General features: G+C 38.2%; 1 protein-coding gene across 6 annotated transcripts; it reads left to right on the plus strand.

Moving 5' to 3' along the window:
• Positions 1 to 3,535: 3,535 nt before the first annotated feature.
• mtss1lb (MTSS I-BAR domain containing 2b) lies at positions 3,536 to 59,121 on the plus strand. 6 transcript variants are annotated; one of them, XM_056747545.1, is made up of 16 exons: positions 3,536 to 4,046; positions 15,130 to 15,191; positions 15,302 to 15,375; positions 42,883 to 42,967; positions 43,669 to 43,760; positions 43,852 to 43,926; positions 45,163 to 45,171; positions 45,822 to 45,979; positions 46,790 to 46,897; positions 47,160 to 47,257; positions 48,587 to 48,806; positions 51,708 to 51,782; positions 52,052 to 52,192; positions 52,733 to 52,906; positions 53,993 to 54,158; positions 54,325 to 59,121. In XM_056747545.1, the coding sequence occupies exons 1-16, from the start codon at positions 3,963 to 3,965 to the stop codon at positions 55,098 to 55,100; spliced, it is 2,397 nt and encodes a 798-aa protein (XP_056603523.1). In that variant the 5' UTR covers positions 3,536 to 3,962; the 3' UTR covers positions 55,101 to 59,121. The 6 variants fall into 6 exon arrangements, with proteins under 6 accessions (XP_056603523.1, XP_056603543.1, XP_056603559.1 ...); XM_056747565.1 differs by having other exon boundaries at positions 48,674 to 48,806; XM_056747581.1 differs by lacking the exon at positions 52,052 to 52,192.
• Positions 59,122 to 72,089: the final 12,968 nt, after the last annotated feature.

Raw genomic sequence — 72,089 nt, forward strand, 5'->3', positions numbered from 1 at the left:
TTGTGAATCAGACTTGTTACTTGTTCAGTAATACTGAAACGCATCATGTTTTAAATTTTTGACATGATAATCATAATCGAATTGAATGGTGAGATCAGTGACGATTCACACCTCTAAAATGTCAAATAGTATGTAGTAAGTAAGCTTATGGGGAGGGCTTAAGGGACTGGTGCCAAGCAGTTCATATATCATGCATAAACTAGCTCATTTCTTGATGACAGTAAATATAAAGTTAGCCTGAATCTTATTTGTTTCAATAACAGAGCTGGTCAACCTTTACACTCTGTTTTCTTGGATGCCACAAAAATGTAGGGCTTTCTATTCTTGTTAGGTAACTATAGTGCTTACTCATCAGAAATTGCTGATTCTGGAGTAAATTAGGCAAGAATCTTTATAGTTTGTAAAGTACAAAGTTGGAGGGGCTTAGAAAAATATACTGTACAGTGTAGGCGGTACTCTTTGGTATGCTATATTTGATACACTTTAAACCTAGGGGTCTAATGATGCCAGTCCCACTACCCACAATACCACACTTTATGGAAATCTCCATATGCTACTGCTGTAAGACGTGCTCTATTGGAGAGATCAGATATACCAACGTGTATTAAATGTATAGGCAGAGATGGATGATGGAAAGACTGTTATGTCACACTATAGTGCTGTGGTTATATTATGTAGTGAATGAGGCCTTTATTTCCTCTAGTTCTGTGAATATGACAAGATGTCTCTAAAGGATGGCTTGGAGAGATGTAAACGTTTGCCCATGTTGAAGAATAGACGTCTGACGTCAAACTGCTAAAGGGCCATTGCTGGACGACTGTTGGCAGCTGGTCAGGTCTCCTCTGAGAAACCATCTATTTAATCAGAGGAGTGTGATAGACTTCAAACATGAGACGGAGAACTGTAGGCGGTTCTGTACTGTCTAGTAGAGCTAAGGAGAGGAAGTGGGTTGTACTGTATGACTCATTCTGACCTAGTTTAAGTTCTAAGATGGGTAAGTGTGGATAATGCGGAACCATGGTAATGAAACATGCCTTTTGGGGACTACAAATCTAAATGTATTTATTATTCTATTGTTAATTAACTAAATTATCAACAACACGTTCAGGAGGATGGTTAACTAGGTTGGTATAGACTGTATGGAAGTCATTATTTTGGTATAAAGTATATGGAAGTATTGAGATTGTTAAGTTTACATAAGAGCATTCAGTCACTTTTTTTGTAATATTTTGTCATTTTAATCAATGTGTATCTAACCTCGGACTATACTGGCAACAGGAAACTACAAAAGAAACTGGAATGCAGGAATAACATTACACATTTCAATCATTTCACACCCCAAAACCTGTAATTAGAGTCTTGCTTTAAAAAAAATCTAATATCCACAACTGGTGTATTTTGGGGAAAAGTGTCTGGGGAAAATTGCTCCATAAATATTGATAGCTTTAATAATACTCTGAGACTTAAATAACCAGCAATTCTAATGTAAACACACTTATTGAGACGGGTCTCAATAGGTGTCATTAGGTAAATATGTCATTTAACACCATGTTCTTTGGCAAAGGAGACAAGATTATATTGTATTCTGAGGAAGAAATTGCATGAAAGACCTCAAAATGAGATGGTGGGTTTTCTTTGGCTTTACAAAAGGTAAATCTTTCCCAGAAATAGTTTGATGAATCAAATGACTTTTTCCACATCATTCTCTCTTTCCTTTTAAAGTATTAATGGTGTAAGGAGCTAAAGAATGCCGTTTGGAAAGGGTTTGTGTTCCGCCTGAAATGAAACTGATGTAATGTACCTGGAATTTAGTTAAGGCTGGATTTAAGATGTGCTGGTCCTTGTGTGCGAAAAGAACTGCGGTGATTAAAATGCATATCTATGAATTGGGGACAAAAAACATGAAATTTTATGCATGACAGTAGTTCTCAAGGTGATAATTGGTAACTTGCACAAAATTATTTTGTTTCTGAATAAACATTTTTAAGCTTTTAGTAGACGATTATCTTTTTATTTCTGCAAACTAAATGTATGGCAGTATACTTATGGGGAACTTTTAACTTTCTAACTTGTAACTTGCCCGTTAGGCTGAATATAATTACCAGACTGTGAAAATACAGATATTGCTAGACAATGCCAGAAATGTTCTTATTTAAGCTTTGGCTACATAATAACGGTTGTCTTTGAAACACATTTAAAAAAGTAACTTTTAGGTTATCGTTTGCTCTACTTACCCTCCAATTTGAAAACCCTCATTCTCACTGACTGTAATTTGCTTTTGATTAGATTTTTTAATATCCTTATTTTTTCTCTCAGGTAGAATTTTTGTTTTCACTCAGTTGCTCTCTAGAGGATTTTGTCGTCAGCATCCGTGAAACAACTTCCAACAACCACAACTGATATTGTTAGTCCCTGAACATTAGGCTCAGAGAGAGACCTTAAAGCTATAAATATGACCATTTGCTTTGCATACAAAGGGTAGTAAGGCTATGACCTTGGTTCTTAAACTTTACAATAGGGATTCATCCCTCCCACTGTGACTGAAGGACAAGGTGGTCAGATCTTTATCAGAGCAGGAAAACAATCATGAAATCTCATTTAAGCTTCATTATCATTTACCATTGAATAACTTTGTGTTTAATGAACTCGTGAATTTTGGAAGATTGAACCAACCCCTTATGTGCAAATTAACGTTTTTTTGTTAATAGTTTCAGGAGAGCTGATCATACACAGCTTGGGTATATAGGATATGATAAAGTTTTCAATATTACAAGTACTTATGAAGGTTGAAATGTTCTGTAATATGCCGCTGCTACACTCTAAAAAGTGCTTTGACCCATGCGTAAGGACTGGTGGGTTAAAATTACCCGATAGGTTATTTTAACCCAATTGCCGAGTTGTCTTCACTCAACCATGAATGCAAACAACCCAGCAGCCGGGTTAAAATAACCCAGCGATGGGTCATTTTTAACCCAGCAGTGTGTTTTGTTCTTTACTATATTTACCCAGCATGGGCCGAAAACAACCCAGCACTTTATAGTATAGCATTTATACTTTATGTCCACCTTTACAAAAATTTAACATATTTTTATAGTAAAAGTGTAGTGACCATGTTTTTTTCCATATTGATACCATAGGCAAAACTATGGTTAGCATAGTTAAAATGTATTTATTAGGTCTCCCTCGCAGGGCCTGGCATCATATTCCTTATTGCCCCCAACAATACCCCCACCCCAAAATATTTTGAATTATTATTTTGTGTGTAATGTAGCCAATATACTATTAGCAAACGTGAGCATTACCGGATTCAGTTCAGAATGCATTTTATTACTGTTATTCTATTACACTAGACACATTTGACTGGGAGCTCGCTGTCCTATTTCATTCATTTAAATTATTTTGTACATATTTAAATTTACAGAATGTCTCGCCTAGGTCCGTCAGTTTGTGTCGGCATGTCCCAATCATCCCTCCCTCCATCTGACAAGCAAAACTGTTCTGCCCAATACGATTCCCATGGATCGAGTTACTGCCCCTCTCACGCCGCACCGCTGCTGCTCAATTCACTCGCTCCAGTCTCTCCCGGGCGGGTGACGCACCGCTCCATAGCTCCGCACGCACACTTCGGTTCTCACATCCATTCAGATCGACCTGGCCTCGCTGTCCAAAGATGACCGTGATTTTCACGGCGCCATCCACGAGCCTAACCTCCTCCAACCGCGGAGAGTAGATCCGGAGCCGAGGAGAGAGAGAGTCAACCCTCTCTCTCTTCTTCTCTCCCATCATCTGCCTCAGTCCTCTGGGCAACAACCCGACAGCCGAAGACGCAACGGATCGCAAATCTGACTGAATCTACCGCTCGCCCACAAAAAAATCTTGCTTTTCAGCTTAAAGACAGGTCTGGACGGGATACCGTGGACGTAATTTTTTACAAGGATTCATTTTTTCTGTATTCGGTGAAGATGGATAATATAAACGTGGAGTCTGTGGAGAAAGAGTGCGGAGCGCTCGGGGGATTATTCCAGGCGATTGTCAACGACATGAAGGTGAGGCATTGGTGTTATTTTATGCACATGTAACCGTATTTTCTGCACGAGCGTGACCTGCATACAGATGGTGAAGGTGTCAAACCCGTTATCTCTTCTGTGCCTTTAAACCAGTACCCATCTTGCAATATTTTGGCGCACATGACAGAAGAACTATGACATTCCGTATCTTGGCCGCCAATGTACCGGGACATTAAATCAGCATGGCGTGTATATGATACGTTTCGGGTTTGTGTTCATACAGCATGCACGAAGTTGCATACACTGCATCATCCGCACGGGAATGTTGTGCGTGCAGAAGAAATCGAGGGGGGTTTTCACACACAATAGGAAACAGACCGAACCGCTGCTGAATAAGCAGATGCGGCCGTGCGCCATTCCGTGTCACTGAGAGATTTGTTGCGTCTGACTAACGGGATGCCAGCGTCCTTTTATAGCGCGGGTCTATTGGAATTTAAGGCTTGTGGAAAAAATGTATTGCACTTCTATCGACATTCATGTTTGTACTTCACCGTAAAGAGAACGAATCATCGCACTTGCACGTGCATGGTTCTGACATTGGCAATAAAATCCAGTCAGTCGTTTCGCACGAGAACAGCGACCACGTGATTTCTCCCCCGGGAGGCTTTCAGGCATCTTGTTAATATTACAGCATTTCACAGTAGAAGTGATTTTCTTTACACGGCGTAGTGATAAGCAGCACACCCCCACCTGATCTCTCCTCTGCTCTTGACAGGCTAACGCACATATTCTCCTCTCATTTATAATTGAACCCTGTTTTCTCCAGCATGTGCTGGACACCGGTTCCGATTGCTTCCATGCCATTAAAAGGGAATCGCAAGATATAGGTCAGCCATCATGTCAGCATGCATGTCTGCTGAAGGATATTGAGTAGACTGTGGCGTTGGCATAAGTGTTGATGCTTTTTGCCTCAGAGCTCTTGATGTTGGTGTTCTGTTTGCCGCAGTTTAGTCATACATGAGTGCTGAGTCTGACTGACTGGGATCCTGGCTTTACCTTTGAGATGCAGGGTGATTGACATCCTCTGCTGTTCTCGAATTGTGATTGGACCTTGTTGATGTGTGGATGCAATGCAGACATGCAGTTTAACTCGATTTGTTAAGGTTGAACCATTTCCTAGTGATATTGTATATAGATATATGCTTTCTAATATATCAATTTGTTTTGCTGTTAACCCTGTACCGGTATTTTAGTAATGAGACTGGGAAATAAAGTTGTTGTTTAAACCCCCAAAATCGTTCATTGTTTGCTCACTGTCTATGCCTTTGCGTGTCTTTGTTTGTTGGTTGTACAGTAAGTTGCCTGTGGGCATCTTGCTTGTCATATGTGCCTCATAACCAAAATGTCAGCTGGATCTTCTTTGTTCCGTCTCTAAAATCCCACTAGTGGTGCAATGAAGAATTCAAGAAGGGACCCAAATCTCCACCTGAATAAATTAAGTATAGTTTCACTTCACAGTCCATTCTGCAGGAACAGGGGGGAAAAATAATTAAAATGTAGAAATGAATGCGTAATGTGAATATCATTTACGTGTTGAATCAGTTTGATTTAGCCAGATAGTTGAGTGTTTCTGTCTCTTGTGGCCGAGTCTTGGGAGGGCATTGTTATAAAAAGGTTGTTATGAGAATGGCTCTGAAATATGGGGGTGGGGGGATTGGATTTGAAAGGGGATGGAGAGGTGGGGTGTTTGTCATTTTTAGGCCCACATTCTTAAAGTCCCCCCAGGCGAAAGGGTCCTGCCCAGTAAGAGAGAGAGAGGGACTCCAGCATTAGACATGAGGATGACACAAGCACACAGATGTCTGTTGTATGACTGTTGTTTACATTTACATGCCTGCTTACACTGACATGAACATACCAGCCTGTAGATGAAAGACTCTAACATACGTTTGTCTAGATTTCGGTCTGGCTTTAACAACTGAATCTAAACTACAGTATGTCTTTGTGAAAGCTATAAGTATTATTTCTGGGATATACATTGGTCATTGGATCAAATTTTTGTCTTTGCTGATATGTGGAATCTGTGTTGCTTTTTTGCATGTTCTGTGCTGTTTTAGAGGGATAATCCACATTATTCTGAGGAAGGAAATAAGAAATAAAATACAGATTGTAAGATGTGTTAAACAGCTGATAGCACTACTATAAAAGCAGACCAATTAAGTAATATCTGTTTGCTGATAGCTTGATTTTTCATTTGTTTTTATTCCTCAATAAAGCGTATGATGATCTTGTATGACGGCTCATGCCTTCTGTTTGGAAACCATTGATGGAATCCCATTGTAGGCTTCCCGAGGAGTATGTGAACGAGCGTGTCACTGTTTTTTTGTCACTTGTTTTGGTAAAGCTGTAAATCGGCCATTCACCGCGATCGCATTTTTCAAACTTTAGTAAGTGTGTAATATTGCTACTTTAGCATAAATAATACCTGCAAAAGGATAAAGCTCAAAGTTAGATGCCAAGCAAGATATTGTCTATAAACAGAATTCACTTTTTAACGACTACCGAGAACAGGTGGAATTGACTACAGCCCTCTACTTCCCGGGGACGCGATGTGACTATTCTGAGGGCTTTTAATAATCTACGCCCAAAGGAATATGCCAAAAAAGGGGCGAGGCCTGCCTTAGAGAAGAGGAAGAGCCGCTGGAGTAGTGCTTGGTTATCAGAGATCGTAAACATTTGACTGAGCTACATGCTAAACTAGGGCTGCAAATTTATGACAAATTCATAATTGCCGATTATTCCCATTGTAATTGGGATTATTTATTTCGATTATTAGCCCTAAACATTTTAATTATGTTTTTTTTGTTTAATTTTGCTTTTTATTTAACAACCGCATGCCATACTCTTTAAATAAACATCCAAAAAGAAAGCTGTGTTCCTGAAATACTTTATTTCTGATACAGTATAGGCTCAATATGGTTCGATGGTTCTACTCGACCATAAATCAGTAGTTGTCGAGTAATTCGCCACTTTTTTCAGATCTATTTCAACGTCTTCCAGGCATTTTGAATAAGGTGCAGGTAATACAACTTGAGATTAGTGGTTGCGGGAGGGAATGACATATCTCTTATCCAATGTGTTTATAGCTTTTTAAAGCTGCACAACAGTGTTAATTAGGGTCATGTCTTTGGCTATGAAATAATCAAACGCGTTATCTTAGTTTGCCTTCGAGAGGCAGCTGGATACGGAGAAACACTAAGCAATGATTTGGTGATAGATGTCTGTGTTTACCGTCGCGATCGACTCAAACTTGCTAGCTCTTTCCCTTTAATGCACTCTTCATATTGCACTCTGTGATTGAACTTCAGGTGACTGAAATACAGGTTTGTTAAGTTAGACAGTGTTGTAGCAACAGTTTTTCAACATAACGTTGGCTTGCACAATATTACTTTCTGTTCGACATCATTGCTAGTAAAGCCAAAATAATTCCATACCACAGATAATACTTTTCGTTTTGGTTCTAATTCTTGCATCTGCCCAGTACTTGACAAGTCATGCGATGTTCTTTCATCAGCACACAAGTTTAGTGTGAACTAATATCCTTCAACACCCACTTAGAGAATCCGCTCACAACCGCATAGAAAATAAACTGTCTGGTTGTTGTTAAGGCCACGCCTACATATTTATGATATGCTGCTGATTTACCACTGCTTTTAATGTGCAACAAACCTGCTGACATGCACAGAAAAAAACATAAATGGACAGTTGTAATCGTGGCTTTTAACGATTACATAATCGTCGGACCTGTAATCGTAATCTCTTGTTTGCACACACCTCTGTCTAAAGCACTTCTATGAAACGTCCTCAGAAGTCCTGCTTGCAGTCTTCTAGTCAATCTGCTTGTTTTATTATCCAACTCGGGTCCAATATAAAAAGGCAAAACTAACGCTTCTGTTATTAGTGATACTTTAACCGGTCGGACGCCATTTGGTCCAGTGTCATTTCCCTGCCATAGTAGTAAAAACACGATCTCTAACAAAGATTTGTGTGTGCACTAGTAGACCTCCATTAAACTTCGATCGATCTGCATTTTTTTTAACTGATGAATTGAAGTTGATGCCATTGTTACTGTTTATTGCTCAAAGCTTATGAATACACATGCATTGAGAGGGGGGCCGACCAATCACAACCACTTGAGTAGCGGAACTCACTGATATGGTATGGGTGGAACCTCTTCACACACATACTCTAAGCGAGGAACCAATCATGACAGACCTAGTCAGCTTTATCAATCAGAGCGTTTCTGAAGGCGGGACTTTGAAGATACCGGAAGAAGTCCGGTTGTTTTGTGAGAAGAGAGACAGCGGTGGACGATAGACTTGAAATATTAAGTTTTTTTTGAAACTAGAAACATGAACATCCATTGTTAAACACCCAAAAAACAAAATCAAAGCTTTGAAAACAGGGAAAAAAGAGGGCCTTTATCTTGTGACCCGCCCGCCACTCATGTCCACTCATTATTTATCTATTTATTAATTAATTTAGAGATCTGGCGAGACAATGGGGTAAGGCTTGCGGTATCAAATGAGAATGTTTTTCTCTGTCCTCTTATAAGGCTTGTTAAAGATGAATCAACTGGTTTTGAACTGAGTACTTTCCCTTGGCAGTTTGCCTGCACCACTCAGTGCGTCTTTGTTGGGCCGGTCAAATGCACCTCATCTCTTGTATCTGCTGAAATATCCCATAGAGTAATGAGTATGAATAAGCACTGAAATATATGTCAAATTAATGTTTTAGCGAACGGGTTTAAAGCAAGGGGCTTTGCTTTTGGGAATACTGTCATGTACGCCCAGTAGCCTCTCGCACCGGGTAATTCGAGGCTGAGGATTGTGGGTTTGATCCCCATCTGGGTTGCTTTAAGCTCAGTTGAGCCCACAGTAGAATATGTATCAACATAAGCTGCATTTTATTTTAAAGCCCAATCTTTCCCACATGAGGCAACCAATGGCAAAGCATCGGGGTTGTCAACAGAGAGTTTCCAAATTCAGTGCCAATTAAAGAGGTCCCAGGAGAAGCTTTGAGAGCATAATCCTACTATCACCGTCATGCCATTAGGCAAGGTTAATCTTGAGGCCCCTTCTTGACGTTAGTATACTTTAAATGGCTTTGAACAGAAAGTGTCTTTTTAAATGACAGTTATTGGTTTTCCTCTGTGGAAGAGGTCTAGACATAAATGATCGTGTTTTTCACTTAAGAAAGCCAGAGCAAGACCCATATCATCCTGCACAAGGGACTTGTCCTTTCAGCCTGATGACAACCCTGCCATTAAAGTTCCACCATTTCTCTGAATGGTAGTCAATCACAGTAACCTCCTTTGCTTTTTGTTTATATACTGCTTAGGGATATACAGCATCTAGAATCTCTGAGTGGTTTCTGTCATATACCTTGTAAAATGTATAGGATAAAGCAATGTAAGTCGCTTTGGATAAAAGCATCTGCCAAATGCCTAAATGTAATGTAAATGTACCTTTCAATCAGACTAAGGTACCCTTTCTGTGTATTGACTGCGAGGAAAACAACAGGTTAAGGGGGTTGGTCTCAGAAGTGTGAACGCTTTAGAGATGTTTATATTTATATATACACTCATATCAGTCTATCTCTACTCCAATTGTATGTCTTGTAATCAGATTTGAGGAAAAGAAACAACTGATGCTTGCATATAAGACATGGTAAAGGAAGCAAATGGATGGAATAAGGAAATGAAAAGCAGACGCTCACATTTTTTATAACAGAACGGATGAGCGAGAGATAGAGAGATGCAAGGAGAACTGGCATGGTGCTCATGTAAAATTATTTCTATTATTCATCAGGGCATGGCTTCAGACTCCTGTGTTAAATGTCAGAAATAGAGATGATCTGCCCCTTTCATTCATTCATCAGCACCAAAGACTTCTGTGTACTGTATTGTGGGCCTGACAGCTTTGAACACACTGGCAGTTTGTGTCCTCTGCCCACAAAGGCACAAAGCCAATCAGTGCCGCTTCAAAGGAGCCCAGCGGAAGCAGAACAGCCAATCACGTTTCATCAAGGCTTCCACTAGTCCCTAGATGTCTGGTCTCTGAATATGTGCATGCCTCCATCCCCCCATTCATTTCTCTATCTACTCAATGTAGGGTTGGAGGGGCATTGCAGAGGAAAGATTGACTTATCAAGAGCATATCAAGGTCCCCCAGGTTTTGTAAGAGACCCTTCATTAGTTAAAGCTGAGTGAGGAAACTGAGGAAGAATTCACAATGGCAGAAAATATTTTAAACACGCAGTTAAGGCGTTCTTTTTAGGCCAGCTGAAAAGGCAACCAAAATGTATTATTTGTTTTTTATTGGGTGTGTTTATACGGTATAGGTAAGCTGCTTCGCTCATAAATTATGAAAAAATCAATCTTGCTGTTTCATTTTAAAGCATGTCTGCCAGTGTAAGTCAAGCTTGGTGATTTGCCAAATGGTGTTTAAGAAATCTGATGTACTACAGACAAGCAATATTTTTTCCCATAACAATGCAGACGTGTTTTTGTGTGACATTTAAAGGGATAGTTCACCCAAAAATAACAATGTTGTCATCATTTATCAAGAAGATATTTTGAGAAATGTCTCAGTGGTTTGTGTCCTTACAAAGGATGTCAATGAGGGCCACTGTTGTTTGTTTACCAACATCTTCTAAATATCTTAATTTTAGATTCTGCGGAAGAATTGGGTGAACTATCCCTTTAATCTGGTATTTGTTTTTGCTCAAGGATGTTTATATGTTATAAACTATATTCAACGTGATTCAGCATCTGCCTGAAACTGAGATATACTGCAGATTTATTGTGCATTCCTTGTGACTTTGTATACTTATCAGTTATCACATTTTTCTTATTGTAGTGTTTAAATGTATTGAATCGAGAACTTATAGAGCTTTTTTTGTTAAAAGTATACTATGATAGTGTTTAAACTGCGATAATTCACCATTTGCTCACCCTAAGATTGTTCCGAATCCAAGCCTGTATAAATGTCTTTGTTCTGCTAAAAAAAAAGAAGATATTTGGAAGAATGTCAGTAACCGAACAGTTCTTATTCCCAATTGACTCCCATAGTATTTATTTTTCCTACTATGGCATTAAATAGGGGATGAGATCTGTTTGTTTACTAACATTCTTCCATACATCTTCCTTTGCATTTAGCAGAATAGTGAATACAGGAACAACCTGAGGGTGAGTAAATCATGACAGAACTTAATTTTTTTAGTGAACTATCCCTTTAATGTTCAGTATAGGACAGCAAACTGCTGATAACAGACTTCCGTGGCTCAAGTGATATAGTAGACAAGAGCTTTGGCTTGAGACACATGCGGCAACATTTTGCTTGAAGTCTATGAATTTATAATATAAAAAATCCATCGTGGCTTAATAGTTAGTCTTTGTTTGAGTGTTTGAATCGACTCATTTGTAGAAATGGTATTAGGCTAATGCAGTTCCACTTTTGTCTTCTGCAGTCACCAGTGAGAGCAGCGGGGAAGAAACACGATATTAAGCCAGCAATGAGCTTTTCATTTTAGGGCCATAATATAAAACTGAGTCATTTGAACTTTGACAGAATGTGTCTTTAAGCTCTTAGTGGCTCTTCAATGGAATTCCATTAACAAGAAAGATACCAGAGAGGCTTTTCTGTGAATCTAGATCGGTAACTGGAAAATCCGATTTTTCTGCTTACAGTCTTCCATACACTGCTGTGGACATCTGGAGCAATGCTTTGTCTTTTAGTTTCAGCATTGTGTCACTTATACTTGTGTAAATATATTATAGACAGAGTTTCTTTAGCCTGGAAAAGATTGGATGAAGCGTCTGCCAGCTGCATGTATGCACTGTCCTTCTTTAAAAGATTTTTATGGTCACAACGCTTCATCTTTAGGGATCATTGACAATGATAGAGCTTAAAGTGACCATGAGAGTTTTTTTTCTGAAGGCATTGAACTGACCTTTACAAGTGCCATCATCATAATCAATTGAATTTAATCCTCATCACATTATGAAGGCCCTGGGTTTGTTTGCCCTGGAGACCTATAAAAACCAAATTGGGTAACAACTGACAGAAACCGCATAGATCCAATGAGAGTAAACAGTGCAGTGTCTGATCAATACTTCATCGTGCAGTTGATTCACCTGTCATGAGCAATAAGCTTCTTCTCACAGATCCTTAATAAAGATGTTAAGCATTGCAGTGATGGAATAGCTGGTATAGACGTGTCGTCACTTTAGGGTTGCAAAACACTCAGCAAAATGACTGCTTACAATATCAGGAAACACAAGAATTCTACGCAACGTTTCAGTGTCCAAGAACACCTGATTCCTTTGTTAGTCATAGAAAAGTTGTAAGGATCACAGTTGAGTCAAACTGCTTGTAATTTCAGCAAGTAATTGCGTGTTTAAGTCCCGGTTTCTTTATTTCTCCAATTCTCCTTAGCCATTTTGCTGGGTGTTTTGCCTCCCGGGGAGTGTGTCCCAGGGCGTGTCCCGACATGCTCACTTGGGAAAGTGACGTCAATGCATACCCTCTATTAGAGTGTGTCTGCACCTGGTCTATCTATACACAGTTTATGGAGGTGCTAAGTCCTCCAATATCTGCCAGCTGTGGTAACGTTGGCAAACCAAGCTTTAGCTTATGGAATGAAAGATGTGGCTTTAGCTTTCATCCTCTGCCAGAGTTCTGGCTGTGTTTTGGCCTTATTAAAGTCCACCTTTAATGCAGTTTTTCCACTTGGTTTGGCAAAACAGATGGCTCCTGTAAAGCAAGCAGGCCATTTTCTGAGCATGTTTTGGAGGTGCTTATCCAATTGTTTGTGGATCACTTGGTGAGGTCATATAGAGAAGGGATAAAAAGATGGGAGGTGACGGTGGAAATCGGCTAGATGACAGTATTTGTATAATTGGAATCATGGCTTCTCTGGTATTGGATTAGCCAAGGGAATATGCTAATGTCCTGGGATGGATCAAAGAGGCGTGTCATGCACCTTATCAGTCTTGCACAAGACCCCCTAAAAATGATGAACCTGCAGTCCCGTGCAGCAGATTAGAGGCACTTCAGGGATCCCTCTGGGAAAACACCATGCGATTTCACAGCAAATTAGCAGACATCAAACAGGCAGGACGAGACGCCAGATCAAAGTGCAGACACTCACCATCTTTGTCAGTGTACCAGCGCCTTTTGTAGTGTCACCAGTGACTCTGCCCTTCTGCACTCATCCACCATCACCTGACCTTTCTATCTTTTTTGCATTATTACTTTGTTCCCTCTTTTCTATCAGGCTTTTTTATTCCTCTCTCCATGTGACCGTTCCTTTTTGCATTATCTCACATCATGCTTGTTTTTGTGTATGAGGTGAGAGATGACACAGGGGGCGGGGGGTTTTGGGGGTAATGTGTGGGTGTATTAGGTAGAGGAGGGGTTTTCTTTTAGATGCTGAGCACTAGCCTGACCTCCAGCTAGGCTATCAAGAACGGCTAATTTCACCTCTTGACACACAGAGGCCTGAATTTATTCAGCTCAAAGCCTGATCGGGTGCAACATTCTTGAGACCGCTAAGACCGCTGTGGCTGATCGGTGTGTGTAGAATGAGAATTCAAATTTACATCCACTGTAAATTACACAATAATTTCCCTGTTTATGCAAGTAAACAGAAGTTGTATATAATTTTTTGAACTACAATACATCCATACAATACACAATACATCTTCATAATGTAGTAAATCAACATGCAGAAATATAAAAAATTGGAACAATTTGTACTTGTACTTGTACTTTGTTTAAATATTTAGTTATAATTTACATAAATATATATCTGAGTCTATATTTATATATATATTTAGGGCTGTCAAATGATGAATCCCGAAAAATTACATCCAGATTCAAAGTTGGTGTTTATACAATATACAGTATGTTTATGTACTGTTCATATTCATTTTGTATATATATATATCGATATATTTGCCACTAACTGAATTTTTTTTTATTTAAATTTCTGAAACATTTCTGAAACATTTATTAATCTTTATTTAATATGTTTTTAAATATATGTATGAATGTGTTCATTAATACAAAATGAATATGCACAGTAGACAGATATACTGTAAACACAAACTTAATTTTTTTCTTAAATTTTTGTGTTTGAACATGTAATAAGTGAGATTGGGGAAAAACAGCAATATAGCTTGAGATTACAGACATAAGATTGTGTGTACTAGAGGTCGAACGAAATGCGTTTTTCAGGGCCGATGCCGATTATTTCCATGTGAATAAGACCGATAACCGATATTTTGAACCGATATATATATATATATGGTTTAAAAACTTAAATTTATATAAAAATTAAGAACACAGGCTCTGAAACATTTGAAACATTTTTAATTCTGCCTGAGAAATCTTAATCATAACACTTATATTAATAATAACAAAAGAAAGAAGGGAGCACCCAGCAGAATTCTGTGAACATTTGATCTGATGACTTAAACATTGCATACAATACTATATCAATTAAATTAATCATTTTGCTCATCATTGGATTAACTAGCACAATTTGAATTTATATAATCATTTATAATTTATAATTAATAATGTAAATAATTTAATTGCAAATCGGCTTTGAAAATGACCGATATCGATAATCGGCTAAATCCTTAATATCGAAGCCGATAATCGGCCAATTCGATAATTGGTTAACCAATAGTTAGTACTGGTGGTTGTGCTTGTTAGTTTCTGCTAAACTACTGTGATATTCTGTTTTACTGAACACTTGCCGCCTGCGTTTCTATGGCAACCAGGCAGCACCAACATCTCTACTCTTGTCCCAGGGCAAGCCACACCCCTCTCAAAAGGATCACATCCGTACTGTTTAAACACACATTATATATGTAAAGACTTACAGTTTTGTTCCATAATAATTCCATTACCTCACAAACTCTGTTAATTATCAATGATGTTGCTTTGTTTTGAACTCATTTACATATTGTACGTTAAACAGACGCTCATGCAAGCACACAAAATGCCCAGGAAATCTTTCAGCTCACCTTGTGTCTTTGTTCTTTTTGCAGTGCTCATATCCTGTGTGGGAAGACTTCAGTGCCAAGGCCAGCAAGCTGCACTCTCAACTCCGGTAAATTCTGCATCCGCCGCACATCCACACCTGTCATTATGAAAGTTTTTATTGAATTCTGAGAAAAGACCGTGTCATCAAATTTATCATGTTGGTTTTGTGCTTTTCAGGACCACTGTGCTGGCAGCTGTGGCCTTCCTGGATGCTTTTCAGAAGGTGGCAGATATGGCAACCAACACAAGAGGTAGTTAATGCTAGTGTGGGTGTGGCTGTGAGTGTGTGTGCTTTCCATCGCATGTGAAGATGTTTATCTCCCAGTATGAGGTCATATGCACTGCAGGAGACTGGACTGGTAAGGGAGAGATACCCTGGGCGTCCACAATTGAGGATTATAGTTACACCCCTCTGAATTGAATGCCCTCATTTGGCAAAGCAAATGTGATGCCTCCATGTTAACGCAGCCTGACCCTTCAGGAAATTTGTAACTATTTTACGAGGTGGCTAATTCAAATGAATTTTTAAGATGTAAATCATACAAAAATGCATGATTATTAGAAAAAAGCAATATTGAAGCCTCATCTCAACCTGATCCTATACCTAATGTCACTGGCGCGAAAGCTACACTTTTTTAAAATCTACAAGTGAGACCGTACGAGTTTATACAAATAGCCACCTAGCTAAATAGTTATGAATTGCAGTGAGTTTGCATGTTAATTTGTGTATATGACAATTGCTATTTCACATGTGTCTCTTGTCAGATTTAACAAGGTAAGACATAATCTTATGAATTTTTCTGCACTGTGGGATTCTGTCGGATGGCTTTACACATGGTAAAATGTGTCAAACAGATCTGAAAGTCTTATTGGCGGGCGAATGCATTATCACATGAGTCAAAATATGTCATATGGGGGTATGTGTAGAACTGCAAATGACAGAAATTTGTGAAGATCGAGTTGTTCTAGTAAAATCTTTTATGATTGTCTTGACAGGATTTTATTAGAAAAATATATAATAATTGAGTTCACTCAACAACAAAAAACCTCACTGAGTGGTACAGTAGCAGAAATAGGCAGATGATTTGATGAAGGAACAACAATGGATTAAAAATACAACAAAGACATGGCTCATAGCTGTAGAGAGAATTTGTGGGTGTTTTGATATAGCGCTTTAGTCATAATTTGACAGAGCCAAGATTCAACAAAGAATCTGTATAATAAAAGATAAACAGTTGCTATATGTTTACACGGACCAATGTAATCTGATTAAAAATCCAATCCCAAAAATGCTCAATATAAACACGTCAATCATATAAATACCCCAAACCCATTGAAATTTCAGTCGGATTGCAAGGGGGGGTTTATGCCGTTTGTAATCTGCTTGATGGGACATTTAAACACTTTTAGTTTTGCACATGTGTAAAGTCGACGCTGGGTCGTACAGACGTAAGGGCGTATGATGCAAGGAATGGAGCAGCTGTTGCTAAAGAAATCAAAAACCATAAATCTGACAAAGCGGTACAGAATTCCATATGCTTGTCTTCTCTAAATGAACAAATTAATGTTTTTATGCATTTAAACTGTTTCCCTGGAGTGAGTTTTTAACCTCAATTTATCAGTTTATTTTTAAAACACGATACATTTGCAGATGTACAAATGGGCTAAAATATCTTTTCATAAAATTTTATTTATATTAGGAGTAGGCTGCCGAACATTTCTTTTATTTATCGTTTATTTACATTTTCTTGGAAGGATTTACTGGTTTTACCATGGTAGGTTGCTGTAATGACCTTCCTTCATTGATATGTAGACATTATTTTGCGTTAATGAGTAGCCGTTTTGTGAATATTATTATGATACCACACCCGTCTCTGTTTACCGTTAATGCTGATATATGAATCCGCATATAATGACTTGTAAAGATCGGTATTAGCTGTTGCTAAACATTTATTTTAATTATTGTTTGCCTGCAGAAGCTCTTGTGGGTCTTGGTTCCTTTTGTCATGGTTTTCCCATGGTAAAACAGTATCTGATGTGCTCGTGTTTCATTGGCACGAGACATTACTCTGCCTTTATAAACTGTTAATTTTTTTGTACCGTTTGAAAAATGAAATATACACAACATGTGCTTTAAAAACTGTTTTAGGGGGTATTTCGGTGAACACTTGTGCACTGTGTGCATGTTAGCAGGTTATATCGGATTTGAAGTATGTAAGGTAAAGTCATACATAAATCAGATCACTTTATTTATGTAAACACTACATTCAGATTGCACAATCTGAATAAATTCAATCCACTGTGTCCATATTAACTTCTCTAGTGAAAACCGGCAGCTTTGTTGTTTATATTTACATTTATTTAGCACATTTATATATACCTTTATTCAAAGCAAGTTTGTTTGAGTAAATGTTTTCACAGTTGACCCCTTGACCTTGACGTTACCAAGACCACGCTCTACCAGGTTATATTTAATTATTTTATTGGGCTTCTTTTCTTTTGTCTGGGGTTTAGAATTGATCTCGTCTAGTGGGATGCCTAAAGTAAAGAGTGCGTTTGATGGAGGATGATGATCTGTGTTTGTGTGTGTGTGGGCATGTTGTGATTTTAATGAGCTGATGGAGCTGATGGAGCTGATGGAGCTTCCTGTATGTCTTGTAAAAGCAGCTAGGATTGCATTCGACCCCCACCCCATGTGACCTACAGGGGGCTGTTTTACATGGAGACTGTTGGGCCACAAAGAGAAATACGGTTGAAGAGAGATTGGGAACACTTAATGTAAAGGGCCTATTAGTTACTATTCACTCCATTTGGTTTATATTCTATATATACATTCTGTGATGTTATGCAGAGATATTTTGATATTATTATTTTCTATTCTGCCATACCTTATTTCAATGTTCTGGAAAGTACTTTTTACTACATTTCTTTAATTGTGATGACCATTCAGTACTTTTAAATGGCTATTTATTGGGTTTCTTAGTTATGCTTTAAAGACAAACACATAGCTTGTAGTTGCCTTGGGCATTTCAATGTCTCTTGGTGTAATCTCATTTCAAAACCTTAGAGGCGAACATATCTTAAGATATGAAGACTCTTTCTTTTCAAATTTAGTCATCCCTGATTTAGACCTAGATGGGTCATAGCACACATCTGACCTTTGGGTCAGGATAGACTAAGATTGTAGTTGTTGTATGACAAAGCTTTCTAGTTTCACCTTTCAGAATATCACGGAAACAATTCAGTATACCATCAAAGCCAATAAAGAGATAAACTGGAGTTTGAGCTCAGGTGAGGACACTCTGGGGGTCAGTTTACGCTCAGTGATCATGTGACCTGACTGATAAAATTGTTCAATGCTAAAGGGAGGGCAGCTGCCAAGGTTTCAAAACTCCTCACAGATGCCCTGGAGCAACATCAACGACGGTAAGAGAGAGAGGCAAACCAATATTTTCAATGGATCAAACAGTGTGGAGTGGTGGACCACCGGGCTGCTGGACACAGAGAAAATAGCTAAATGTGTCAATGTTAGACGTAAGAGAGAATATGAAATGGTGAAACTATGAGACCATGGTTGGTGTGCAGTATATCACAGTAAAGGTCATTTATATAGTGTAAACACTGCGTCCATCTTTGAAGGTTCAAGCCGAGCGGTTATGCTGTTTTAGGGACACCTAAAAATCTTGTCCTTGGCTTTTGTATCAGCTTTTTGAATAGTCTCCAGTGGAATGTTGTATCATTTGTATGCTCTTCCAGATGCTTTAGAGAGGTTGAAGCAGGGAACCGGATTTTCACTTTTCTCATAATTCTGGAGAGTTTGGCTCAGGCTGTTAATCTGACAGGTAGCCTATTTTACCAATTTTTTGTACTAACCACAGCTAAACACAATTTAGTCTGGCACAACTTGTCCAAACTTGATTTGGTGTGTGACCTGGACAATATATACTGTAGTAACATATAGTAACATCAACGCAAATAATATTTACCCTTATAAAAATAGATGTTTGTAATATTTTGGCCAACCCTTGTGTTAATAGACATTTTGCTCATTTGTCCTTTTCTTTTAGCATTCAAGAGTCAAAATTAACTCCAGAGCACTTAGTCATGTTGCCTGGTACAGTTTATGTTTAGGAGACCTCCTCCCAATCACAACAGCACAAACTGCCACGAAGCAAAGGAGGGGACGGTAGTGAACCGTAAAGAAACGGAAGCAAACACAACCACAAACGCACTCCAGGCCTTCATCCTCTCTATAGGGGTCTGTCACTAAACTGGGGAAGGAAACTGGTGCTTCCTGTCAGTAACTACCTACAATCTGCTTCTTATTTAGTGTCCTTTTACTGCTTGTCACCCTCATGATCTTCCTCTCGTGTTGAGCTGGCGTAGCTAAAGCGTTCTTCATCACCAGCACTTCTATCTGTGTTCGCACCTTGGCAGGGCTATAGAATTACTTGAGATTATGGTCTCCGGCTCTTTAGGGATATAGGGATATTTAAAGGGTTTTGTTCACCCAAAAATAAAAATTTGGTCATCATTTACGAACCTTCTAGTTGTTCCAAATTTGTACGCATTTCTTTGTTTTGAATTACAAAGAAAAATATATTTAGAAGAATGCTTCCAACCAAACTTCTTTGGACCCCATTGACTAAGTAAGCAGGAAAATTTACTTCATCATTTTTTTGTTCTGTTGAACACAAAAGAAGATATTTTGAAGAATGCAGTTCTGGGGCGCTTTTGACTACCATTGTCATTTTTCCTACAATGATAGTCAATGGTGTCCAAGAACTGTTTGGTTACAAGCATTCGTCTCAATATATTTCTCTGTGTTCAACCAAAGAGACATTAATGCAGGATTGGAACAACTAGAGAGTGAGTAATTCATGACAGAATTTTATTTTTCGGTGAACTATCCCTTTAAGCGAAATCGAGGCTTCAGCCAAGTTTTTTTGCCCTTTTCACATGTGTATAATAAGTGGCAGGGGAAAAGAACACTGCGTCAAGAGGCCTAGATAATAATCTTGTTCTGTATGGATGGATTCAGAGGAGGGAGTCTGGCTGTGTGTGTGAAAACCCTAATTCATGAGCCAGAATCAAAACAAAAAGTGCTTTGGCTTGTCCTCTTCAGCTCCCTCTTAGTCTCTTTCTCTCTCTTTTCTTGCTCAGTCTCTCACACAGAGACTCTCTTTCCCACTCTCTCTTGGTTGTGGTGAGAGAGAATGCTTATAGATCGCAGTCTGTTTCGGAAGCCTGGCACAGGGCGCAGATGTGAGCGTAGAGGGCTTGTCCGGCACGTTTACTGCACTGCTTGCATGAGCCGAATAGTAGCGAGCATAATGAACATCATAAATCTGATTCATGCACCAGGGGGGCAAGATGACTTCCCCTCATAGTCACGAGGAACTGGAAAAATGTCTGACAGCTCAGCAACCGACGGGCTATTTGGAGGATCAGTCTGGGCGGGGGTTAGTATTTCCCCAGATGTTTGACGTACAGTCGGTGAAGGCAGCAGGGTGTTACTATTCACACAAGCATGTAAGCAAACACGGTCAAAGTAACATTCTCAGTGTCCTTGGCACTTCTATTTCTGATTTAAGCTCACAGATCTGTCTGTGAGTGTACTGTTGTTTACCACTACAGACTGTATGCTAGGTTCGATATGCTAGAAAACTAATCCAAGTCAATGGGTATCGCCGATGTTCAGTTACCAACATTCTTCAACATTTTCTTCTGCAGAACACCAAAGAAGATAAAGTTCACCTCAAAAAATTATTTTTTTGGGTGAACAATCCCTTTAAAAGATATACCTATCACTGCATTTCAAAGACAAAATATCCAAAGTAGCTGACAAAAAGTGACCTTAAATGCTCTTGTCTCAGTACAGCCATTCTCAACTACAGCTTTTCAATTTTCTATAAAAGATTATTAACTAAGGAGAAATTCTGAAAAAAATCTATTTATTAAAGAATGTGCTGCATAAATGTCATTGTGTTGGACGTTTGATAGAAGCTGTAGCAAGAAAAAGTATTACAAATACAAGATAGAATCTCTTTTTACAAACCATCCTCACGCTCCCCATCATCAAACTCACAAGAAAATTACTGCTGGTCTTTAATTCTACAGGGCGGTTTGATGGTGCAGGACTCCCCGCTGATATGACGAGTCTGACTCAGCTTTTCCAGTATGACTTCCCAAACACACAGACACGCTCCTCATGGGAACACCTGTTCTTACTGAGAGACTTGTACAGCTCAGCACTCCCAGACCCTCCCAAGCTACACATAGAACTTTAACACCTCATTATCATGACATACTGTAAATGAAAGGCAGGATGTTTGAAAGGTGTTCCTGTCTTTGAGGTGAAATTTTTGAAGCCAACCAAAATAAATACCACCAGCATAGATAGACTCTTTCTTCTTATCAGTCCTTGTCAGCAGTTATCAGATAGTTTGGAAGATTAACCTCAAGATTTCCATGTATGTTTATTTCTGACATTGTCTTTTTCCTAAAGGGATAGTTCACCCGAAAAAACATAAATTACTCATCCTCTAGTTGCTTCAAACCTGTATACATTTCTTTATCCGGTTGAGCACAAAGAAAGTTATTTGGAAGAACGTTAGCAAGCAACATTTCTGAGGCATCCTTGACTATCATAGGAAGAAACATTTTTTTGTTCTGTTGAACACAAATTTAGATATTTTGAGGGATTTTGGAAAGCAAACAGCTCTTTTTTATTCCAACTATGGTAGTCAATTGTGCCTCAGAACTGAAGTTGCTAAAACATTCTTCCAAATATCTTTCTTTGTGTTTAACCGAACAAAGAAATGTATACAGGTTTGGAGTAATTCATGACATAATTTTCTAATTTGGGTGAACTATCCCTTTTAAGCAATGGTTCTCAACCTTTTCATGGTAGCGCCCCCTTGTAAACCCATTTAAAAAACTGATGCTCCCCCCCATGTTGTACATTGAGGATAGATAAGATGTGTAAAATATGTTAGATATAGTTTACACAAGCGATAGAACAGAACACGCTAATAATCCACGCCTCGCGCATAAGCACTAGTGTTTACGGTGCAGGCAGCTGAACAGCAGCTGACTAACACAAGGACAGTATAGCAATTGCTAGTTCATATTACGTTATTTTAAATACATTCACAGGCAAACCTCTTCAAAAACAGATCATCTGTCTGTTACATATGTGCAATATTATGTAAGCATAAAACATGATGTGTTTATGTATGTTTCTGTGAAAGCTATGAGGGTTCAGTCAGTGGAGGAAGGAGGATTGACAGTGTGATATGATCGCTACCTCTGCTAACACCAGCACTATGCAAAAGCACATAGAGAAAACAACCACAGCTCTTTACTAAAAGCTATCCCTGTTAAAAAAACAAAGAATACATTTTGTGCAATTCCTGCCTGTCATTAGAGTTTGTGACAAAACATTTTGCAGTGTTTACAGATTGCATAATATAATTAATTATAGTTTAATTTGTTGCATAAAGTACAAGTTGATATTATAATGCCTTAATTTTTTGCATTTTGTGTTAAGTTGAATAAAAGACTATTTCCCCCCATATATAATCATTGAGGATTTCTTAAAAAAATTCTCGTCTCGTTCTCGTGAACCCAGTCATGTGTCCAGTTTCGTGAGATAAGTCACACCCCTTCCAATCTGTTAAAAATTCTGTCATCATTTATTCACACTCATATCAAAACCTGAACATTACCCTTTCTTATGTAGAACGCAAGAAGATTTATTGAGAAATTTCCCAGTGGTTTTGTGCCCATGCAATGATCTTGTTTTGTTACCAACGTTATTACCTGTATCTGTTGTGTTCTTCAAAAGAAAGTCGTACAGGTTTGGAATGACCTGAGACTGAGAACATGATGAATGCGTTTTGAAAGGTGAAAAAATGTATATTAAGGGAAACATTTTTTTATTACTCATAGAAATTGACAGTAAAACCAAAAAGTTAAATTAAACCTTTATTGTTTATTGTTTAAGATTTAACAGTGAACATTTCTTGCCTTGGCACATGGAACAACCTATTAAACAGTGTATGCGCTATATGAAAAGGAGCCTGTATGGTTCTCATTTTTTTCGTTATTGCTAATAAAATATTATCATTAATTTGAATTTCAGATTTTAGTCCTGATTAAGATATGTGTCCGTTTGACCCTATAGCTATCCGTCTCCCTGAGAGGATTCAAAACAGTAGCTGCACAGACAGTGACACAGATGTCAAATAATGATTGAAAAACTGTGATTTCTGTCCTTTTATGTAAGGAATAAGTATATATTATTTAATTCTATGTCATGAATAATTTGGCAGCCTCATAGTTTTGCAGATTGTTTTTGCCTTCTGATTGGTTGGTATGTGCTCATCAAAACAGGCTAATCCATGTGGATGACTTCATATGTGTTTCATGGGACACTTGGCATTTACTACAGGATGTAGAGTTTTTTCTCAGGGTTAGTCACAAAATAATCTGCAACACTGGATGCGGCACAGTGGCACATAACCCAAGTAGAGTACCCACCGCCTGCCATCTCATCGCAGGCAGAGGGCGGTCGCTGCAGTGTTGCCTAGCAACAGAGACAGAGGTGGCCCTGTTGCTTGTATGGTTGCTTAGAAACTGGGAAAAATGTTGCAGTCGTTTATGGTCTTTGCAGAATAGCAACATGGTTGGCTACAATCAGAGTAGTTTGTTGTCACAAGCTGTTTCACTGTTTTTCAAATCTTCTGCGCTCGGGGAATGCAAGGGATTGATTGATTATCCATGGACAGATTTAGCAGCAGAGCTTCAATCCTGAATGAAATATACATGTGTTCCTCAATTGGTAGAGTTTGGCGCTAGCAACACCTAGGTCACAGGTTGATTCCCAGGGGAGACACATGATTGATCAAATGGACCTTGAATGCACTGTGAAGTGCTTTGGATGAAGGCATTGTCTACATGTATATACGTAGATTAAACTAAACCAGGACTGATGGGTAAACAGAGAGGAAGAGGTGTCCTCCGAAACCCATGTCTGTCTCCCACACTCATGCATGCACATACACCCACTGCTCTCATTAAGAAGATGGGAGACTTTCCTTGGCAGAGAGGTTTAGTTTCTGCCGCTTCCCACGTACGTGCTGCTGGCTGCAGGCACAAAGAGAGCCTGTGACAGGAGGAAGTGTCCTCACAGAGAGCTGGAGAGAGAGAGGAAGAGAAGCAAATAGATGCGCATTGTGAATGGCGCTTAATTAAAGACAATAATGTTGTTTTTGTAGCACATTCTTAAAAACAAACGGCTGACTCAGGGAGGTGGTGATCGCCTAGTTTCCCACTTGAGAAAAGGATGAGATAGGAACAGAGACGAGTTCTCAGAATAGAGTGAATGAGAGCAGAGATGAGACGGGCATAAAACCCTTTTTCTCTAGATGCTATTGCAAGCTGATTTTTGTAAATTTTGCGTGTACCTCTGCGTTTTGATATGGTGACTTGTGTTAAAGGGGTCATATGACACAGCTCAAACAAACATTATCCTTTGTTTTAGATGTTATGCATTGTGTATACACGAGTCAAAAACGCTGTATTTTCTACACACCGTGCAGGTTTGTATCTCCTCTTTGCCCCGCCTCTCTGAAACGTGCAGATTTTGTACAAAGCTCATCACTCTGAAAAGCAAGGTGCGCTATGATTGGCCAGTTAACCAGTGCGTAGCGAATGGTCGAATACTGCAAGCGTGTAACGGAAATGTAACGCCTCTTACTGTATATTTGGACATATATTGGGTTCCAAAGCAATTGTACTGACAGGTACGGCCAACTTACTTGCGTATAAACTGAGTCAAATCGTACCACGAACCGACATAGATTCGTGGGTGTGTGGTTACACAAGGTGTTTTTTAGGCAGGTCTGGGTGAGCATTCGCTTTTAGATAAAATGCATCTTTTGTTCCAACACTTAAATTTGGGCTAATACATGCATGGGCAATTTATAACACACCAAAGACACAGAAAAACACGTTTTTTGTGCCATATGACCCCTTTAATGTCTTCAAACAAAGTGTTAATCTTTGTTATATTAAGATTTTTTTAAACAAAATAGTTAATTGTGATAAAAGCTAGAATTTGATTCTAGCAATGTTGCCCTGGAACTGACAACAGAGTGAATCTGTCTGAAGCAACCGATGTACGTGCATCTGTATGGATCTGCTGATCATAAATGCATGAATGAATGTGATCAGTAGGTCAGCCCGGGCTAGACTGAGAATAATCCTTGCTATTAAGTATCAGCAACCAACCGTGATGTACATCTGCAGACACTACCGCTTGCTCAGCTGCACCTATCATCACACATTTCATAAACCCTGCTCTACTGCCTCTTATGTTTTATCTCAGAGCTTTGGTTCTTCCTGTGCTATGTATCCTTTGTGTTTCTATCCATGTGCTTTAATACAACGTATTTAGTTCCTGTGTGTCCTTTTACGTTTACTTGACAAATGGTCTAATAGGCACCCACCAATGTAGCCAATCTTGCGCCAAGCTGCCCGAGAGAATGTCTTTTTGGGGCGTGTGCTTTTTTAACACCGCCTGTAAATGTCTGGAAAAGCTATGAACTGCTTAGGTCAGGCCCTACTGGGCAGACACGGAACCCACAGAGTCCACACACCATATCAGCAGTGTTGCACCATGGGAGTGCCAGATGACAGGGTCATAAAATTAATATAGATTGCACGGATCTGTAATGCATGATGAGATTATTAGAACATAAATGGAGCTAGAATGAATCGACATTGAAAGATTTATGGATATTTGAAGTGGCTATACCGTCATCCTATTTTCTGCTCGGACAATTTCAATCGCCAACCTTCCTTATCTTTTACTATCAAAGGCTAATTTCTGTCCTCTTTCTATGCCTGTTCCCAGTGGAAGGAGCTCCTTTTTAGTGCATTTATGTGCCATTTTTGCGTTTATTTATTTATTTTTACCTCTTCTTGTTGGCATGCTCTTACCTTGAATTCACTGATCTTTCTTTCTCGATTTCTCTTAACACTTTGCTTCTTTTGTTTTCTCACACAGCTGTGTTGTTGGTCCTTTGGGTTGTTGGCATGGCAATCTCCTCTGCAAATCATGATCTGATTTAGGGTTTTTAATGTCTTTAAATGCCCTTGTGTTGACGCCCGTGTCTGTGTTTGACTTGCATTTGCTCTTTTTATGGTGTTTTACATTTAGTCATTTAGCAGACGCTTTTATCCAATGCATGATATCCTTTTGTACAGTATATGGATGTAGTTGTGCGTGTATGTAGGCAGAGAAAATATTTGATATATTTATATACAGTATGAGAGCATAAAATTTAGGCTTAGAGATAACGGGTGAGATTGTGTTTGGCCCCAGACAGAATTCAACAGAATATGCCAAAAAATACTTATTATAATATAGTCTTTAAAAATATTGTGTTGACAAACTTAGAAATTTCTTAAATACTTCACCCCTTCCTCTGCAGGGCTTGTTGGGAATCTCTCAGGTCTCCCCAATAAGTGCATAGAGTGCAGACTTTAAGAAAACTTAAAACACTCACAGAAACTTTTATGGTTTCTGTGAATGGCCTTTTTTGGCCATTGGTGTGTTTGTCTTGTTTGTCACCATTGTCTTGTTATGCTTGAAACTCTGGACACGGGAGAGGTCAGGAAGGGCTGTGGGTTTTCAGCCCTGATGAGATGATTTCAGGGCTCTACAGGACACTTTTTCCCACAGCCTGTAGACTGAGGAGAGCTGGAGCTCAGCCAGATAGGATTGCTGTAAGCAGGGCCTTTCTCAGGGAGCCTCTCCGTCTAGTGCAGAAAGGGAAATCTGGACCAATGACAGAGGGGAAGTCTCGAAACACAGTTATGCTGTAATAAAGGTGAAGTTGACACAAAATTTGCCAATGGTTTCAAGAATCTTTTGAAAACACGGTTTTAGAAATGCTTTATGTTTGAAATACTCAAAATGCTGCGTCTTCCTGCAAAAAGCATTTGTTTTATTTAGAGCAGTTAATATATATGAAATTTAACCACATAATTGTTTTAATAATCCTAACAAAATTCAGTCCATCTGGAAAATTAAGTAATTTTAGAGGAGTTACATTTTAGCTATAAAAAACAACAGGAAGTCATAAAGATTGTTTGTGTATTGCTTATTAGATCTGAGGACGCAAATTCCTCTAGTGCAAAGATGTGTGTGTCACAGAGAGATAATATGATTGGGTGTGTGTATTTATGGTTACAGTTTCATGGGAATTGTAATATCTTGCTAGTGCAGTCAGTTTTTGTCTGTGCATGTTTTAGATGTACTGTAAATTAGATACTAATTAAATACTGCAGTGTTACCTAAGTGTTAATAGCAAAGTCTCTATGTGCCCCAGTGCATATTTGTGTGTATAATCGTCTCTTTCAATGTGACACACACCACCAAATTTCCTCTACTTACATACATGTGTGTGTATGAGGGCAAAGTTTAGCAGATGGCAGTGTTATTATTGAAACCATCAGGATGGAGAGAGAGAGTTTGGAGCGAGGCAGTACTTGTGTGATCTAAAAGAAGCATGTGTTTATAACTTTATGCATTACACACATGCACACCTTAACAGTACAACAACATACGCATTGTACAACATTTAGTGTTGGTTCTTTGCAGGAACTAGATCTTTTAGAGCAAAAGAGAGTGAGTTTACTTTCGTCTACCACCAAGGGTTAAACGCTAATGCTAACCAGCCCCTGGAGACTATCTGTAGGGCCTTAACCTTCTTCTTTCCATCATCACTTATCCTGTCCTCCAGAAACTTCCACTCACACATAAAGTACACACCCTTCCCCAATCTCATCTCAGTACTGTTCCTCAAACATTATCTGGTTATCAGAAAATAAGCTGCTGGACATGAAACGTCATGTGGTTCCATCCTTTTTAATGTCTTTTCTCCCCTAGAGGCTGGGTGAGATCTCCAGTCTACTTTATCTTCAGATTGCTTTACATATTTTCAGTAAATATGTAAATATTTCTTATATGTATCGGAAAGTTAGCTTTTTATGGAATGCTCTATGATCACAATCAAAACGGTTGTAATTGGAACGACAGTAGAGAAAAGAGTGCTTTCTTGGTTGTGGAGGTTTTTATTTGGTGTAACCTAAGAGTATGTTTACACAATAAAAAAACAGAAATGTTTTTACTTCGTGTGTTTGGAAAGTTTTACATTCACACGGCAACGTTATCAAAACGATCTGCATTTACATGAAAAACAAATAAAAACGATGTATTATGCATACCAGGCCAATGGATAGCGCTGTTGTGCTAAAAGAAACCCTACTTGCAGGCGCACATCCGCATACACCGTTTAATCTAAAAGCGCTTTTAATACACTTTTCAAAGTTTGTGTTTTCATTCCACATAACACAGTTTTTGTGTAAATGAACAGCCAAAACACATATAAAGTAAAAACAGATAACTTTTGATGCATTTTGCCTGCTTATTTACATGACAACGGCGTTTTAGGGGACGGAAAATGCAAACTTTTGAAAACGGGTCTCAAAGTGCAAATTTTTAAAAGTCATTATCATTTGCGTGTAAACTCTGAAGGTGATATTTTCAAGGACGACATCATACGCATGCGTATTATTTGTTCAGTCTGAAGGCATGCGCGAGTATTCCCCGAACAATAATGGCAGCCACCATGCTAAATGGTTGTGCTGCGTGACATACCCATTATCATTTCTCCAGCAAAAAGTATATTTACATATATTTATATATATTTATATACAACAAACTATACAGGCACATTCACGCCGACAAAAAGCGCTTAAAAAAGTGTATGCATGTATGTGCAGACACAGAATTCCTTTATAGCGCAACAGCACCATCCACTGGCCTGGCATGTATAATACAGCATTTTTACTCGTTTTCCCATATCCATGTAGATGCAGATCATTTTGAAACGCTGTTGTGTTTTCGGGAAAAGCAAATGAAAAACTTTCCTATTTTTCATTGTGTAAACGTACTCTTAGAGTAGACTACAATGACTGTGGCTATAGTTATGGCTGAATCTGATCTGCCTCCCACAGCAGGGAAGAAAGGTGTTCCTGGGGCTCAGATGGTAGGGCGCAAAGATTATGGCTTCGCATTCAATGATAACATGTATCTTGTATGCACATGTATAGATAAAATGGAAAAAGATGTCATTTGAATACAGCATGCAAAAGTCAGTATGCAAACTGAGTTACAAGATATCCAAATGCTTATTATTATTTATGCTATTGTGGGCAACCAATAGTTTGCATCTTTAATGAAGAGTTCCCCCCCAAAATACAATTCTTTTGTCATTCACTCACCATTATGTAAGTCCAAATCTGTATGACTTTCTTTCTTCTACAGACCACAGAAGAAGATGTTTTTTTAACATTGCTAACTAAACAACTGGACCAACCGACTTCCATTGTATGGACACAATGTTTATGGGCAGTCGTGGCTTAATGGTTAGAGAGTCAGACTTGTGACCAGAAGGTTGCTGGTTCGATTCTCAAGGCCAGAGGGTAACGACTAAGATGCAGTTGATCTAGGCACATTACCCCTACTTGCTCTCTGGGCGCTGCAGTGATAGCTGCCCACAGCTCCGGGTGTATGTGTTTTCACTACTCTCTGGATGGATTAAATGCAGAGGTCACACATTTTTCAAAATATCTTCATTTGTGTTCCACAGAAGAAATAGTCGTATACAGGTTTTGAACAACATGAGGGTAGAATAAATTATGACAAAGTTGTATATTTCGGGTGAACTATCCCTTGAAGTGAACAACCATTGGTCTATTTGTTATCTGATAGGGGGCTGAGGAATGGTCAGATGTGGTAAGGAGGAAATGTGAGCTGGTATAAAGTGCTATAAAAAGTCCTTTTTGATTAAATGTATTTAGTTTAACAATTGTTAGAATTATGTCATAGGTCCACTATTTGTGTATGTGTAAAATTGTTCATTTCATAAGATATTATTTAAAGGTGAGATGAAGTGCTGTTGTTTATTGTTTTATACTGTTATATGAGGTCTGCTTATGACGTTTGCGTGGTTTTCACATCCAAAATCAATAAGTAAAAGGCTATTTTTCTACCCAGGTTTTGAGGCCAGCTCTGCAAACGCTGGGTTTTACTTGGAAGTAAACGCCCACTGCTTTGATTGAATAGTAGTTTGCATAGGTGGATTCTTCGTGAATTTGGTTAGAGACGTAACGTTAGGTAATACATTAGCACCATTCACCGTTTTCGCACGGCATTAGTATTATCTGAAGACCTCCTGTGATTTATGAATCGCGGGTCTCAAATGTTACGAGAGTTTCCATGATAAATAAACAAACGGGAGACTCCCGGTAACTTATCGTTATCACCCAGCAACCAAAATAATACCAAAACACTTCAAAGCAGCCTCAATTATTCGCAAACGGTGGATAAAACCTTGAAAAATGATATATGAGCCCGCCAAATCACAGAGATGGCGATTCCCACGGACTTAAGATCACAGACAACCTATGCAATTAAAACAAATAACTAGAGGTCCGAATAGCGCTCAGGGCACATCAAGCAATCTCTAACAAAGCATAGTGACGCATAGTACAAAAATGTTCTACTCTCATAAGATTGCTGTACTATTCCTATCGGATCCAATTGAAGGGACAGCACTGCTTCAAACTCTCCACAAATTCAGTGTTGAGCTGTGCCTGGTTCACTTAGGAATCCACGGAGAAATGAAACGAGTAAACGCTCCATGTTTTTCCCACTTGTGCTGGAACGTCTTTAAAAATAAACTTTAACCTTGCTTTCCTAATATCGGAATCCGAAGGAAGGTTATGCAGCGACTGTATTCTTCAACAACCAAGGATGGCACAATATTCAGCTATCTTTAACGTTATGTTTGTTTATTGTTTGCTCGCTCTATCTGGTTCCGCGCCACTGGTTCTGTAATGCGCGAACCAGTGGGCGGGGCTAGAGAAGTAGTCATTGATATTTTTCTATCGAGTCTGTGTTCAACCTGACAATGTCATCATAGATAGGTGCATTCCAGAACCTGCCGTTCGCTGGGCCTGGTGTCAATAACAGATGTAATCTCAGTAAGAAGGGGGTTTTCAGTTCTATCACTTAGATGATGTTTGCGTGAATACGATTCCTTCTTATATAACAGAAGCTTGGGTTGATATTGTGATTTTAATTCATCGTACCTTTAAGCCATTACCCATTTTGTTCTTAGATTTTTTTTCGTGGAAAGTGTCATCTCTAATACTTCACCCTCTTCAACATTTTAGAACGTCCATGTCCAAATTGATGGAACATTAGAGTCCATACCTCAGAAGGCTGTGAGAATGGGTTAAGAAAAGAGAAAGTTCAGCATGCACTATGGCAACAGTTCAAATGAGTGACGTTCGTATTGTTTAGCGTCAGTGAGCTCATGTCCTGCGAGTGCTGTTTTTACCACCTACTGTACATGGATCCTCCAACACGCCAGCCATGAAGTCATTGTGTTTCCTGAAATAATGTGGCAACTATCCAAAATAGCCAGGGTGAACACAGAAAACACAAAACACAGTCACACCATTTTAGGGTGTAAGAGAAAAAGACGAACTGATGCGGGCGGGGAGAGGCCTTGTCGTTTTCCCTTGTATGAATGAAGAAGACATCTGGTTTCAGCTGTGGCGTTGGGAGTATTTTTAGCCATGGAAACGTCCCCTTTGCCAGGAACTTCCTTTTAGAGTAAATATTTCTTGTCCAATGTCTTCTTCATTCTGCCTTCAACCTAATGGGGGGGGGGGGGGGGGGGGTGGTAACTCTGCTAATCCAATCCAGTCCCTGTCATGGCACAAAGCCCAGTTGATACCCATCATCCTCCATTACGCCACCATACTTAACAGCAGTGCTGATTGGACCACTGGCTTTTATCTTGTACCTTCAGGTCTATTCTGTTCGGTTTTATGTAATGCAGGTGATCAGACGCTTTGAGGTGCCAGCCAAAAATTAAGCCAGCGTTCCTGGTGATCTGCGTTAAAGCTTCCGGCCCATCTAATGAAAAGTTTCACCCTGAATTCACCTATGAACTAATCCTGTAATACCACTTTAACTCTCATTGGCTTTGGGTGGAGATTCCTTGATGTGTTGAGTTTTTATTTGGAACCATCTGGAAACTGTCAAGTCCAGATCCTGAGGATGGTTTAGAAATTCTTTCTGTAAACTTAGACACCGAAGAGTGTTAATACACTTAAAAGAAAAGGTTAATGTATTGTGTGTTATGCATGGCAAGAAAAAGAGGAAAACACTGTAATGTTCACATAAACGTTACTGATGTAATCTCACACACTCAACTGAGCAATTCAAGAGTCTTGTTTGACTCCGTTCATCTTTCAGGTCACTGAATAACCAGGGTAATCTTTCATAAATGTTTTGAATTTCCCAAAAATCTTTTGAAGCTGGTCAATTAAGGATTTTTTCGGGGGCCTGGGATGGTGTTTGCTTCATGTCTAAATAGAGGCCTGGCCAGAGAGTTCAGAAGGTTTTGAGAGGAGCATACTGACCGGCTGTTGTGTGGTGATCTGGATCTAGCTCTAACTTTTCTGTCGTAAAGTTTTATATCTTGTTTCTGATGGCACATGATTGGTGCTTTGGCGTCTCTGAGGGTTTTGTGGCCTCAATCAGAAGGACATTGAGGCCTGCAAACCTATTTTCTTTCATAATTAGATGTTTTTACTGGTAATGTGTGTTAATAGACAGTATGGCTTGAGAGAAAGTTTCAGAACCTGCACTGACCTCACTCTTGATTCATGTTGTGCAAAACATACGGATCATTCTGTATTTGACAATGTTTTTGAGCGTCTCACATATTTGGGATTTTCAATGAAGCTATGCATATTTGTCTTATTGCCAATAAGATGCCTGACACTCTATTGCAGAGTGTATTAAAACGGCCGTGCAATGGTGTTTCATGCATTCTGACTTCATAACAATGTTAAACGTGCTGTCTTCTCATGCTTAACATGGTTAACTTGTCAAAAAACAAGTTGGGTGTATGACGTAGTATTTCTGTGCTCGATACACTCCCCTATAGCGATCGTACGGGTTTCAGAAAGTTTTTTTTCGAACATATAAAACTGTTTTGTACCAACTTTTCTTAGTCCCTTATTGGACAATTCTCCCGGAAAAGAATGCGGCGTGGCCATGCGGCATTAAGGAGAGCAGGAGAAGGAGAATTCACAGATGTCACTTTCACTTGTAATCAGGGGAGAGAGAGAGCATTCGTTCGCCAAGTTCAGGTGTTTGTTTGTTCACTGCATTTGGGTGATGAATGTTATATAAACTGTGGATATAACGCTGGATTTGGAGATCTTTTGAAACTAATAAATGGAGCCGTCCCAGCGCTAAAAAATGCCCGACATTCGGTGAGTGAAACTGATGTCTGTGTTTTGTTGACAATGGGTGCGAAGATACGAAGTATGCAAAACTACTCTATAGGTGCTCAAGATTAGTATGAGATTGACAAGAATCTTGTTTCTTACGCCTGCTTTAATGGATAGTTTACTCAAAAATGACACGCAACAGAACAAAAGAAATGTAAATTATTTTTTCCAACTATGGGAGTCAAGAACCGCCAAGAACTGTTCTTCCAAATATCTTTCTCTAGTGTTCCTCAGAACAAAGACACACAGATTTGGAACAACTCAAAGGTGAGTAAATGATGACAAAATTTTAACTTTAAATGCACATCTACTTAAGGATCTTAAGTTAAGGATCTATGTGGATCTTTCTATTTATATTCTGGATTGTTTGTTAGTGCCCCTGTGAATAATTGTGTACTGTTCAAGACCTGTCTGTGTTCTTCACAGCCAATAAGAGAAGTGAGGACAGCTTTATCCAGTGAGACGTACCATCTACATGTCCCAGCATGTTGGTTAAATATAGAATTCAGCCAAAATAAGTGATCAGTTTTAGATCTTTAGATAAATATTGGAATGTGATTTGTGGTAAAGTTTTAGTAAGCTGGGCCTGGCGTTGTACATGATGTGAGTTGCAGCTCACCAATGTAGTCAGGCCAGTCGCTTTAATGAGAAGTGACACATTCGCCATGACTCAGTGCGGCCACTCACCTGACCTTACAAGACACTCTCTGGTTAGCCAATGTGACTAATAGGTCACTTTCAATGGCCAGCGCATTGCCACACTACATATGTGTGTGTTATATGCAGTGTTGGGTGTAACCAGTAACTAAGTAATTTTTCCCTTGAAAAAGTAAAGTAAGGGATTACTCTTGTTTTTCTGTAAATAAATTAGTTACTTTTGATGTAATTAAACTAATTACTTTAAACTTCACAATGGCAGTCTGGTGCTTCAGATTCGCAGCCTGTACGTCTATTTTCATTGTAAAAGAGTTTATGGACTTACGCACTTTGACTTTGTCATATGTTTGTGATCTGCAAATAAAGACACGCGCGCAACGTGAAAAAGTCCTAATAATCAGTAATAATGTTCCAACTAGAGGCAACAAATGTTGTGTATAATGGCAACGAGACGTTGCGTAACACTGGTTGATCAAGAAGGCCAAAAGAGCTCACATTATTTATTATGTTACCATTCCCTGCTGTAAAGCGAGAATGTTTCTATCTCACACAAACTCTGTATGACGTATATGGTTGTTTGTTTATAGTCTTTATAACGTCGTTTATAAAAGTTAAAACCGTTAGGTATAGTTTTTAACTATTAAACATAATATTTTTAATAAAACCTTACCAATCCTTAGCATCCTGCTCAAGTCGCGCTCGGAAAGTTGATGAATCTGCTTTATCATCTTCATTTTCCGTATTAAATTCGGGTTTGAATTGATATGAGGAAGTACCAATGACATTTTATCACCTGTCAGTACAATTGCTTTGGAACCTGATGTTCCAAATATGGTAAGAGGCGTTACTTTTTCGTGACACACTTGCAGTATTCAAACCAATCACCACGCACTGATTAACTGGCCCATCATAGCACACCTTGCTTTTCAGAGCGATGAGCTTTATAAAAAAAAGGCCTAGAAATGATAGTTTACTCGTAAATAAAAATTATTTAATTTACTCACCCTCTTGTCATCTTAAACCTGTATGACTTTCTTCCACAGAACACAAAAGAAGATATTTTGAAGAAAGTCTGTAGCCGAACAGCACTGGCCCCCATTCACTTACATAAAAACCAATGAAACGGAATGGGGGCCATTTAACAACACTCTTCAAAAATGTTATATTTGCGTTCTGCGGAAGAAAGAAAGAAAGTAATACAGGCTTGAAATGACAAGAGGGTGAGTAAATGATAACTGTGAGGAATAGCTCACACAAAAAGCAATGAATCATAAGCAATGAATGTTTCTGCAGTTTTTTCTGAGAATCTCAGTTTAATCAGAAGCAGTTTTTTGGGGGGCAGAGGCTCTGAGGTATGAACACGCGCTGTGAGGGGGAATCAAGGCTCGCATGAATTATTCTATTTCATGTGCTGCTGCAGTCAGTGTTTGTTGTCTCACTCGTTCTCTCTCTTTCTACTCTGCCCTGATACGCACTTCTGCTCCTAAATTTTGCAAATCTTTCACATCTAACAGACGTGTCTTTGTTCAAATCAAGAATCTATAGTGATACAACATGTATGCCTTAATTTTAAAATGGATGGCTTCGACCTGCAATTTCGATGAAATTAGCCACTTTCCAGATCGTTGCAAAATGAACTTCTGTGCACGCTCAATTTCCCTGAAATGAATGTGTTGTTCTCCCCGAGATTGGCAGTACTGTTTCAGGATAAAAAATTCCGCCAGTTGTGAAGTAAAAAAGGTTATCTCATACAGAAGTGGATGATCTTTTTTATTCATGTCATAGTATGTATGAGATGAGATAAGGTGCAGTCAGGCGGACATAATCAAAAAATAAACCTATACGATCAGGATCAGAAACTGGTTACCGGATGAGACATCAGTTAAACAGTGACACCATAAGCAACAGTCATTATTCAGAAATATGGCAAGGGCTGCTGTGATTGACCAATCAAAATCAAGTATTCCAGAAAGGATTGTAATATGTCATATTATGTCCATTTAAAAACCCATGTTGAGTATTACAATGTGTCTGTGTATGAAAACAATATTTGGGTATATGGTATATTTTTTTCCTGGGAACTAGGCCATGTTTGTGTGGTTCACTCTTACACAAACAAGCAACCACAATTACACAATCAAGCAACCACAGTGTGACCCTTGGGGCCCATTATGTTATGATATAACCAGAGATGGGTAGTAACACGCTACATTTACTTGAGTAATATTTCGGAAAATATGTACAATTATAAGTGTGTACTTTTACAATTATTTGAGTAAATTTCTAATAGAAAATCTGTGATTTTACTTCGTTACATTTGCGTGACGTTTGCTACAAAAATAGCAATTGATTGTAATTTAGGACCACTAGGTGGCACTGTGACAAAACACAGCTTGTTACTTCAGGTTGGGCTTGTGATGACACCTACCAAGTTTCGTGTTGTTATGTGAAAGTTTGGCGAAGATGCAGCATCAAATCCATTTTGGTGAGCTCTCCTTTGGAATTCGTTGACATGCTGTACGAGAAAGGATTGACAAATCAAAAATCCTTTGATATCTTTTCTTCAGCACTGTCTCTAGATGCTACATACCAAAGCTCTTGGAAGAGTTTGAAAAAGTACTTTTGTCGAAATAATTTAGTTTCTACACACACTAAAACCCCAAATATTAGACCATATTTTAAAACAATACAACAAATATAATTTTCCTTGTCATTTTTTACCAATCATCTAAACAGTGTATTTCTAGAATTATTAGGCCTATATTCATTGCAGAAGTCAAGTTAAAGTCAAACTTAAACTCATATAAGAAGTATATAAGTGAGTCTTTTCATGTAAACAGGCTTAATATGATCTTCAGTGATATCAGCACCTGCTGGATGAAAGTCCACGTGACCTACATCCTCAGTTACTGACAGTTCGTTCCGCTGATCATTCACGTCTTGAAAGAGACTGCTTCGTTTAAAGAGTACCTAGCATATGTTTTTTTAGGCCCTACTTTGGTTTATGGAGTGCCCCAACAACAAGTTTATGTACATACAATGTGTTTTAACACTATAATGTCGTAATAACAGGCAGTTATTCGTAACTTACTTCTTGACTGACTCTCAAATGATTCGTTCCGCGATTCATCTGTCTAGGCCCCGCCTACCCACTAACCTTGTGTCATGTGATTGGTCATATGGTGTAGTCTGTTGTTATTGGTCTTTAAAGTTCGGCTTTAAAACGAGCACGAGTCAATGCGCGTGATCTCCGACAATAAAGAAACATAAAGCAGTCGCGCATCACACAGAGTTTGCTTGTTATTTTCTGTTTTAAACTTTGTTTTGGTGCGCTTACGTGATCGTCCTTTGATAACAGCTAGTGAGAGAGTGAACGTGAGCACTTAAGAGAAGAGCGGGTGCTGGATATTTCTGCTTTGATTTCGGCCGAAATTGTTCGGCAGCCGAAATTTCGTTGCATCCCTAGATACAATAGGGGTCTCCACCCCTTCGAGGGTTGACCCCTAATGACACACTGAGGTTTTAATCTCTCCAGGATTAAACAAGTTCTCTTTCTATCTGTTTTCAAACACACAGATAAATGTCACAAATTAATGCATACACGTATGGAATTTGTTTGTTTTTCTAAACATGCAATGTGTTTTTATGCTGTTATTCTGTTTTACTGCTGAAATAGTGCTGTTGGTTTTACTGCCTGTATTCACTTTCTTCTAAAAAACGAATACATGGTTCTTCAAACAACACATATAGACAATATTATAGGCTAAAGTTTTGTGTGTTGATATTCTTTTCACAGCATTTTTATGCTGTAGTAACATTGTAGGCTTGTGTGTTTGTGAGAATGAGTGTATGCTTTATCTGAATGGTGCAATGAGAAGAAAAGGGTCGGGCACAAATCTTTCAGCGGATTTCATATCTTCTGTTGCTATGGCAAAGCATGAGCAAGAGGGGCATGAAGCCATAAAGAGCAAAGGAGAGAGATGGGAAATGCTGAAATGTTACCATAACCTTGCTGAAACTTTTAGAGGTTATACTTCATGGAAATGATAAGATTTTCCTCATCACTGAATAAATTATTTTGTTTAAGGGTGACAAGATGAAATAAACTCATCTTTATATCATCTATAGCAAGCGCGTATTTCTAATTTGACCTCAGATTTAAAACAAGATTCTTAGGAGATAGAAATTGGCCTTTAGTGTCTATAGGCATTTGCTGTATGAGCAGACCAAACACAATTAGTAAAGGATAAATTATTAAAAAGCTCTGTGTTCCATGAAGGCAGATTTAAGAAGAAATGTTTTGGAGAGGTGGAGGCTGGTCTGGGTGGGGGTTTGAAGCCCTGCAGGCTGAAGCTTCCCCAACACGCTTTCATGTTGAGCAGCCTCACAGACAGTCATGAGGGAACATGCGCCACACATCATCAGCTCTGGTGACGCTGATGAAAGAGATGTCTGAATTAAAGCTAGAAAACGGAGAGAGAGAGAGGGGGGGGGGAGATGTGGGGTTGAGCAGAGTAATGTGAGATTCAGAACTGGGCAAACATCTGAAGGGATAAGGTAGAGGAATTACCCACCAAAATCACATTTGATGCGATTTAGGTTTAGGTAATATGAGCTATATTCTTATTCTATGAACTATATAAACTGCAGTTTGAAACTACCTCGGTTTACGACATCAGAACCCTGTAACCAATCACGTTAACAGATTTGATCTTAAAAGTTTTACTGTTTCAGCTTTGCTTCTACAACAAGAGCAAGCACTGCTCACATGTCGAATAGCAGGAGGCATCTATGTACCTATAATCAATGGTCTGAGCTCATATGATTGAATGAGGCGGGAACCAATTTGAATATTCATTCAACTTTGTTTATTAAATGAAGCAATGAAGAAATTATTATCAAAGGAAAAAGCTTTTACATGTGCTATTTCATGCTTAAACAGGATTTTTCAGTGATAAAATGATCAATTGCAGTGTTACTTTTTAACTGCAAAATCCATGGTAGGTATAATGCTGAATGATTACCATTTATCATATTATGTTTTTTTAATTGTTTATTAAAGCACAACTTTTTTTGTCTCCTTTTTGTTGCATTTTGTTACATGTATTTTTAATACCACTAATTTGATTTGACACTTTGTCTAAAATGATTTTCCTCAAATGAATCAATAAGCATTTAACTATGCATTTACCCCAATGAACATGTGGTACATTATTTTTAACAGTTATCACTAAGAATCTAGAGAGGCAATCATTTAGATGGTGCTTCTGGCCTGATTGTTAAGATCAATATAAGTTAAGACGGTATGTAGCAACCGATGAATGACTCGAGACGATCCCGGTGTACTCTTATAGCGGCGACTATCCTGTCATTCAGGACAGATTGATTCATTTTTGCACCACTCAATGCACAGTCTGCTCCACATGTCTCATCCACCGTCTGTTGCCCTGGAAACAGCAAAGAGGCTGGCCGGTTACTAACTAGCCAGTTAAAACTGCCCATTAGTTTAGTAAATGAAAAATCTGTCAGACTGTTTTTAATTCAAAATTAGGAGAAGAGGAAACATCCATTTTTTAGTTTATTTTTAGTATATCATTGTATGATTAATTGTTTTAAATTATGTTTTCACTGTCAGCTTGAGATTTGCTCAGTGTTCTGCTTGCGGTGACTAAATGCCATGAGAAAAATCAATATGTGCGGGCTATCGTGGCTGAGAGGGTCCTAGCAGTGGGGGCAACAGTAAACACAGACTGCTGTAACAGATGGAGGTGACAGCACTCTGTGAGTTCTGACACTCTATACAGATTACTGCAGTAAAAACACGCCAGGCTGGACATCCAAAAATCTTTTAGATTTACATCAGACACACATTAAGAAAACTGAGCATGCCCATAAGCAAAAAAATCACAGTTGAGATCTCTTCAATATAATATATTCAATACAGGCAGTAGTCCGGATAAAGGAAGAGCAAATAGAGACTCTCCTGGTTGTCAGATATTTCTCACAGCAATCTCTAGAGTTTCAAAATTGTTCTCAACAATGCCTTGCAATGTGTTGAGTTTTGCACAGTCATGCACTCAAGAGATTTGCAATTTTAAATGCACATACTGATAGTCTCATTTATATCCATTTTTTATTCTTCAGTCCATCTCCCCCGAGCAAAGAAAGAGCAAATTAGGGTTCCTTTTAATGGTTGCATGCACATGTGTATAAGAGCAGAAGTGCATGCGTATAAATAAAATGTAATATTTCCCAGATGTCAGAAGTCTCCATTTTGTATTATAGATTTTGTTTGTGTGGTCTTCAGAGGAAAGTAATAACCACAAACAGAAAACCATACAATGCCACTGTAGACAGACACAAGCACAGGCTGAGAGACGGCTCAATTCAAAAGCAATTAAAATGTGCAAAGAACGCTCTCTTGCTCTCTCCATCTCTATTCACACATTTTCTAGTTGCCTTTGGTCAATTTTTCACTCTTACTTTTCACCCATGAAAGGGCTATGGTGCTTTGATATTAGACATTGTCTAACATGTATCAGCTGACTCCACTGTGGGTGTGTTGTGTATGTATGTGTGTGTGTGTTTGTGGGTTGTATTAATGAATGGTTGCTGGGTAGAACAGGAGGCATGAGGAAGGAATGTGTTAATTATGAATGATTCTTCTTTCATGCCTACTTCAGCCTCTTTCTGTGTTTATATGCATGTGTGCTCTTCTGGGTGTCAACATGCGTACCTCAGAGCAGCCATGCTGAAAATCTTAGTCATACGTACAAATTGTTAATACATACAAATTGTCCCGATGCTATCCATTGTAGGGCAGGATTTACTGTGAGGGATCTTTAAAGGTCCACTTTTATTAAATTTAGCGGCATCCAGTGGTGAGGTTACGAATTGCAACCAACGGCAAAAAGCTCATTCTAAGGTAAAAAAAACATACCGCTTCATTATGTAAGGTCTTTATACACCTCTGAAGACATAGTTATGTATGTTATATTACATTTCTGTCAATAGATCCCTGTAGCCTGTTAACTGTCACCCGTTCCATACACGGGACACCTAGGTTTGCGTCAATATGCGATGTAATTTCAAATCGAATCATGACAAACTATATATCATTGGATAGGTCTAAGACTCTGGAATACAGATTTCTTTGGCGTTTTTTAAAATAATTTATGTAGGGAGAGTAATTGATTCTTTTTATAAAGAGTGTGCTTAGATTTTTTGTTATTCTTTTATGACCCCTATTTTTTGAATGTATTTTTTAATCATAGAAAAACTTTAAAAAATATTGATTTATTTTTTACAATAAACCTAACAACACACCTTGGAACATAACATTTTTTTTAGCAATAATCAACTACTTTTCTTTTTTCAAACGAGACCAACTATAAGTCTGTATTACAAAGAATTTAGGAGTTACCGCTATTTTAGTGTGAACATGCATTTCAATGTGTAGGCTTTGTTAACAAAGTTACGACAGTTAATAGGTTGTAATCGCACCTTTAAGGGATCAATAATGAGATGTTACATATTTGTTCTGAGCCTGTATTTAATTTGATATTTGGACCTTTTAATGTTCTCAAACATCTCAGCCTACCCTTATGATTTGCGTTCATGTCTATTAATTTAGAAGACCTTTAAGTGAATAAGCTCATGTCTTGGCATCATGATTGACTCTTTGACCTTTGAGAGTGATGCAATGTAATATTATCGGTCAAATTAGGAATGCAAATGCAGACCATACTCAAACATTTAGTGAGAATAGTTATGATTTTGAGTCAGTTCTCACAAAGAGACGTTTGGCCTAGATGGCAGAATTTTGTGGTCACGGTGGGTGGGTGTCCTTTTTACGTTGGTCTCATTTAGATAAACCCTGAAAAACCTTGATTGTTAAACTACTGTAAGCCGCCTGGATGGCATTCTGCAGTCTGGTGCTGGGAGATCTAAGGTCAGCACAGAGCCAGATTTAATGCTGGAATTTATTTTCTTTACTCAGAAAAAAAGCTGAAAGTGCTAATGTGTGGTAAAAATGAGAAAATCAGTGCTTTCTGCTTCCAGCTTGTCATTTAGAAGCACACTGAGGCCTTCAATGTTTAGTGGACTGATACTTTAGTATGTTTTGAGTTACTTTACCAGCCAGTGTTTACTTTTTATCTTCAAACGTTTATTTTGTATGTTTTCATGTTATGTTTTATAAACTTTTTTAAGAACTTTGTCTCATTGGTACAATTTAAATGTCTGGTGCGGGTCCAGTTAACACTTCCAAACTTTATTTATCGCCTTCTCTGTTCAACAATTCAGTTTGACGTGTAAACACTTCGGTTAAATAGTAGGTTTCCAAGCCACCTTCTTTGGAAGAAAGCAGACTGCCTGTAATAAATACTGAGGTCAGGATTTTCCAAATGTTCACCCGCGTCTAAAAATAGCTTTATTTATACTCTGGCTACAGGTTACACTCACACATTAGGTAGTGCTTTCAATGTAACTGCTTCATGTATACAGCCTGAACTGTGTACATTTAGTAAAAGTGTCAATGTAAATATTTGAAGGACTGCTGTAGTCATTGTTGTTACTGTATATGCTACTATAATCATCTCTTGTTAAGTTTTGTTCTGACTGTTTTCTGTCAAATGTGTGTTCTGTAGGTGCCACCAGGGATATTGGATCAGCGCTGACCCGGATGTGTATGAGACATCGCAGCATCGAGGCTAAACTACGCCATTTTACTAAGTATGAACACACACCTTCTGTCGTCCACTTTCTGTGTCATTGTTCTCATTGTTCATAGCTATGAGTTATGAAACATTCAAATGTACACTACCGGTCAAAAGTTTGGGATTACTTGACAAAAATGTTTCTCATTCTCTTAAAATTGTTTAAATTGATGGTTTATGTTTCGGTGTTCGAAATCACTTGTGTTGACAAACATATAATTGTGCAAACATATTACTTTCTTGCTAGAAAACTACATTTTTTTTTAATGGACGATTTGGACAAAATAATGAATAAAAAGCAGGCAATAAGATCCAGCATAGACAGAAATTCATTCAATACTGTTTTAAAAGCGTCCCTGGTTGAGACATCAAGAAACTATCTTATAAAATGCCAAAAGAACAATTTTGCAAATTCAAATACTTTGAAGGTGCTAAAATAGATTGCAGTTCATTTATTTTGAATGCTTTTAGTCACAACATAATTCCCACAGTTGCAATTGGTACTATTCCGTGGTTTTGATGTTTATTATCATTCTAAAATGTGGAAAAATATATAAATAAAGAATGAGTGAGTTATCCCAAACTTGACCAGTAGTGTACATACTACACAGTCTGGGTTGAATTGTGTTTATCAAAAGCCAGAAGCATCTTAAACACTTTAGTTTTGTTCAACACTCAACACTTAACACTCTCTCTCTCTCTCTCTCTCTCTCTCAGTGCTTTGATGGATAGCCTAATAACCCCACTTCAGGACCGCATTGAAGACTGGAAAAAAACAGCCAATCAACTGGACAAGGACCATGCCAAAGGTGACTAAGCGCTGCCTTTTTCTATATTCACTTATATAGCTCATGCCATGATAAACAACAACGAAATGTCCACACATTTGTTTGTTCACAGAATACAAACGCTCTCGTCATGAAATAAAGAAGAAATCTTCAGACACCATTAAACTACAGAAGAAAGCCAGGAAAGGTAAACACTGAATTAAATACTTAACTAGACAATCAAAATTTGGACATGGTTCCTTACAACCAATGAAGACTACAAGGTAGTGCTGTCCTACAAGCAAGCACAAACAACATAAAGTCAAGTACAACTGTTGAATTACGTTACATCACACTAAGCAGAGAGGTTGATCGTATGTCAAGGACATTTCTTCAAGGTCAAAGCTGGCCATTTTTTGGATCTGAATAAGCTGTTGTTTGATCAATGTCAGTGTTGAATGTGCACTATTCACTGGCGTCTGTGGTAGAAAATGGACAGTCTCTGAAGTAATACATGTGTTTTTACAAAATCCGAATTGACTGGAAAGCTCTTCACGATGTGCTAGTTGTTTAGTCTACTGATCCATTTATATGAGAAAAACATACTTTGTAATGTGACTCCCTCTGCAGGCTAAAAAGCATAAGTGCATCCCTCATCTCATTTGCTAAGCAGTATCTGATCTCCTCCCAGCGGCCAATAATTTCTGCTCTTGAAGATAGGATGACAATTCTGTGTGTTACTAGGCAGACTCTGCTGTTAAAGATTTATCGTGTTAGAGGGAAAGTTCATCCAAATATTAAAACCATGTTAGAATTTATTGCCCTCGTGTCTTTTCAAACATGACTTTCTTTCATCCGTTTAACTCCGGAGAGGTTTAGCAAAATGTCGTGGATTCTATTCGATGAAAGCCGATGTTGACTAGGCGCTGCCAAGCTCCAAAAATATCAAAATAGCACTATCTTAAAAGCATCATGAATGTAGTCTTTGACAGCTGCCATATGACAGGTGTGTGGCGTACAGATAACTGTGGATGTTTTGCTACAGAAATATATTTTGTGTTGCTGAAAGTCATGCAGGTTTTTGAAAGCGGAAGATATAGAAGAATTTTCATTTTAGGATGAACTGTTCCTTTAAGAGTCAGATTTCCCATTATTTGTAAGACTGTTTGAGATTTAAAGGATACGGTATATTTAACACTGGTCCTATTTTTATTTGTGGTATGATTTGGCTGCTTGTCATTTTGGATTGATTTGGTTGCTGTTTTACCTTTGACCTTGCTGAAACAATTTGGCCATGCCATGAGCTGAATTGCTTCCTAATACTAACCCTAACACAGTGCTCTCCCTCCTTTCTCTCTCCTCTCTCTCTTTCTCTCTCTCTCTCATATCCTTCTTTTGGAAAACCTGTTTCTTTCTCTCTCTTTCGTCTCTTCTCCCTCTCTAGAGCTACAGGGTGAGTATGTTTCTCCACGATAAGCTGTTGCACTCTTAGATTCTCTCGTTCTTTTTCTGCATGGCCTTTTTACCTGGCTCAACAAAGTCATTCAAAAGAGACTGTTCTTCAGAATAAGATTTAACCTCCACATGACATTCTGAGCGAGTGATTTAGAATGACAGCTCCGTCTCGCTTTTTGCATGATTTTGCTGATTCTATCCCAGCATGCATTCTGCCTTTGTCTGGAAGTATTTCTAGTGCAGATTACTTTGCTTCCTCAGTAGGAGTTATGGCCATTTCTAACAATCTAGTCTGCATGAGTTAAACTTTTACCTTCTTCTGGGACATTTCATGTCTATCATTACGAGTAGAAGACAGAGTACTGAGTTTAAAGGCATTTGTCGTTGTGTAGCTGCTATTCGGAGTAGTTTATCATCTCCCGTGTTTTTTGTATCCATTACGTTTGTTGTTGTCGGAGAGAATATTGTGGCTCATATTCTAATGTTCATATTTTTCTCCCTTTTCCTTTTATTGCTTTTATGCTTTGTTAATACTCTTATTTCATTTATATCTTTCTGGCCATTTTTTCATTCTGTCCATTCTTTACCTTGTTTCATACCCACTCCTGTCTGCCTCTCTTCTGTCGTGTTCTCTGTCGCCCCCTTCAGGCCGTGGAGACCTACAGCCTCAGCTGGACAGTGCCATGCAGGATGTTAATGACATGTACCTATTGATGGAGGAGACAGAGAAGCAGGCGGTGCGGCGTGCCCTGGTGGAAGAGAGAGGACGTTTCTGTACCTTCATCAGCTTCCTGCAGCCCGTCGTGGTAAAGCTCATCTCACAAATGCACTTTTTACTATAATTTCACAAACTGAGCTTTAAAGGTGTCTTCGATAAGCGTTACACAGGGAAATATAGGAAACATCAATTAAAAGTCATTTTTGAGTTTGAATTATAAATCAAACTCGATTTTAATGCTGATTATTTTGCACACTTCATGAGTTATCAGGAAGTTATGAGTTATCAGGCTTATCCATATTCCCTATTTCATCTTTTAAATGAAATATTTTATGAAAAGGAGTTCAAACATAGACACAGTTAACAGATATATAGATATAGATAGATCCTTTATTAATCTCTGTGACATAAGGTTTTAGTTCAAGGGATATTTCACCCAAAAAATAAAATTCTGTCATAATTTACTCCCCCTCTTGTCGTTTCGAACCTGTATGACTTTCTTTCTTCTGCAGAACACAAAAGAAGACATTTTGAAGAATGTTGATATCTGTAAAGAGGTGGAACCCATTAGCTTCCATTGTATCGACACAAAATCAATGCAAGTGAATGGCAGTTCGGTCAACAACATTTTTCAAAATATCTTCTTTTGTGTTCTGTGAAAGAGAGAAAGTCATATAGGTTTGAAATGACAAGAGGGTGAGGTAATGATGACAGAAGTTTCATTTTTTGGTTAACTATCACTTTAAGGAAATATTCAGACAGGTGTATGCTTTTAGAAGATGGTGTATGGTATATGCTTTGCTTTTAGAAGTGTATGCTTTTTTGGTGTATGCTTTTAGAAGATGGACAGGTGTATCCTTTTAGAACCTTTGAACTTGTGGGCCTTTTGTGTTGTTAGAATGGAGAGATTGCCATGCTGGGAGAGATCACTCATCTCCAGGCTATTATTGATGACCTCACTGTTTTAACCTCTGATCCCCACAAACTACCACCAGCCAGCGAGCAGGTATACACACACAAACACACGCACACAAACTTGGTGTTTTTGGGGATTTTACATGGACATATTTTTTCTACTGCATAAACTGTATATTGTATCCCCATCCCCTAAACCGTATCCTCACACAAAACTTTCTGCATTTTTACCTTTTCATATAAACATCATTTAGTTTGTTTAAAACAGTTTTTCTCATATGGACCCAAAGATAAAAAATGCTGGTATTATTATCTTTATTTGAGACCAAAACTAACATTGTCTCTTTCTTTAGGTTATAAAAGATCTTAAGGGGTCTGATTATTCCTGGTCCTACCAGACTCCCCCCTCCTCCCCCAGCAGCTCCGGCTCCAGGAAAAGCAGCATGTGCAGGTGAGAGAGAGAGGTGTTAGTGTATGTTGACACAGTAAATTTGTATATGTGGTCACAGTAATTACTTTATTTCTGCTGTATTGTTTGTGTTGTGTAATGTGAGTTTGGCTTTTATTTAATTTGATAAATTGATACAATATTTTACCGTAATAACAAACGTTGCTGTTTGTTGCATAGCAGAAGCACAGTGTTTTGAAATAGCAACGTTAACTGCAAAATATAAATTGCGTGTTGGCAGTCTACCAATAATTTTTTTGTGAAGGAACATTTTGAATGTGAGTGTTTTTGAGAGAGAGAGAGAGAGAGAGAGAGAGAGACAGAGAGAGCTACTGCCGCTGCTGTTGCTCCACACAATCTCACTGTATGTTAACATCACATCTGTAAACCCCTTTATTACATCAGAATCCACAGTTCAATCTCACAGCACATACTTTGGTCGATAAAATGTTTTTTATTGCTTTAAACAAACACAGTTTAACACTTATTGATTTGTGTAATTCAGCCATTTATTTCCTGTGATTAAGTCAATAGTGTAACAGCAGCAATGACACTAAACATGTTTTTTTTTTACTCCATTAACAATTAATTTGCAATCAAGTGGCTGAAAAAGGACTTATAGGCTCGCAGTAACTTCAGCGCTGTGCTCTCCTAAGTGAATATTCCAGGTTAAATACAACTAAAACTCCAACAGCAGCATCCGTCTAATATTCATGTGTTCATGTTAATCTGGAATAGTGTTTTAAATGATATCACAATTACGGTTTAATAGTCACTTTTACATAACCAGTCCCATTTGGGTTTTCATTACACCATTAGCTCCAGGGCCAATTAAACCTTTGTGTTATGCAGTACCTGTTTGTGTTTGTGTGAACCACCTTGTATGGAATCAAAGGGGGCCGACACATTTAAACACAACCTTTGCTTTCCATACAAGGCCCCCTGTATCACACCTGTCAAACTTTGTCTTACACGTGTTTTTCCTTTGCCTCCCCTCACTCTAACTTTCATTCTCACCCATCACTGCTCGAAAACTTTATTTGTTTGTTCCCTTTTACCATGACATCACTCTTTCCCAAATATTTGATTATTTATTTTATATACCATTGTGTCAAAATTCCCTCATAAATCTCCCATTCCTATTTTATCCTATGATCTTTCTTTTTCATTTCTGTATTTGTTAATCATCTTGTACACCTCATCCTGTAATCCTCATTGTGATTTTGTGAATGTTATTCATGCACCTCCTCTTACTTCATCTCCCTGACATGTTCACTACTACATCTTGTATCCTGGTCCTTCGCCCTGTCACACCCTTCCTCACCCCTGCAGCAGTGTTAACAGTGCCCACAGTAGCGCCTCTCGGTCCTCTGGGGGCTCTCAGACTCACTCACCCGGTTCGTCCTGTCGCTACCGCAGCCTGGCCCAGCCGATGACCACTGCCGCCCACCGCCTCAGCAGCGTCTCCTCCCATGACTCCGGCTTCATCTCACAGGACGCCAATGCTTATTCCAAACCCCCGTCACCAATGCCCTCTGATATAACCAGCCAGGTATTTCATAATGACGTTTTGTATAAGAAATGTTTCAGAGAGATGTTTTCAGTTTCACTGTTGATTTGCATCACAAATTTTTTTTTTTCAGCGGAGTTGCTTTATGGAAATCACATATAGTGACCTAAAACTAGCAGAGTTATTAAAGTTTTGTTATATATTATATACTTGTTTTTTTATGTTCTGGTTTTAGTAGTTTTCCTTCATGTTTAGTTAATAATTGAAGCGACTCTTAACTTAAACTAAAACTTCACCTAAACTGAAACTTTAACAAAATGGTGTTGCAACATTTTTAACTTGAATAAATGAAGATTTATGTCTATACTTTATTTAATTTCAGTTAACATAAATGTGTACGTCTTAGGTTTAGCAAACTATAGACATGTGCACGATCAATCGTGGCTACCACAAATCCTGCTGAAACCGAGCTGGCTACGATAATGCAAGGTATCGATTATTTTATTGATGCGTATCTTGTCTGTGAAGCACGGCTCTGGGATCAGTAAGAAATGCTGCTCGATCTAAAAGCAGTGCGAGTTTGAGTCGCTTATAACGTGCAGTTAAAAAATCATGCTTGACACCTGTCAAGCATGATCATTATAAATATAATTCATTATCATGAAAATACCTGAGGAGGCTTGAGAACCAGTGATAAATACATGTCCTTAGGCATTTCCTAGAACTATGTGTGTTATGGTCTTCTTCTGCAGTGCGTATTTGAGTTTCTGTAGGGGATCGCCGACTGGCTTTCGGATGCAGCAGCATTTTACCATTCTTCACTCACAAGTTGTACATAAATCACGTGACATATATTTTCGGTTAATCGGGCAGATGTCTAACTGAAAACAAGCCATAAGTGTAAATATGAATTTAACAACCCCTATGGTTTCTGTTCAGTGACTGAAAAACTACGATCAGCCACACTTGATGTACTTTTCCATTATAAATAAACAGAAGATATAAAGGCTCTGCTTTGCATGAAAATGAGCTCTTCAAATTTCTCCCTTTTAAAAATAGGGTGATGCAATCTGAGCTTGAAGTAGCCATGGGTTTATCATCCTGTAATACGCCTATTTCACAAAATGGCGACAGAGACCGGAAGTAGGGGAAAACATTAATTCATTCATTTTTTTTCACACAGGCATTCATTTTATTTGCCAAATTCAAAAGTTAAATATGTTGTCCGATATATATTCATGGTTTACTGGGCGATGTAAAAAGAGGGAAAACAAAAATGACAAAAACATTGTTTTTTGAGCGATTAATTTATTATCAAGGTCTGATATATGTTAGACAAATCAGCATAAAGGGAGCGCTACATGCGTAGCATCTTCTGGTCTCCTCAACTGTTCTGTGTAGTGAACGGTGCTAGAGCATTGACCGGCGTTCAGCCTACTTCCAGTTTGTACACATCATGCTGTGAAATAGGTCTATTCTTATCTCTAGCAAAACAACAAGATTCCATGTATGTGAATGGGTATTACAGTGCCCTCTTGTGGGCAAGACTTTACATTGCACACCATTTTATGTGGCTTATTACATTATCTGGAAAAAATGGCACTACAAAATGGTGTTGATCAAACATACGTGTAAACTGTGCTTGTTCAGCATTGTATGTGGAATATATACTTATATCACAGAAGAGCTTATCTACATTTAGATTATCTCTATTAAACATTCCATGTTTAAGATAAATCCACTTGTCTTTGAGTCAAACTGCTACTTTCTCTCCTCACTGAAAAAAAAGATATTTTGTTCGGCTTTGATTCTGCTGCCTACTTAATGTATATTACATGCCTAAGAATTTATCTTAATTATTTAAGGGAAAGTTCAGCCATAAATGAAAGTTCTGTCATCGTTCGCCTCTAGTCATTTGAAACCTGATTGACTTTCACCCATACACTTCTATTGTATGGACACAAAACCAATGCAAATGAATGGGGGCCAGTTTACAACATTTGTCAAAATATCTTCTTTTGTGTTCTGCAGAATAAAGAAAGTCATACAGGTTTGAAATGGTGTAAATGATGACCGAATTTTTGGGTGAACTGTCACTTTACGCATAAGCTTGAGAAATAATGCCAAACACACTAGACAGTGTTTATTATTTCCTTTTGAGGTAGTGCATATAACTCCTCAACTTTTAAATCAAATTCATTAAATAATAGAAAAAAACTAGCCACATAAAATATACTGTAATATACAATAATATTTACGCTATTATATACAATATAACATCAATTAACTAATAATAAAAGCTGTTTCATGCTATAAAAGTATGCTATAAAAAAGCATAATATTAGTAATGTTAGTATAATTAAATATTTGCTATAATTGAAATTGTTGAACTGTCATAAATACCATAGTATTTTTTAATATTTACTGTAGTAAGGTTTGAAAATACTATAGTATCTTACTACACGTTATAATAGTAAATACTTTAGCGTAGTACATTGTTTTTATTGTGGGTGTCTAAATCTCTACAATTTTAGAACTGTAGCCATACTTTGGTCACTTTTGGAGGTTAACTTGGCAACACAAAATGACAGGCCAAGTAATTTGGTTAGTGTTTACCAAAAATTATTATATATATACATATTTACAATTATTTAAAAAAGATATGATTTATTTCCACACTTTATTAGCCAAAAAACAATAAGCACCTCTTTTAATAAATGTGATGTGTCAAATGTTAACCATATATGTTGTTTATGTTGCTTGTAAATGGATTAAAGTAAACATGTATGTTAATGTAATGTATTTTATACATTGTTTTTTAAAACTTGCATAACACGATACAAGCGTTAATGTGAAATATGGATGATTTTTTAAGCATCCATTTATTACAACCAAATAATTATTGTCCCATCTGAGATTTGTCTGGAACTGTCTCTCTTACAGAAATCATCGAGTTCAGCATCTTCAGAGGCGTCTGAGACCTGTCAATCAGTTAGTGAGTGTAGCTCACCTACTACAGTAAGTATACACTATGACATGAATTTTCTGTAACTGTATGTGCTATCGTGCATTGTTTGTATATGAGACCTGTGTGGTTTCTGCTGTTGATGGGCTCTTCACTCCCCTGCTGGTTTTAGCATTTTCTCATCACATCTGATCTTCCCTTGCCACTCTCAGCATGTGTCTGAAAAGCGGTGGCCGCACACAAAGCCTTCACTGCCCCTGTGTAAGGGGAGGGATACTATCACTACTCTGACGGTCTCAATCTTATCTCTATCGTTCCGCAGTTTGGCTCGTCCTTCGCTACCTTCCGCCCTGCTCTCTCTCACACTGGCTCCATCAGGCCTTTCTTTGTCATACTTCCTGCGTCCCCACCCTTTAACCGCTCCCCTGGATCCAACACACCCTCTCCCACATCTTGCTGGAAGGTTTGTCTCCATTGGCACTTTTTCATTGCAGTTTTTTTTTTTGTGTCCATGCTTGCATGTTGAATATGCGCCTCCCTGTTGAAAAGATCAATGCTGGTCAACTGGATATTTTGTGTTTTCTGTTACACGTTGTCTGGTGCCAAACCAGCACTGACCATCATAAACCAGCTTGGACCAGCAATCTCATCTTTTCAGCAGGGCTCCTGATTTACGCTTGACAAAGTTCTGCTTGGTTTCATCCTGCTTAACCATTCATTAAGCCATTTTGCTTTTTAACACACTGCATTAATGTTTGCTGTTTTATCCTGGTTTCAAATCTCTAGCTGTGAGATTTGTTAAACCGAGAAGGCCACGGAAGGTACCCGTGAGTTCAGTGACACAAACACAGCGAATTGGCCGTTTTCTAAAGCACATGATACTCAATCCAACCGGGTTTAAAGGACACTCAAACTGCTGGATAGTCGGCCGGTGATCTCTCTTGCCCTTGAGAACCATACAATGCTTATTTTTACCCAGAACTAACCACACCTACTTCTTTAGGATTGGTCCAAGGTAGCTTCCAATGAGCAGCCATTAGCCAGCACAATTCAGAGGAGGAAAGAGGCTGATAGGCTGAGGGAGGCAGAAACCTCTCCTCAGTCTCAGGGATATTCTGGGATGCATTCAGAAGACCCTCAGAGACCAAGGATGACCCCGGCTACTATAGCTGCGAAGGTAAGCTTCAGCAAATTTGAAAAATGCATCAAAAACGTAATACCTCACATTTTTCATTGTGTGAAAGCAAAATGTAGTTTAAAGTTTGAAGTTGAAGATGTTAAGTAAATAAAAAGGGTATATATCTATATATCATATGCAATAACTTTCAAAAGCTTAGGGTCATATACTCTTTGTTTATGAACATTTTCCCCACCTAATATTAACAATATTAAAACAAAGCTCTGGAGTTACACACATGTTACATAAAGGAATTATGTGTGCAAAGAGACTATAACAAAGCAAACCATTTTATCAGTTTTAACTTCAATATAATCACACTTTTCCTAGAATTTGCAGAAACGAACTCTCATTTTACCATACACAACTCTTGAGGTCTGACCATGGGATCTTTTATGCTTTTATGGTATATATGGTTTCATCTGACACACCGGTCTATCTTTGGTTATCGATATGGGTAGTGCCGACTAGTAATATAACAATTTATTTTATAATTAATTGATATTAAGATTAATATTGTATATTCATTGTATAAAAATTAAATTATAATTGTTAAACAGTTGATTCTTTGTGAAGGTCAACCGGAAGTTAAGTTTGGGCCACATGACATTTGTCAATGTTGTTGCTGCTGAAACTGTCTAGTATTGATATGCTTTTATTTGCCATTTCCTTTATTATTCAGTCCACACATCATTTCAAAAACGTTGCAAAAATAATTTAAAACATTTATGCATCTCCAGATTTTTCAAAAAAAGTTTTTGAAAACTTAAGTTGATAATTGTAAACTTTATTCATCAAAATGACATTTTTAAACCCTTTTATTATAAAAATAAAATGATTGCTTGAATTTAACTTTTATAGCTTTAACTACACATATTTATGATTATGAAATCTTATTACAACTACTCCTAGACCCACTCGCTCACTGTGTGATCCGATACGTCTTTGGAAAACTGCAGTTTTGTGGCAAAAATACACAGTATTTAAGCAATTGTGTAGACTGATGAATTTGCACAGTTTGTCCGAAAGCATATTAAAACATTATAGAGGCATGTTTTCAACAACTGATGTTTGTATATTGGTCAGCATGGGGAGGAGGTCTCTCCAGCTGCTAGTGATCTGGCCATGGTGTTGACACGAGGACTCAGCATGGAGCAGCAGAAGAGCAGCCGAGATTCCCTTCAGTATTCCAGTGGATACAGCACACAGACCACCACACCATCTTGTTCAGAAGATACTATCCCCTCACAGGGTAACACACTCACAAGCACCCACATTTACTCTCATGTATACTCCCACGTTTACTTTCTAACTCACAGCCGTTATTATGTGCTAATAATATTAAAAGTCAAGTGGTTGGGGAGTTCAGAAAAGACCTTACTTTAATGATTTTATTGGTGGCTGTGTTTTTTTATCAGGCTCTGATTATGATGCCTATTCAGTCAATGGAGACACGGAGGCCGATGGCCAAGCTGAATTCGATAAATCCTCCACAATTCCCCGTCACAGTAATATCGCTCAGAACTACCGGCGCATGATACAGACTAAACGCCCCGCCAGCACTGCAGGCCTGCCAAGCGGAATCGGTGCTCTGGGTGGACCACCTGGGGGAGGCGGTGGGGGTGGTTTGCACGGCACCGCCACCATTCGCAGAACGCCATCTACCAAGCCCGGAGTGAGACGCACCCTCTCCAACGCTGGCCCTATACCTATTCGCCCACCCATTGTGCCAGTTAAGACCCCCACTGTGCCTGACTCGCCCGGCGGATACATAGGCCCCCCCGCCCGTGTGGGTAGCGAAGAATGTGTCTTTTATGTGCCAGACGACGGCTCCCCGGGGGCTCTGGAGTACGTCAAGGCCTCTCCAAAACGCTTGAGCTTGCCCAACACGGCCTGGGGCGCTGGGGGCGTGGGCGGTTTGGAGATGAGCGTGTACAGCCAAGCGGGTGAAGAGGATCATCTTCTGGCCGCCAACCGTCATAGTTTGGTGGAGAAGATCGGGGAGCTGGTGGCCAGCGCTCATGCCATAGGCGAGGGCCAGTTTCCTTTCCCCTCAATTCCGAATCAGCCCCCTCCAGGCCCCGAGTCCCAGCCTGACCCGGAAGAGGGTGAGGACATGCTGGTGTCTATCCGTCGAGGCGTCCGACTGCGCAAAACCGTCTCCAACGATCGCTCCGCGCCACGGATTTTGTGATGGCTCATGGAGAAACAAGACCGAAGAAAACTTCGAGTTGACTCTTTAGCAAATGAGCTTGAAGAGGATAAAAAAAATCAATAAATGTTTAAAGTCAATAGAGCAAATACGTGATGAAATAATGAATAACAATAATGAAAAAAGTTAATGATATGTAACAGCAGGCCGAGGCCAATATAACTCGTAGCGTGTCCGAACGCATGTTTGTCTTATTAACACGCCCATCACCACGGGATAGTTGAACTGTAGTGAGACAATGAACTACTGAAAGAATCCCGGACCAGGATGTTGGAGGATTTTCTGGCCCTCTATGGTCCCCCTTAAATAACAGCCACCCCAAACTATGGACCCCAGGAATCAGTGCCGGAGAAGCTCATCTTTATTTCAGGGGCGTTTCTCAAATCCTGCCCTCCACAACACCTTGTTTAACCCCGTCCCCACCTCCAGTGAATATGATATCACATTTTGAAAGTGTTTATGGTGTTTGGTCTGATAGTCGAGCTGGAGGTGGGCTGGGTTCTGCTGCAGGTCAGCTTGTGGTTGGCGTAGAGGGACGGGATTTATATTTTGTTTATACGCTTCTGTTGTATTCTGTTTTTTCTTGTTTGCTTTATTTACCAGACGAGCAGTTAATCCACCTAACTCTTAGTAGTATGTTTGTGTCAGGTTTATGGATTTGTGGAGTTAAGGTGAGAAACCGCCGTGATAATATGGAGCAATAATGTTTTTTTCCCTTTTTTTCGATGATAGGGGAAGGTTCAGCTTTTAATAAAGCTGTATGGTTTCAGGTGTCTTCAGAAGCTTTTGAAGACGGTTACTTCTTGTTTAATAAGTGTGGCTTATTTAAGTAAATAAGGATGAGAAATGAGCACTTTTAAGGTGAAGTTTTGACCACTAGTTGTCACTGTGGCCACACTGTGTGTGGTGAATGCTGTGAGAGGACGCGGTCCCATGCCCTGCGACACACAGAGATGATGCGTATGATGATGTCAGAGAGAGAGACAGGACGTGAGGCAGAGATGGGAAGAATCAGAAGAATGATTTGGAAAGTAAGTTGAGTGATATATTTAATTTCCGATTTGAGTTTGTAAAATATATTTTTTCAGGAACTTGTTGAAAGAGCTTAGATGAAGGCACATACCTGGCTGCCATTTTTGGGGACTTAACGGATCTGCGGAAGGGAAGAAGGGACGAAAAAACGAGAGAATGAACTCGAGGAGGAAAACTCATCCAGTTATTTATGATAAAAGCATTCCACTGCCTGTCATAGATGACATAGGAATAAAAACCGACCAATCGGAAAGTCGCTGGTTACTCTGAGCATCGTTATTTACCACAGTACTGTAACCGGAACGGTGATTCCCTGTTATCACCTGACGGGAGGAACACAATGCTCTGATGATACTGGATGGTGATATAGGAGGTCAAAACATAGTTTTAGTCCTGTAGTGTCTGTTTGTGAGTGACTTTCTGTTCTCCCAAGACTCCCTGTCAACCCTGCAGTCATAAATAGTGTTGTTGCTTGAGAAATCCACGACAAACGTCAGCCGCTTACTAATTTCTTCCTGACTTTCGATTCGCTTTTATTTATTTTGCGTAAGTGGAGCACTCTGTTGTAGGAATGCCTGTAGCATAAAAAACGAACTATGTACATCTGCTTTGCCACAGTGAGTATGGATGTGCGTGACTGTTCTAACTTCTGGTGAAAATAGTGCTGTTCTGGAACACTTGGACCATAATCGAGCAAGATGAAACGAAAGAACAGGGCTAACACTATTTAAAGGGACAGTTCACACAAAAAAAATACTGTCATTTAGTCACCCTTGAGTTATTCCTAACCTGTATAAATGTCTTTTTTCTGATATGAATACAGAAAAAGATATTTGGAAGAATGCTTGTAACCAAACGGTTCTCGGATTCCATTGACTTCCATAGTAGGAAAAATTACTACGGTAGTCAAAAGTTCCCCAGAACTGTTTGCTTCGCTACATTCTTCAAAATATCTTCTTTTGTGTTCAACAGAACAAACTAAATTTGTCCAACCATGGTAGTCCTCGGGGTTCCACGAACTGTTTGGTTACAAGCTTTCTTCAAAATATCTTTCTCTGTGTTCATCAGAACGAAGAAATTTATACAGATTTACAACAACTGGAGTGTGAGTAAATAAAGACAGACATTTTATGGGTAAACTGTTCCTTTAAGGCCAACAATGAAAGAGCAGAACATAATTCTGTATATATTCATACACTTGCACATACAACGTAAGTAGGTGGACAGTCTCAATGTCTCTTAAGTTTCAAGTTAGACAAAAAAGCATTATGTATTATTTACATATGCAGAGCATGCATGCAGAACTTCATTTTGCTGGTTTTCATGGCAGAGTTAGTGCAAGTGAAAGAGACTTGAATGGTTAAGAATGAGAAAGTAGAATGAGGTGAGAAAGATGAGGCCGGTGGACAGTAATTGGTGAGAGAAACAGAAAGGCAGCGGAGCGGAGAGGAGGTGAAGAGGAAATAAGAGAGAAGAGTCTGATTGCATGTAGTCGGCTCACTGTTGTCTCTTTATTGTAATGTCAGTCTCAGCGGGGTTCTGCCCCCGAGGTCATGAAGCACGATGACAGTTAAAAGCCCCCGGAGGAAACTGGGGGATGGAAGAAAAACAATCTGTCACTTCTCAGCTGTCAGCGTCTCGATACCCACCCACATGCAGCAGCGTCGACTCTTTTGGTTCTCAGGTGATTATTCGGGCGTTTGTGCAGCCATGTTTAACATTACTCATGTCGCGCTCATCTGTCTCCTGCTGTACGTCATGATGTGCTATGCGTAGGTGTCCGTATGTTCGTATGTTAGACCTCACAGATTAGCTGTGAAAATGAAATCATTGGCCTGTTTTCTAAAGCTCAGGATTCACAGATAGTGAAAGATGTGGTTTAGAAACGTGTTCTTTGGTGGTGTGTATGTTTCTTTTTGAGGGCAATAATTTGACATTTGTTTAATCTAACATGGTCTCACAACTGATTGCTCTGTTGTAAACGTAGGCTTTTTTGCCACCCCCCCCACACACACACACAAACACATATTAAAAGAAACAAGTGGCTTTATTTCTGCCTGTGCGTATAATTTGTTAAGCCAAACTAATGCCAAATAGAAGTGAATTGGCCAACCTGGTTGTTTACGTTGAGTAACAACTAACCAAATGATGTATAGAGTTAGCGCACAATCATTAAATATAACGTCAGCCTTATGCAACTTTATGCCTTTGACATTCACGTGCTATAACCCTCAGTAACTTTTCACCATCTGCGGTTTCATTTCCAATCGTGTATCACACCTCTCACATAACCGTAGACAATACATGAGCATGTGGCACCGCCAACCGAGGGACGAAATACTAATTTAGACTGGAACACTCGCATCCCCCTCCTCGCGTTCCATTCCTCGAAGATGCCCTGATAGACACCTGTCTCCCACGCTCAGTTCAGCCACGACATCGCAATCTCCCCTCGCTGCCTTGGTCGTGTGCTCGCGGAGGACTTGGAAAGCGGGTGTCATGGAAACTGAAATGGGTGTCTTAAGCTATCAGACTGACTCACAGTCTCTTCTTTGCTGCTCACACACATACACACACAAGGAGCATCACGCACTCCCTCGTTTCCCCAAACTTCATAACAGTCCTAAAAAAGCAGGCTTCATAGCTCAACACATTTAGCCAGTGTATTTTATTACGTTTCATAATTTCATACTTGTGTACAAGATTAATGTGCATTTGTTTTTTGAACAAGCCAAGCCCCTTCCTCTGAATTAAATAATGCTACAGGTGATGTTGTCTTTGTTTCTGCTTCCTCTCTTACGCTCCTTAATTTATTGTGCCGTTTTCCTAAAGCTATTTTGCCACTGTTGTTGATAACATTATTTCCTTTTTGGTCATATTTATCCTTCTAATTTTGTTAAGTTTAGTCACAGCTATGTAACACAACACACTGTGATGATTCCAGTATTAATAAAGTTGTACTTAAACTGTGCGAGGTCATGGTTATTTATTGAATCTCATTTTGTTATCAAATGTGACAGGCATTTATGTTAGGGATGTTGGGATGGTGGTAGACTAATGGTAATGGATGTAGGCTTCTGTCCCAAGTAACCAGTTGTTGGGGTTATCATACACAAGACTGGACATTCTTTTCTGATCCTTTGAACAAGATATATTATTGGCTAAATAACAAGTTGCAGTTATTATTAACAATTTATACAAAGGAAAATGTTTGCACCTATCAGTTAATCCAATTTAAATTAAGCAATATACTCTATCCAATGTAAATGTAGAATAAAATACTTCATATGAGATAACGCACTGTATGTACAATATTTTATGTCAATGATATGTGTATTTTTAGTTGAAATCCATAATTTTTGCATTCTGTCCTGATGTCTGTTTAGAGCATAAAATGCAGGCTGCTTTACGTGTCTTTAGAACTACATTTCCCACAAAATCTGACCAGACAGCTCATAAATCATTATTTTAAGCTACAGTTGTAAATGTGACAAGAATATTTTTTTCTCTACTAATTTAGTTTGTTTGCAAAAACAGAACTAAGATTTAAACAAATATATGTGTTTTATTGTTGTGTTGTTATTGTGCAATTACTATCAATCAAACTGCAGTTGGGTTGTTTTGATTAAGTAACAATAATGAACAAAATACAGCTAACTAACACATGCGCATAAAAACATGATTACATAAAAAACATGTTTTTTTGAAAGATTTTAACAACCGAGTTCTCCACATAAACTCTACATTTGTAAACAAACAAAAAATGTTTACAGAATTCAATGGCACATTTAATAGAAATTGATTTTGACATTTTATAGAAACGGCCTTACTAAAGGGACATCACCATACCTTTACCTTTATTTAAGAACTTTGCTCATAAACACCAGGGGGCGCCAAAGACGTTCTAAAATGTGCGCCGTTTGCATCTTAAAATTACTCCGCAATCCTATTTTAAGGTGCAAGGTTGCAACACACACAACCCAAAAATACCTTTAGAATATCCAGCGAGTCGGTCTCCAAGCACCAATCTCACACTCAGCTCTTGAGCGGTGCAAGACAAAGCTTCTCAATTTAGCCTTCATTGCTGCCATCAGCTTTGTGGTATTTGCAGTGGAAGCCAATGAAGGAGTAAAAAGAGTCCCAGTTGTACACTGGACTGCTCAGATCTCAAGTGTGTGTCTTCGATAGTAGTCAAGCCGCTTCATCTATATAAAACACGCGACTTAATTAGGACGTCTTGTGTGCGCGTCACATCTCTGGTGTTTTCTCTAACCACACAAATGCAACTTTAATTAAAAATAAGTAGGCCACGATTAATTTAAGAAATCTTAACAATGATATTCAACGGGACGATAAAAGGCTTTAGAGAATTTTGCAACATGAAAAGAGTATTCGCTTTGTGCTTGTTCAGTTTATCAACCCATAAATAATTAGGATTTAACAGGATCATATAAATGTTGGGAAAAGGCCATCTGTGACTGTTCTCTGAGCAAATCTCAGTCCGATATTGATTCTCCTGTAGCTCAGTTGCATCAGCAGCACAGGTCATAGGGTTGATTCCCAGGGAACGCACAAACAGATTTATTACTGTAGCCTATACCATAAAGATGCGCTTTGAATGAAAAGCTTCTGCCATAATGTATAGCAAATGTCTTATACCAACATCTTATTAACCTTTCTAACAAAGATGTTATTGGAATGGACCACACAGAAGCCAAAGATAGATTCATGCATTTTGAAACTGCTAAAATTGTCTGTCCTTTGATATAGATTACACGCCGTCATATGAACCTTCCATGCTTGATCCCAATCACTTCAGATAACTGAGATCTTTCGAAAGGTACGAGTGCACCCTCCATGCCGAGAGGACCCCCTAATCTGGCCCTCACACCTCCTGACTGGTCTTATTGCCCGCAATCAATTTATATCTATCGGCTCGCACCCTCCTCCCACACGTGTGGACATGTTCAATAAAATGTGAAATGAAATCCGCGTCCAATCGGCGCCTTATTATCCTCCCACTTATCAAGGAAACACAGTGAGCTGCCGCAGGACTCAAGGGGGGATTTCTCACGCCTCTCCCACCTACACAATTCAGAGTAGTTAAATGGAATAAACTAAGAGGAGGAATGTGATTTTGTTGCCTTATACCTTGTTTATTGTTTAAGTCAGGAGGCTGCGATTAACAGTACGGATTGCACTGTACTAAAGCACAGAGTACTTAAGTTGTTTATTTCATCTCCCACTCTCTTTCTCTTTTTTATACTCCAAGGTTATTGAAATTCTAGGTTGTGGAATTTCATAAATTTAAATTCCTATACGGTGCTTTAGGTTTTGAGTACAAAGTGCATATTTAATGGTGTTTTTTTTTTTGTTTTCCAAAGCTTCACCTTAGAATATCTGAAGGTTCATCTTTTGTACAGGATCATTTTATCCATTCATCATTGATGCTGAATTGTACGTGCCTGTACAGTGGGAAACTGGACATTATAAAGAACATAAATCGTGACCATTAAATTAGTTACAATTATGATTCGGTCAGCCAGACTCGCAACCATTGTGACCTGTATATTATTCCCCACTGGCTCTGTAAATGTGTATAGTGAAAACTTGATTTTTTTACTGTGTATGATAAGCAGTTCCATAAGTGAAATTGCATCAAGTAAATAGCGTTGTTTCAGTGGTAATCCAGTTTTATCTGGTCCATAACAGATTGTCCCCATAATCTTTGCAATGTAGCGCAGATTTATGGTATATTTAAATGTATTTAAATTAGTGTAGAACGTCACGTATCCATTAATATTTATCTGTGTGAGAGATGCTACTTTATTCCATTACGACTCACCATTGCTACTATTCATTATATTAAGGTGATTCATTCAGTTGGTGGCAATACAAAGTTATTAAACTAGATAAGATGTGTTCTCGATAAAACTCACACGTTGAATGTCACTCTGAGATTGAAGATAAATTAAATGAATGCTTTGCAGGAAGGAAATTAATAACAGAATAGAACTGAACTGCGCGTCAAAACAGCCGTCGGTCGCAAACAAACTAAAGCTTTTACTTTGAACTTTAAAGTTCAGTTTTTATTTTATTTTTAAATGTACTATTTAAAGCTATGTGTTTAGGTAAAATTATCATTTTTGTTTCACTCTGTGACGCTAACAACATATCTGACAAATGTCATATACAGATATTTTTTCTATTTGCATTTATTTCCAGAAAAAGAAAACTGGAGAAACAGATACAGATCAGTGTTTATACAGACCTCGAATACTGCTATGAAAACAAGTTCATATTCACTTTTATGCCATACAACAGTAATTATTGTAAATTAAAAATAAAATATGTGATACTGTTTAATCCCAGTTTTCATGTGTCTTCATGCTGTCAGTCTTTTACATTGCTGTTGGATGATTTTGTAACTCCTGAGGTTTGATTTAGTGGAAATTCAACAGACACTGGACAAGAAGGCAACAATACAGAAAAGCTGCTAAAAATGAAAATTTGGATATATTCCACATATATTATATATATGCTGTTTTATGGCTTTTTACATAGTTGGTACTCTTTTATGTACTCTACACATTTGATGGGCACATTTTAGACTGATAACACTGAATTGCATTTACAGGGATGTAGGTGCACGGGCGACAGGGCCTGATTATTGGCCTGACAGGCTGGGATTTGACACATTCAACTAACAGATCAGAAAGCTGTGTACAAATGAATAAATTCTGTGCAGACATGGACAAAAAGACATGAAAGGAAAAAGTTAGACATTTGGAAAGATGTCAGTAGTTGCCAAATGAAAATCAACCTTTTGTCCCCCAAAAAAGCTGCACCACAGATAAGAAGGAACGCTGTGGTGCGTTGTGAAACATGAAAGAGAAAACAATGGAAAGAACGAGAAAGGAATGTGGAGAAGATAAAGAGTGAGAGAGGACGAGCGCACATAGGTTCAGACAGTCTGCAGAGGAAGTCCTTGGGGTGTGGCTGCTAGTCTGCAGTCATGGGATTTGTTGTTTTGACAGCCTCTGTCATCATCACCTGCATCTCTCTGCTCTGAGATCAGCTCCATGACTCAGCGTTCCCAGCCTTCCTCTCATCTGCTCACTGTTCATAACAGCTTTGGGCTTTCCACTTTATGGAGACAAAGTAGCAATCAGATGGAGACTAAAGCTGAATGTAAAATTTGGCGAGGGACTATCGGCCCGTCATTGTCGCCTACCAAATAATTAATGAAATGCACGTTCACTATTAACCGGAGTTCAAATTCTCTTCATTATGTGGGAAAATGGGCAATTTTACAGTTTCAGATGTCTTTAGAATATATGTAGGGACCAGTTCTGACCGTGATTATATGCTGATGGATGGATGACAGAAAGAATCTTTTATTTCAGGATGCACCAGTTCCTGGTCACTTTATGCTGATTCTATTCTGCTCGGCGCAAGTAGGTCAGCGCCAGTCCAGTCTAAGATGTGATACAGAAGTACCTCGGGCAACCTACTCTCCTTTCCTAGTTGAATTAATGTGTGCCGAAAAGAAATGCACCAGAATTAAAAAATGAAGAAATACAAATGCTTATAAACACTACAAAATAAATGCTATAAAGCAGTAAAAGTGGTTCTTTGCTCGTAATCAAAGGGGAACCACTTTTAGTGCCATATTGCACCATATCCTGGTGCTTCAGTGGTTCTTCAGAGGTTCTTTGGGATAACTGAGGTGATATATACCACTGTTTCTGTCTAAAGAACCTGTCAAGCCCCAGTATGGTTCTTCAGCGGTAGCACCTCAGTCATCAAAAGCATCAATGAAGAACCACTGAAGCAGCAAGATATGGTTCTATGTAGCACTAAAAGGGGGTTTCCCTATGATTATGAGCCAAGGAACACTTCTACACAGCACTAGCACTATGTTTTTTATTCACATAAACATCAGCTGTAATATAAAACAGCGACAAGTATTTTTTTCGCTGTGTAAAGGAAAATAGCTTCCTTCGGTTATGGGCTAATTCTGTTATGTTGTGGGTAAATAATATTGTTTTGTCACCTTCCATTTGCTTAGTAACTGGTGTTCTGTTGTGCTCCCCAGGGCCAAGATATCTGATGGAGACATAAGGGAGTAAGAGTGTTGTATCATTTTCTCTCCTACTTCTCTTCCAAACTCTGCTCTCCCTCTTCAAAGCAAACCTTTCACCTCTTTTTGTTTCCTAATGATGTGACTTCATCAAGGTCTGGTGCCCTGGCGTTTCTTTCTCTCACATTATATCCTCGCTCTTGTGCATCACGGTACAGCACATCTTATTTCCAGATAAACAGCACGGCACACTAACAGAGCACAGCTCAGCAGGCCAGTTCTAATTAATTACAGTTAATGAGGAGCAACATTAGCATGTCAAAACTCCCTCCGTGTCTGCTCTCTCTGAGCATGGACAACATCATTTCTAGGAAAAACATATGGTTGATACCTCACAAAAACATATTAATTAAATAAGCTTCCCTCGTGAAACAACCTCAATGTTCTTCCTTGCTTATTTTAACAAAACTCATTCAGTCTGCTATTCTTTGTGGTGTGCCTCACAGAGAGCAGAAAGAATTTGCAAAACTGCATTTTTCTACTCCATTGTCTCTTGTTTAATGGGAAATGGAAATCATTGGTTTTTGTATTGTTGAATCCCGCCATCAATACTATGGAAGAGAAGATGACACACTTTATTTTAAGAGGAGCTCAGTGGTTTACTCCAGTGCTATAATTTTGGGAGCTATGGCAGATTTGAGTTTTGTTGATTGTTTTTGTTTTCTCAGAGTGCAGTTTCACTTAATCGCTTCTTCTTGTTTTCAAGCCATGCTTTATAATATATTTCATGTATTTTACTGATCATAAAAAGACTAAGTGCAAGATGCATTTAAAATGCATTCTGTGTCAAAATACACTTAAATTGTAGTTTTTAGACACAAGACATGACTGTGCCACTCATCCCATAATAAACAATGGCAGGTTACAAAAAGCTTTTAGAAGCCCAGTTCCAGGGTCAGCGGATCTTGGAGGTTATCTTTTGAGGAAATTTGATTTATTATTGCATTAAAAAAATACTGTATGAAAAGCTTTGAATATCACTTAAAAGTTAAAAAGATCCCATTAACTGTATCAGGCTTAGACACGCCAAGATTATGTAAAAATTCTTCAATTAAAGTAAAATAATAGAAATAAATGCAAGAAGTTTGTCCTTTCATGCTCTGGTATGAGTATAATATGGTATACTAAGAATTATTTTCAAACAGCAACAACATGTGTGTAAGTGAAAGTGTTTCACCACTCTTATTTAAAGCGAGCAAATAAAAAGGGTTTGTTTGACATTTTCAACACTTCTAACAAGTGCGTGTTTTTAAATGAGCATTTGTTTGCAATATTGGATTGCAAAATGGTCGATTCAATGAGCAGATTTCAGCTCAGAATGACTGACAAACTGTGACAAAAATGCATGATATAAAAAAGGCATTAAGGTATTAAGAAAAATATATCTTAAGCGCTGGACGTCCACCCCTAGCACAACCCATTACAAAATTCTCCTTGTATGCACAAAACCAAAGGAAAAACAAGGATAAGAAGTCTCATGACACTGAAAATGATTGCGCGGGTGTGCCATGACCTATCATCAGTGTTTTATTAATCAAGACTCATTTTTACTTTACACAAGCATAGAATGGCATGCTAACATGGGAGTTTTTAAGGAGACATCTTGAAAGACTGAATCCCTGTCACGTTTATTTTAATGGTATTTGTGATGGATCTGGCAGAATATCTATCCAGCTCACTTTAAAGAAGGTGTGGGAAAATAAAAAGGTGAATTCATTAGTTTTTTTTAATTACAAGTTGTCCAAGTCGTATTCTAAATGCAGGGTATAATTAACAACCATTTATTCGGACACAGTTTGGGTTTGAAGGTCTGTCTGTCTTTTTTGAGGTAATGTTACTAATTGTAATAATATCTGAGTGTATGCAGTAATTATATGCACGTTTCCAGCTCTAAGATAAGCCATGAGAAATTGTTATATCAAATTACAGATTCATGAGATAAATTTTCTTTATTTGAAAATGCAATAATACTTGAAAGACCTCTAAAAAAGCAAAACAAAGACACAAGCCCACAGGGTAAACTTTCTCAATTGCCTTTACTTGGTTTGCCATGCATATCCACATTAACAAATCAAACATGAAATAAACCGACAAACTTTGAACAAAAGTAGGAAGTTTTGGATGATGTTTTAGAGTGAACTATTTGTTTTTTGATAAACAAAATGAATGATGAAATAAATGATTATCTCTGATAAACACCCTGGGATTACAGCCATATCTTGTTAAGTTTTAGGTAATTAGCTTTACACATTTTGAGTTTGATTAGAAACTGTAAAGTCTAATAAAACAAAATAATTTAACATTTAGGAAGTAGAAAATAGAAAGAGCTTGTGGAAAACTTTCCTTTCCATTACCTTTCGATCCACTATTTAAACTATTACTATATAGACATTTCCCAAAAGACTGCATTTAAAACAGCTTTTGACTCAAAGATGGTGAGATCAAATGTCAGTTTGGGTCTCTTTTTACGACTTGTTCATTCAAGTTAATGGCAGATAATCATAAAAAAATGTATACTGTATAATTCTGTTGTCACACTTGACTTTTCATTCCATTGACTTCCATTCATATGCATGCTAATGCTTCAGAAAGGAAACACAAGCCCGTCCGAAGATATTTCGCTGATATTTTCAAGTTTGATGAACTCTGAACTCTGACCGAATTTGCGTCACGTGAGACCAATAGAAGTAAAAGATCGGGGAATCGCTCCTGCACACTTTTGCATTTCTGAACGAATTTCACATGCTAAAAGTCTAGTCTGACCGTGAAATAATTTCTACCAACATGCCAAAGCAAACAATAAAAAAAGGTGTTTAATTCAGTTCACATTTATTTGTAGAACTCTTTTAAATACACATGTTGTCTTTAAGCAGGTTTACAGAAAATGAATATTTGTCTATGTTACAAGTATATAAAAGACATTTAATTTTGTGCCAGATTTTTTTATGCCTTTGACTTTTACCTGTATATACACAGATCTGTTGTTTTAAGACAATTACTTTGGATATGCCTTATATCCTCATCTACAGCTATGCAAAAAAATACAAAAAAAATATGCTTAATTAAACAGAAACCATTTTTTATGTTTATAGTGAATCAGTGAGCAGTTCAGTTGCAATAACAAAACAAAATTCTTTGATGTTCACAGACGACAGTTGGAAAAGAAAATCATGCATGACTGACATGGTAAAACTCCTCTGGGTCTGAGGATATCTCTTTGATCAAGCTACAGACCATGACCTGTAGCAGGCAACTTTACGCTACAGTCAATAATGGAATACCAATGAGACTAATATAAGTGGAATATCAAATGCAGTATGACTAAAGATCTGCCACGTATCCTTTATGTTATACTGTTGTAGAGAAACACTGGTATATCACAATAATGTTGTAGGTTGTTTTTCCTAACAGCCTGATCTAATGTAGAATAGTGATTTCATAGCCAGTGTGGATGCTCACTGTTTGATTCTCACAGGTCTCGCTGTTTTGCTTAAGGCTACACTGGGAAGCATATTCACCTGGGGTACAATGCTGTTTATCCACACAAACCTTACGAAAAATCTGCTAAATCTGCTTTCTTTTGCTGGGTGAAAAACTGTATTCACCCCAAAGCTATAATAGAAAAATGTATTTATGGTGTAAAGAAATAAAAAACAGTACTTAATTTGGATCATTCTGCCTGACTGGACATGATACTTTTAAAGGGGAGATCTGATGGAATTTCACTTACTTAAATTTTAGTTAGTGAGTAAACAGCTGTTTGAGCATAAACAGCACTAAAAGTTCACTAAAAAGGAAGATATCAAGATAAACAACAAACTAGTTCCTTGGTTATAAATCCCCAAATTTTCACGGATAGGGTAATGGACGGGACATCTCAAAACACACTCTAAGCAGTAGACCGATCACAAAAGGCTCAGCTTGACCAATCAGATTGTTTCAGAAGGAGGGACGTAATAGAACCAGAAACTCAAAAGCCTGTTTTCTGAGAATGATAAGAAAGAGTATTCAAGATAATAAAGAATATTCTCGCTCGACATTATCATCAATTGCAAAGTCCGCTTCCAATACTCAAGAACACGAGTACAGAGAACGGATGAAAGTACCCGGATGTGTTCTTGATATTAAGGATGCATTGAATGCAGACTTGCGTGTGCTGAACTTGCTTGAAACACCAACACACATTGTAGTGCGTCCATTCTTTTTCCGAGGCTGCATCGCAAGGACACAAGTCCATTCTTCGCGTTCTTGGAATTGAGAAACGGCCATACAATTATAGATTTAGAATTCAAATAATGGTTATCTTTCTCATACAGATTTGGGTGGGCTTTGATTTGAACGATCTTAATTGTTATAGTTTCTTTTGTAACAAACTTATGTAACTTTTTGTTTTTTTAGGTGAATCGTGACCTGAATATGTTTTTATGACAGAGTTTTGTTACATTTTGCTAACTTCACCATTTATTTTACATCTCTCTTGTTTCCAAAACCCTGTAAGAACATGTCATATGTGCAGAAATGTTTTTTTGATTGGTTATTTTTCCAATTGGTTAAACTGCTCTGACTCATTTTTCCTTCTTGCAATGTCTAGGGCTATGTCAGAGATCTCAGAATATATGTCAGGTACTGGGAACATTTTTTAAGGTTATTAAGACTTTTACAGCATCTTTAATAGAACATTACAAATGAGGATATTTTAGTACTATAGCCTACTTAACAGTGAGTGCAGTCAGCATGTGTTTCATAAAATCTTGATCTTTTATTACACCCCATCTGACATTCCTGCTTGGTAGGAAAGCAGTTAAATTCCTCATTTCTTTAGATTAAACATATGGAGACATACTATGAATATGCAGCTGGATATTCTTGCTTAATAAATCAAAAGTGTTTTTTGTAGCATTCTAGATGATCCTCGTCCATTCTCTTTTCCCCACAGTTCTTGTAAACCGTTATCATTCTATCTGATCTGTTAAAGTGGGAAGCACTGTTGTAATAAAAATTGTATTCCCCAAAATAAGATGCTCTGACAAATTAGTTGCTTTATTGATACAAACTTCTATTTATTTGTTTATCAAAGTAAGAATAAGAGAAACTGATGATTTTTGGAGTGATAGCATAAAAATGGTGAAGTCAAAGCAGCCAGATACTACACTGTTAAGCGCATAAATTTGCATAAAATGATCCTCTGAAAGTTTGACAGCACATATATTTAATTGTAGTTAATTGGTAGGATTTGAAGAGGATTCATTAATGTTTTATTATAAGAAGCAAGTACAGCGGACAACTTGAAGCAATTTCTTTTTCAATCTTTTTTTTCTTTTCCTCAAAGCATCTTCTGAAACTACAAGTCTTTATTGACTTGCTTATAACCCCTTTTACTCCAGTCTTTGTTTTCTGTATTTTTCTTGTCTTTTGGTACATTTAAACGTCTTTCTTTCTTGTAAGCTTTCAGCATCCTGCCTCCATCACTTCTCACCTACTTGCAAGCCTGTCTTGTCTCCCATTTCCCGTTTTTGTTTCTCCTTAACCTTCCCTCAGGTTCGTCTGATCTTCCCTCCTCTCCCGTCATAAGCCCTTCGTTCTGCACACACCAACCTCTGCTCATCTTCTTAATCTTCTTACACAATTTGCATATTTTCACCGTAATTTTATTCGCTCGCTGTCTTTTTTCTTCTCCCAGGTTGCATTTAAATAATACAAATCTGTTCTATATTTGTCAACTGTGTGATGATCTTACATTTATGAATATGATTGAATATGTTCCAGCCTTTGGAAGCTGGAGCCAAAGGGCCTGAAAATAACAGAGAGGCATCTGGAGCCCTACTTTATAATCTAGTTTCCAATCATAATGAAAGGCTTTTGCCATGTTCTTTGCCCTGGGGTCCCAGTCCTCGAGCGGTCTGACCAGCAGACATTGTAGTGCTAAAGTGTGTCACGTTTCAAAGGGACATGAACTACTGACAGTTTGAAATAAAACAAAAACAAATATTCAACAAATAATAAGAAGCACTCATGCAGTACATTAATGTCCATTACGAAGATGATGTATATACCATAATAGAACCAATTTAATTTCAAACTGTCATTCATTTGGTCTGAGTTGACAATATAGTACATCTATATGAAGAAGCCAACTCAGCATTTCTCAGACTGTTTTCCTTTAAGAGAATGCTGTTGACCAAATCAGCACTGACCTAAGCACTATTTGGATGAGATTAGTTTTCGCAACAACTTTGGAGGTTATTAACAGAGTCTGTGATTTCAGATTCTGATTCAGATGGGATATGTGCAGATGTTTGATAAAAAAACAAGATTTTAAGTATATGATTTAGTGTTATGTGTAACATTAAGGGGATGACATTAATGTAAATCGGTGGCCATTCTGAGCAGTCTGTGAATCCAGATTCTCATTATAGAGCTCAATCTATTTTTACCCAAGATGGATGACTACTTGAACAACCAACTGTTATTTTACCCCACAAAGTTAGGAAAAACGTTCAGATCGATAATGAAGAAAATAACCTTCACTAACTGATCGGTAGTAGGCTACCTTAAATGCGCTGTTTTGAATTGAACGTCTGACAGATGCATAAATATATTTAATGAACGTCAACATATATGAGAAGTCCTATTGTGAAAAAATAACCACAGTTTCAGACATTCATATCCGAAAAAGAATTAAACAGTGTCAGTAAACAGGTTTTTTCTTTTCATTGATTACAATGTATATATGTGAAAGCAAATTCACCTGACATCCAGTTCTGTCCAATTTTGTCATTAAAAGGATAGTCCACCCAAATATATTTATATTTATATTTTGAATTCAAGTTGAATCCTCAAGTTGTTCCAAACCTGTATACGTTTTTTTTTTGGTTGTAAACACACAAAGATTTTCGGAAAAATGTTTGACTTGCAACAAAAAAATTGTATTTTAAGAAAACATTTTAAAGAATTTAGGAAAAAAACAGTTCTGTGGCACATTTGACAAAAATTCTACCCGAGTTGCTAACATTCTTCTAAATATCTTTCTTTGTTATCAACAGATCAAAGACATTTATACAGGTTTACAACTACTTGTGGATGAGTAATTTATGACAGAGTTTTAATTTTAGGGTGACCGTCCCTTTAATCCATTTATGAGAACACCAGTGTACCACGATGCAAATGAGCAACATGCCTTTTACATAAACAGTCACTCTCCAAAAGATTATAAATAGCAATGAAAAATGCCAAGTACTGTATGTATTTCATTAACTTGCGTTTACCAGTATGACTTCAGATTTTTCTTAAACTAATCATTCCTCAGATTTTGCTTTGTTTCACAGTCTTTTGGTCCACATTACTACTAATGGCTTGTTTTCTTCCTCTGATGTTACTGAGCTCTTAAAAGTCTATACGCAGAGCCATAAGTAGAATGAAGCACTTCATACCGCTGTACTCTGGTGGTCCACTCTACTCGCAATCCATATTCCATTGATTCGCTTCAACTCTTCACACTTGTTAGAAGCTTGTGAATTGCAGACCCTCTGCAGTAAAAGATTCTCTGTTCTGTTCGCTTCTCATGTGAATTGAAAATCCCTCAGTGTATGAAATGACTGTATGCTTCACAGTTTAATATTTCACACTCAGAGAGAGCCCGCATCAAAGGCTGCGCAAGTAGCCTACTGCATTTTACAACAGCGTTGGTCACTGTTGTGCAGTGCATTTGTTAGTTGCACTGGTTTATTTGAAGGCTTTAGAGATGTTTGTCTGAAAGCTTTACTCCCAGTGAGGTTTTGGCTTCGGAGCATCAAGAT

Source organism: Triplophysa dalaica, chromosome 1 (assembly GCF_015846415.1).
Source record: "Triplophysa dalaica isolate WHDGS20190420 chromosome 1, ASM1584641v1, whole genome shotgun sequence".
Taxonomy (NCBI): domain Eukaryota; kingdom Metazoa; phylum Chordata; class Actinopteri; order Cypriniformes; family Nemacheilidae; genus Triplophysa; species Triplophysa dalaica.

Excerpts from the sequence above, each read along its gene's own strand:
- mtss1lb (XM_056747545.1), top strand. The coding sequence starts at position 3,963 with ATGGATAATATAAACGTGGAGTCTGTGGAGAAAGAGTGCGGAGCGCTC. Across the intron at positions 51,783-52,051 it reads AGTGTAGCTCACCTACTACA|TTTGGCTCGTCCTTCGCTAC; the intron begins GTAAGTATACAC and ends ATCGTTCCGCAG. Across the intron at positions 52,193-52,732 it reads CTCCCACATCTTGCTGGAAG|GATTGGTCCAAGGTAGCTTC; the intron begins GTTTGTCTCCAT and ends CTACTTCTTTAG.